The sequence below is a fragment of the Mytilus edulis genome, chromosome 10 (genome assembly GCF_963676685.1).
Source record: "Mytilus edulis chromosome 10, xbMytEdul2.2, whole genome shotgun sequence".
Taxonomy (NCBI): Eukaryota; Metazoa; Mollusca; class Bivalvia; order Mytilida; family Mytilidae; genus Mytilus; species Mytilus edulis.
The window spans coordinates 8,795,766-8,867,854 of record NC_092353.1 but is presented as its reverse complement, the minus strand read 5'-3'; the positions used below and the strand labels follow the sequence as shown (position 1 = coordinate 8,867,854).

Here is a 72,089-nt window from a genome sequence, read left to right as displayed (position 1 = left end):
TACACAAATAACAACAGACTACTTGGACACTTTACCATCATTTTGATAAATTTCCTCTTTACCAAACTTTGAAATTTTCGAAAAACATAGGATTTTCTTATTCCAGGCATAGATTACCTTAGTCGTTTTTGGAATTTTGGGTCCTCAATGCTCTTCAACTTTGTCCTTGTTTGGCTTAATAAATATTTTATGAGCGGCACTGATGAGTCTTATGTAGACGAAACGCGCGTCTGGCGTACTAAATTACAATCCTGGTATCTTTGATAACTAGTACTACTAAATACTGCCTTTACACATTGGCATTTTCTTAATTACCGTTTTCACTTTGACTTATAACAAGTATCAGTTGAGCGCTTACTGCAGGAAGTTATTATATAGTTATATGGTATATTCATCACAGATGACAAGGCTTGTCATCTGAGAACTTCATATATATTGATTTGTTTTTGGCTAGCCATCTTGAACGATGGCCATTTTGAAAACATGATTTCCCAATATATCATTATTCGCTAATCTTATTAATTCACTGTTTGCATTCATACATATTTTACTTATCTATATTTGATATTCACAAAGAAGTCTGATAAGACATGTACATGTTTACCAAATAAAGATATCAGTATCAGAAGTTTTGTTACTTACATGTTTGCCTTAGTAACTTTTTAAAGCAGAAATTTCGTATATAAGATATAATTTATGACCGAAAGTTTTTGTTGGAAAAGATCAAAATTGTAGATTTCGAAAACCCTGGGGCTAGATATCAGAAGAAAATTATTGACGATTAGACTGGAAGGAAAATGTGAAACGGCAAGATATGACATGTCAGGGTTTGCAATGCCAAGCAGATACAAATGGAACAGACATAGACATTTGAGCTGGCAATCACTCTTTTGGTGCAAACATATGAGGATGTTGGGTTTTGAAATGCTTTTCCTTTCGCTCAATTCGAAACAGTTGAATGAGGGCTATGGAACTGCAGAAGCACTCATGAATCACAAGGCATAATGGCAAAAATCATGTCAAACAAATGCTTAGATCTCAAAATATTTCACCACTAAAAGGGAAAACATACTAAGATGCCAATTAAAAGACAATAATGAGTAACCAGACACTGTAAGGTAACACTGGATCAACAAAATAAATGACTGCAGTGGTTTTTTTTTCTGTGGTGATGTATCTGAAGATCTCCATGATACATCGACATTTTCAAATCGACAAAGTAGGGCATGACTGTGCACCTGTATTACCAGACATATTCCCCTAGCCAAAGTTAGAGCTGAAGATGTCAACTCACTAATATCCTGCTTGATGATTGATAAAACTTGACAAACTAGCAAATCAGAGAGTACAAGACACAGAAAGAAAGGCAGCAATCTTTTATCCTTGGAGCTGTGCTTTAAAAAATAATAAAATACATTGATGGCACACGGTCTGGAAAAGGTATTGTACTTATCTCAAAACTTGCAGATCACGCTTAATTGTACAGTTCGTGCCGGGAACAACTTGGAGTTACCATGGAAGGAAGAACTGATACAGCGCTGTTAACAAAAGGTTGAGTGGCAGACAAGCATACCATTTCTCAGCTATAATAGTTCAATTGTGCAACTCGTAGTCAAAAGGATACAACTGCAACTTATCAGTTCTCAGATAGAGAGTAAGACGTCTCAAAGATTGTGGAAATGATTCATTTTGAAAGCCTACATTGAATGTTCCTGTAAACCTTTTTAAAGTAGTAAGCCTAACTCTTCATACTATTCTAGTTTATTTGACTAAGATGCCTTCATCATCACGACTAAAAGACATGGCCTGTTTCATAACTTCCCCATCATATTCGTTGAGAATCCGGAGAAGGACGTAACCATTTATGTGTGCTTGCATATCCTCTATGGCAGCTAGTTTTAATTTTTTAGAAGTGTTGTATTAATCATTCCTGTCATGACAACTCATATTTACTAGGAACATTCACTGTACAATTTACAGATATCATCAATTTCAAATATTGATTCATCACAACTGTGGCTGGTTATTTTACTGTTTTTTTTTCAATCCGTGACTCATCTTAGACTATCGTTTTTCCTGACAAAATATATTTGTCTTGAAAGGATTAATACCTTTTGCCTTGTGATTCTCCCATTACATGGCCTTCGTCAACTTGGAACAGTTGTATGCTTACAACAAATGACTAATTACCAGCTCAAATGTCTATGTTTTCTCTTTTTGTATTTGCCTGGCATTGTAAGTCCCCATGTGTCCTCTCTTCGCGTTACGGAATTCTTTCCAGTCTATTTTTTATTATTTTTTTCAGCTCCAGCGATTTTAATAGCTATGCAATTTTCCTTTTCAACTTATAGTGGTCATAACTCATATTGTATATACACATTTTGTTTTGGTGGTAAAAAAGTAACTAAGACCTATATGCTTTACTGACATTAAAAAAAATTACGTATTTACATACATTTAATTCTTAACCATGTTTACATACGTATGGCTGTTTTAGCACTTGGTGAATATATCCTATATTAACGGTCATAAATAAATGATTAGCAAAACTAGTTGTAAATGCAAATAAAACTTAGTATTAATTCAAAAAACAATTTAGGATAGCGAATAATGATATATTTCCAAAATGGCCAACATTCAAGATGGCAACTAAATACCTCAATAGTCCTCAGTTGATATTCTTTGTCATAAAAAATACGAATGTTTATCAAAATTGGTAAAAAAATATTTTTCATATTTTTTCTAATTATTTTTATTATTTTTTTTGGACATGATTTTAAAATGGCCGCCCAGAGCCGCTATTTTAAATTTCTGAATTGGGTCCATAGCTAAAAATGATAGTTATGACCTCAACTAACACTCTGCAAAGTTTGATGCTTTTACCACAATCTGAGCAATTGTTTCACAATTCGACTGGACTTCATGTAGTTATTGTACGGATTTGCCAATTACAAAATAATGAGATTAACACTATAAAAACTTACTTCTACCGCCCACTTTAATCTCCAGAGGAATTTCAGGATCATAAAAGATCGTGAAGCAAAAATAACTCTCTGCATCGGCAAACCTGAAAAAAAAGTGAAGATATAATAAGCTAATGTTTTTCAAAGTATGAATTCCGTTTTTGTATCAGCATTATTATTTTTTAATTTGTATTATGTAAATTTATGCAAATTTATGCAAACCTTAACTAGAACAATGTAGCACACTGTATTGCATAATGCGTTATCAATATGATACAAATAAATACATGGGCGAATACCAAAGTCCAAAATGAGGTATTGCTTAGAATACATTAGAAGGTTTATTTTTTCATAATTGTTTCACCCAGCGGCTCGAATTGGTAAAAGGTTTTTTCCAAATAAATGAGACAACAAAATATGTAAATAAAGACAAACATCCATCATGACAACTAAGATGAAAGAAATAAATAACAATCATTAGATAATTACAAATCAGACTGAATTAATCAAACCATAGATGTTGTCAACGTAAAATTTAATAAACAGTAGGCAATTGAAATAATACATAAAACAAAATAAAAACAATAGCTTACAATTTCAAACGTTGAAAAATAATTTCACTTCCAATTAGGTGATTCCTTTGTGAGATTTTTTTTGACGAGGGTTAAGTCAAAATGTATGGAAATAAAAGTTACGAATGGTTATGGCGTTTTTCAAGATTTTAATTACGAATACTATCGACAGTTGAAGATGTGCTTTATATCTTGACCATTTTCTCGATATTGACTGAGATGGACGACTTCAAACTTGTCACAATGACAAACGTGATATTATAATTTTATAACTTTCCTTTTCCCAGTAGCATACCATCTGCGACACTGTAGGCGATTATACATATATCAGTTAAAACGTTACTCTTTTGCATGTAAAAACCCTTCGGACTTTCTAATTAGGATGTACTTTAAAATTAATTAGACGACAAATCTATGACGTAAATTAGGAAGTAAGTATTACGGTTGCAATCACAAAAAGGTCGACCAAAACAATGCGTCGGTATCTCTAATCACCAGCTGGATGTTTTTGTGATCTTACCATGCATATCTAAATATAACTTAAAGAAAACAGTATTTTTCTGTTCTGTTATTAATACCGATTCTGTTCAATTTCTGATTTTGACATTTTTACTTTAACTTTGACTTGTGAAATTAAATTGCATGTGACGCATTTATACCAGAATACGTTTACGCGACAGCTAAAGTGAGAGGTTGGGCTAGCATCCAAACCAGGTTCAATCGACCGTCTTCTATAAGAAATTGCCTGTGCCAAGTCAGGAATAAGACAGTTGTTAAGGGCATACGATACAGTTTTGATCCCGTATTTACATTCTTATAAAAATTCCATACAGACTATTTTTTACCTAATAAAATACGTAATAAAAGATATACTACATGTGCTACTTTTTGAGTAAAGTGAGGTATAAAGTTTGTATATTTGCTCAACATTTTGATTTGTGGCCGTATTTTCCTTTTCGAAAGAAAGACATAACTTTTTTTTGTTTTAATAGATAAGCACAAATTGTGTTTTGTTAAATGATTTGTAATTTAAGTATTTTATAAGTATTCTAAAAGTGTATACATCTTTATCTAGAAATAACTCATATTTAGCAAATGTTGATGAATGTAGAAAAACACATCATGTTTTACTGTTTATTTATCAAAGGAGTAGGTCCGGTAAGGGCCGATTTTAGCCTCAAATTTCAGGTTCATCTTACAAAAGATTTTGACCACTTTTTAAACACTTAAGTGTCTATTTTATTTGAATCAATTAGTTTATGTGAAAGATTTTAACTGATTTAGTCATAAAATCAGTTATTTATAACCACCCGTTTGATATGTTTGCGCTTTCAATTTTGCCATTTGGACTATTTTCCCCTTTCAGTTCCTTAATTGTATTTTCTATGTATTATTATAATAATTATTAAATTTCCATTTGCCTAGTCTACAAAATATACTGATTTGAATTTTAAGGCCGGTTTAATCTTTTGAGTTTTGCATTGTTTACCTATCGTTACTTTCATCTGTCCATACTTTGGCATCATTGTTAAAATAATTGTTAAACTGAATAAACATAAAATGTTAAACAAAATAAATGTAATGCATTGGTCACTTTTTGTGATCAGAAAAAAAACTTCATGCAGTGCAATGAGTGTTATTTACATTTCTTAATTTAGAAATAATTCATTGATAAAAATAAATTGCTGAAATTAATATTGACAACAAGATACACTTAGGAAGACATTTTAACGTTAGCATACTTCAAAATGAGGAATCGTTCGGTTATTTGATAACAACTGAGATTGTAAAGAGGCGATTCGGAGTCTCCATAAAGGCTCGTTTTACCATCAGCACTAAACTTCCATACTTCACCATACGTAGTTCCAAAATTATAAAATGTTTGATTGCGCCATGGACAAGGGAAATAACATGGAAATTCAGTCAGACCTGAAATAAAAATTAAAAAATTCAGTTTAAATAAGTGAAAAATAAGATAAGAGAAAACAACAAGGCTTGACTCCCCTTTAAATGAAAAGTATATAATATGTTCTGTTTTAAATGTATTTTTAATATATTCGTTCCATGTTCAGAAAAATCATGTTTATATCCCTGCACAAATATGTACAATTTATCTTTGTGATAATATTCCCAACTTTGTTCATCATTTATACCTCTTTTACTCTTTAATTATTATCATCACATTTTGTATTATATGGTTCAAAGAATCCACATGCTACATGTAGGCTCCTTGAATTTTATATACTAATGGCTATTTGCCAAACTTCTTTTCTCAATAGTTGTTCTAATTGGAATGGGCCAGTTTGACCTTGTATTTTAGCTATATATGTAGTTGCAATACCACATTGTTTTCAAAAACCTGTCAGAATTTATCTTTGTTTCTAATAAATAAATACTTGACATCAGTGAAGTTTAATCCTGTCCAGTACTAAATTTTACATCACAGTTAATTGCATGTAAGAAAAAAAACATCACTGGAAGTTAACCAATCAAATTTCCACCCCTTATTGTTCATGTGTACAAGCTTTAGCTGCCATGTAATCTCAAGATTTAAAAAATATTTTCTAGAAACACCAAATATAAAAGAATGGGGCTTTGAAACACCCAATATATATATTTAGACTCAGAATATTTTAATGCAATGAAATGTAATATTAATTTTCTATTACTGGCAAATTCAAGGGAATATCCTTTTTCGACCTTTTGTATGCAGCCAGATGTGACATACGATGATTTGGTGGTATTAACCTAAAGTGTTTATCTATGTTGTCAATGCGTAATCGGTCACACCAGAAACGACATCATGAGCCGTAGACAGCAGTATAAGGCATCTATTATTGCAATGTTTTTCTTGAAATAAGATAATCTTAATGTTTTATCTTTGCTAATTGCATTTCAAACTTTATTTTAATTACCTGTTATTAACTTTTACTGTGGCACATTATTATATTTGGTCGTATGGTCAACTTACTTTAGTGAACAATTTTCATTTAAATTGATGAACAAATTGATTACATTTAGAGTTGTCATTTGACTGCATTTTGCTCTATGAAATATATTTGTATTTTTAATCATAACATACACTAGTTGCTACAAAACTATATATTCATATGGATTTATTTATTTATTTGTGAAGTTCTGTTTTTTTTGTTGAAAATTATCTGTATTTTTCAGATCTGCCATTCGCCTATTTGGTTTTAACTTATAAAGTATGGGAACGTTCCACATTTTATTCATATACTTTTGTCAAACATTGGACTGCTTATTAAAATACGAAGATGTGTTATAATAGCCAATAAGTCAACTCTGCACCAGAGACAAAATAAAATAGCAGTTTAAAACTTAAGATCATCGTATTTTTAACTTTCAACTTTTATTAACACTCTAGACAGTTTACACTGTAACAAGAGGCAGACAAATAATACAAGTAATAATTTACAATGGTGAACAAGATAGAAAGAAATATACATACATAGTTCATCATACCTAATTCTCTGTACACAAGTATACACATACATAACACGTGATAATCATTCAAAGCTAAAATAATGGGATATGAGATCGCCAGTCGATTACATGTAAGTGATAATATATTAGAATTATAGATATTTCATAAGTTTTTTGATAAAAATAGACAAATTATTTAAGACTTTTACAATACATAGTGACATCAAACCTTTCATTTTATATTCTGAAGGGTTAACACTATAGTAATTTGGGATATATGCACGTCTTAATTTTTTAACCTCGTCATTTTGACATACAAATAAGTAATGAAACTGATTTCCAATACAATTATTTTTGCACAAAGTACATTGTCTTTCCTCTTTTGGAATATTATGCCATTGACCAGTTTCTAGTGGAATTCTGATATTTGAGCATCTAAGTTTGGTAATATATATTCTATTTTTTTTTAATTTTACCAAATAATTGCATTCAACAATGAGCAAATGCCATCCAAAATGACAAAATTAAAACAATTCAAATCGGAAAACTTACGATGTGACTTATGTACAAAACTATGATCTAAAAATAATCTGGAAATTCAGTAAGACACGACAATCACTGATATACAGGCTCCTGGCAGGCCATCTTCCATAAACAGGTATTGCATGAGTGATCTAATGAAATTAAACTAGAAAACTCCCTGTTATAAATATATAACTTTCATCAATTCACAATGTATGACTGCAAAACCACTAGGGATTAAATTTTAGTTTTACAAACATTTTAGTTAAAAAAAAGTTTTTTTAAAAAGGCCTTTAAGAAAGAAAGACATATTTAACATGCCCAAAATGGAATGTCATTGTCTGAAAGTTATTAACTGATAAGAATTGGCAAAAGTGAGGGTTTCCTCTACAGAAAGATGGATTTTCACCTTAATGACACACATTTCTCAAGTTTGAGATCCAAATAGATAAAAGCAGGTTAACCTTCCAATATCATAGAAAAGTAAATCAAAAATGCATTTTTGAAAACAAAGGAAAACGAGATACATTATGCTGGATTTAATTCGCTATCAACTCATCTCATTACATAAAATGTCGTCATTAGTTAGTGTGTTAGGAAGAAAAAGGAGTAAGTCCACAAAGGGTTTGAATTAGCTTTGAACGTCAGAAGTTTTCTTGATCAGGCTAGAAACTCCACATTTAAAATTGACATAGAAATGATATTGATTACCTTACTATATATAACAATATTAATTTTCTTGAACCATTTAGTTTCTGAGATTCCAAAAATTACCAAGAGGAAGAAGAGTTGTACATATAATGTGAATACATAGAAACCCTGATCCAATCTATCTTTTGCTAAAAGTGTTCATCCTTTCCAGTATTGTATGTACTAAAAACGTTCCATTTTTCAGTAATTCCTAATTCAATGTGCAAAAAAATGCATTATAAATAGTCATTCGTAAAGTTAAAATTCCGCTGATTTGTTGAACTACTGAGGTGATCCATTCAATTCACAAACTTAATATAAATGTAAATACAATTACACCGATGAAATGTAGTTCCTAAAAAATCTACTATAAAGGTAATTTATTATCCTGATGTAATTTTCAATATCAAATGAAGCTGAAACTGTATATCAGAAGTAGATAAGACACAAGCAGTTTTTAAATGAAGGTCTATTACTAATACAAAATAAATTCTTTTTGATACATCTTTTTCTGAATATAAATGAACAAGTTCTTTAAAAATTGAACATTTGACAATGTATAAAATGCACATTAAACCGTTAAATAGAAAATGAAATCCACGGATTTTACTTTAAAGTTGATATATTTGCTGCTTCGAAAAAATAAACTATAGAACACTTTTTAATGATATGAAGACTTAATGTTCTCATCCAAAGAATTCCTATTATACTATTGTGCCTAAAAGGACCACATTCCTTTTTATGTTAAGTTGTTTGTTTCTTCAAAAAGAATATGACTATAACACAGCCATCACTTTTTCGTGTTTTCAAATATAAAAATCATCATTGTTTAACTAGTAAAGACAACAATTTTCTTACCTGCAGACATGTCAAAAAGTAAGAAAATAAAACAAATCACAAGGTGCTTGTACATGTCGTCTTCTATAACATACACGTCTGTCCCAATTGAATGCGTATACAATGGGAATGAAGAAGCGATGCTTTTGATCATTAGTGTATATTTATGGTATATAATGTTTGGTGTTTTTATCTTACCAGCTGTGGCAAGTTAAAACTTCCTTGATAAACAAAAAATTAAATCAATTATATTTGCGTAAACAACTGATTACAGTGTCTCCATAATTAGTTGAGTCTTCTACACATGTTGTGATTCTTCGTCGTAAGGACGGAACTATTGGCTTGGTCTGTTGTACATTTTATTACAAATATTAATATATGCATTGAAAAACGTCTTGCACAAGTATTTTAAATGATATAAACCGATAGAATAACAGAATATGTTACCCGAGGGGATAATATAATACACACACCCTCTTCATTTGACGAATTGTAGTATACAACTATTCACTATACAACTACCAAGATTACCTGTAATATGTTTATGATTAAATGATAATATTGAGAGGAAACTGAGGATTTTCATGCAATGTTGAAGACCCATTAGAGGCCTCCGGCTATTTTCTGCCTATTGGTAGGGTTGCTGTCCATTTGACACATTCTTATTTTCATACTCAATTTGTTGTTGAAAACAAGCTTTGAACATTGTAATACCATGTTTAGCGTATTGTAATTAAATGTTTATCTCACTAAATTTACATGTTGTAATTGTTATTAAGCTAAACCGTCTACAATTTTAAACTTGTTTTGCTTGACTGGCCAAAAAAATGAAGAAACAAAATCAGATTACATTTGAGACTGATTAATGGGAAAATTGTTCGCTCTGAGATTTTTACGTACAAATAACGTTTGTCAGTGTTTACTAACTCTGATGAACCTCAAATTTGCAAGTAAAAGATGCCTTTGTTTAATCTTTGTCAGTTATAAATAGTGCAGATGTTCAATAAAATGAGCCTGTTAAATACATAGGTCTAAATTTGATTTGAAAACATAATTTGAAAATTGGTCGTTTTGAATAGATGGGATTATTGTTTAAACTGTCTCCTCTACATCATATTACCAAATAACGAATAACGATTTTCAAAATATTGATGCGATGCATTTTTAAATTTATACAATATTAGATTCAAAACGCGCTAATACGTGTTGTTAACAATCGCGACATGTCTCTTGCGCAAAATCTTTCATAAAAAATAACATCACTAAATCACTGAACTCCGAGGAAATTTCGAAACGAAAAGTTCCTAATCAATTGGCAAAATAAAATACTCAAACAATCAAACGAATGGATAACAAAATTCATGTTCCTAATTTGGTACAGGCTTTTTCTTATATAGAAAATGGTGAATTAAACCTGGTTTTATAGCTAGCTAAACCTCTGACTTGTATGATAGTTGCATCAAATTTCGTTATATTTAAAACAATGAGTGAAGAAAACAAACAAACAAAAATATGGGTACGGCAGTTCACATTGTGTTTAAATTTCAATCACTGAAAACCGAATATGTAAAGCAGAAGCAGAAAATGCATTTATATCAAGCGTATAAGCAAAGACACAATGAGATATCTTGATATACAACCATTTACATATTTCAGGGCTTGACGTATCATAAACTTAGATTAAGACAATACGTCTGTGGTATGTTTCGTCCATTTTTCACTGTATAAAAACAACATTTATGAAAATGATACAAGAAAAATACAATACATTCTTCCTTGTGACAACTTTTAAGGGAATTCACCGATCACAGTCAATCTGTTACACTTTTTATCTTCCTTGTCTTAAAATAACTTTGTACTTTCTGAAAAGAAAAATGAATATATCAGAAATTTCACACTGCATCTTTCTATTTGTTTATAAACACTTAAACATCTCGAAACCGATGAAATGAATCAGATTTAGTACACATTTGCAATTTTCCAAACTTCTATTAAAATAAACAACATGACAGCTTCGTTTTAGTATTGAACAAAATTCTGGAACTTTTATTTAAATGTTTTTAAGGTTATACAAACAAATATTTAAAACAACATGTATAAAAATGAAATGCAATTCATGCAGACATGATCAAAAACTAGCTAAGGGAGGAAAGATAACCAGATATTTTGCTTTTACTATGAATTGGAATAACAAAAGATTAGATACTTTAAATTGTATATGATGACTCAAAACTGAGATTTTGAATGATTTTCACAAATTTCTGAATAAATCTGCTGTAAAAATTGTATCTAGTAATAACAATTAGTTGAATTGTTTAAATGTTCTTGTTTATCTTGTTGTTTTCTAGATAATGGACACAAAAACAACTAGAACTAAATAAAGGTAAACATCAAACGAGATTAAAACGGTACTATTCTAATAACCAGTTCCACAAAAGTTTTAAACCTACTGACATGTTTGTAGATACTGTTCATATTGTATTAATGATAAATGTTGCTGTCTCACTTTTGCTGAATAAAAATCCCCTTCCCTTTGCATGAATGTAACTTAGCGAGTTATACTATTTACCGGGTTTGTAATACCATGATCAGCACGACAGGTGCCATATGTGGAGCAGGATATGCTGACCTTTCCAGGGCACATGAGACCACCGCAAGTTTTTGGTGCGGTTCGTGTTGATTAACCATTAGTTTTCTATGTTGTGTGTTGTGTACTATTATTTGTCTGTTTGTCTTTTTCAGTTTAAGACATGTAGTTGTAAGCTTATTTTCGCTCTATGAGTTTGACTGTCCCTATGGTATCTTTCGCCCAACCATTATTAATTTCTTCGAGACACAAAGCCAAACTTTTTAGAGACATTCTCTGTAAGCATCAAAGGATAAGGAATACTGATGGCCACTCATATTTTCAGATTTGAGTAATTTTTGTTTTATATGTTGAACTAACCTTAAAAAAAATTAATAAATTAAATTTAAACAAATTCTATGTTGTTGCCATGGTTACGCATGGTCATAAATTTTGCCTTTTGTACTTGCTTGGAAATTGACAAAAAGGAAAAAAAAATGGTATTTTTGTGATGACATTATCATATTTTATTGGTCTGAAATATTAATATATAGTTTGTACATGAAAAGAAAAAGATAAGGTCTTAAGATATATGCAAAAGCAACAAGAAATATGGAAAGCTAAAAGTAGGAAATTATTCAGTGAATTTTGCAGATTTTCAAAAAATATAAAGAACCTCCAAATTCCAAAATTAACAAATTTGCTAATAATTTTTTTTATATTTTGTGATTTCTCCGGCCAAATTATTTATAACCCAGTAAAATCAAGATATTCAAAAATGATATGTTAAAAATTGGGAATGATTTTTTTTTTACAAAAAGTTTGAAATTTTCATGAAATGTGAGAAAATTAAGTCAAATTTTATCTCTCATACCCCATAGATTGTTTTGAATTACAGGAAGCATTGACATATAAATAATTTAACTTGTGAAACATATGGAGATTAAAACATTATGTAATTAGAATGAATGAAAGCAATTTATATAAAAAAAAATCAAGGTCATTGTCTTTAATTCAAGGTAATTTATCATAAAACTTCATGTATTGATTGTTTTCTTTGATTATGTAGGATATGTAGTTATAAGCTCAAATATGTCTTATTTTTGTTTGATTAAAAAATAACAGTATTTCATAGAAAAACAAGAAAAAAAAAACATCTGCTTTTCGGAGGGAAATTAGTTTTACCACCAATGTACACAATACAAACTTTTGTGTATGCTTTTCCTTAAAAACCACAATTTAAAAAACGAAACCCATCTCAAATCTAAACAATCATTAAATGAAAATTTAAATACCGTTATTATAAAACATATGAAGGCAAACTAGGGTATAATTTTAAATACAAAAACAATTATACCATTGTTTATTATTATCATCTGTGCTATTTCAATTGACCATAGTTTAATGTATCACAAGAATTTAGATTCCTTTTGAAATATCTGTTTGGCTCTATGCATTTTCAGCAAAAGCTGCTCATTAACTCATCAATGACTTTTATTTTCTAATTCTGCATTTGCAAGATTCGATTTCTTTTTGTCGACTTCCCCGACTTCTCCGACTTGCTGCTCTACAAATTAAAAATTTGCGTGTATCGACTCTTGTCCATTGTTAACTTTCGAAATTATTTGTGCCTTTTCTTCCCTCTATAAACGAGACTTCTAGCGTGGAAAAAAATTATCGTGTTTAATCTAAAGGTTTTATTATTAGGCCTGATAAAAACTATGTTTAGGCTGACATGTTAAAAATGTTAATGAGGGTTTGAAATAATTCAGATCTGACTAGAGCTAACAACTCTTTTTTTTTACGTACAAAAATGTCACAGAAGACCATTAAAATTAGGTAGGGTAGAGTTACATAAAAAATATATAACCTAATAAATAACCGTTTCACAAATGATATCGGATTGTTCCTTACGTCGTAACTACAATCCCCTTCCCTTTCATGAATGTGACCTACCGAATTAGACTATTTACCGGATTTGTAATCACATAAGCAACACGACGGGTGCAACATGTGAAGCAGGATCTGCTTACCATTTCGGAGCACCTGAGATCACCCCAATTTGGTGGGGTTCGTGTTGTTTATTCTTTAGTTTTCTATGTTGTGCCATGTGCGCTATTGTTTTCCTGTTTGTCTTTTTCATTTTTAGCCATGGCGTTGTCAGTATGTTTTAGATTTATGAGTTTGACTGTCCCTTTAATTTGATATCTTTCGTCTCTCTTCTAATATAGAACTTTTAAAATATCAGTTATGATTTATGGCTTTTGATATAAATAAGCCATGGCGTTTCGAGATTATTTTCGATCTATGAGTATGACTGTCCCTCTGGTATCTTTTGCTCCTCTTTTAAATGGGTATGATCTATTCAAAATATTTAAGATAAAAGTCTACACATTTTTAACTTAATACATGTTGATTGATAAAACAAATACCCACCCAGCAAAACAATTTCATTTTCAATTTGAAATTGTCCATGACGTTGATGCTTAAATCTCCGATTCAGCATAATTACAAATCGACAAATAACATTCTTTAAACCGTCATTCATAAACTTCCGCGTAAAATTGTTGTTCCGTTTGATGAAATCTGTGAAGGTATGTTATCATCACTGTCAAGAATTGGGACCCTTCCTATACATCTAAATCTTTACATATTTGTGTCAGGGTAACTTCATTTTCTTTATCGCGTACATATAACAAACATCTTAGTCTTTCTTCGTTATAAGCTCAAAAACTGTCGATGAGTCTGGTATAATTAATATTCTCGCGTTTTTAGAAGTCTGTGTTAAGCTCAAACCAAACAAATACTTTTATTGAATCTTATCAAATTATTTAAATGCAAATTAAACACCCTCGAAGTAAGTGCATGTGTACGTTACTGAAAAAAAATGGTTCTTTAATCACCCAGAAAACATCCCACAAAAAGTGTCAAAGTAGTAACATGTGTTATATCTTTCAACTTATATTTTATGAAACAATGATCGTTTAAATTCTAGGGTCAGTCTTAAATAACCTCCTGCTGTATCAATTTTTACTGCATAATTTACGGAAGTAATTCTTGCCTTGCAGTGTATTGCTACTTGTTTGTCGAATGTTATCATTTACTATTTTGTGTTTTGTATAAAAAAGAAGATGTGGTATGATAGCCGGTTTGTCCCGAGCCGACGATTTTCTGAAGTATTATATAATAATAAATAGTACTGTACTTTATAACTTTATAATAGTATAGTTTTAACTTCTAAGTGTAGCTTAATAATTGTAACCCCGAATGAAGTTCCGTAGCTGGTTCCTTACCATCGACAATTTGCAAGTAGGCAGAAAATGTTTTATATATGTTTTATGCATGCACACCTTTAAAAAAGGGCCCATAAACGGTTTCCATATTTGACACGCATCTTCGTATTAAAAAGAAACTGACAAAAAATAGAACTGACCAGCATCATGCATCAGTGCACAAAAACTTATATTGAGAAACACAAATTAATAACACTATGTGGAGCTGTGCTGTGTTCAATTACGTTTGACCTCATTAAAGACTGTTATAATAATATATATTTAATTGGTTGAAACATTGATCATTACAATAACATAAAGAACAGATACACATACATATGCAAATACTAAGTTTTAGCAAGGACATACATGTACTGGCGGGCCACAAAATATAACAATCGGCCGTGTAGTAATAAGTCCAATTGAGGTACGAATCTTTGCAGCACGAAAAAGTCTATCTAATCCTGTTATCACACCTTCTGTAACACCTAATTTCCGAATTGTTCTTGGCCACCTTTATGATTAGAACTACAGAACCGATGTCCACATGAGTATAGATGTTTCCTGTTACACTGTGATACACTCTCAGTCCGGTATAGTATTCAATGCTCCACAGTTTACAAATGATCTCTGAAAGTTCGTTTTCGTTGTATTAGTTCATTTGCCTCTGTTGATGCGTTCATATTGCCCTTTGTGTTGATAAAGTTCTCCTGTGATATTCTCCTCCCTTGTAATAAATGTAACGTACATTTCGAGGAATATAAAAAAAAAAAAAGCTTTCTATATCCGTAATACCTGTTCGTTACACATCTGCATTAACGGTGGGTAGTATGTATTGAAAACGGCTTGTCATAAAGTATTCTGTTCTCTTGATTTTCTCAATAAATTCACATTTTTCATGTCTGTGCGGGGTTGACATGTTCATGATTTATGAAAATGACGGAATGTAATGTTCTGATGTATTTCGATGCATAGTTCCAGATAATAAGTAGCATACTTTCGATTTCACTGCAGTAGTTCACGGTCCTCGAAAAACTTTGTCCTCTACAATATCCCAAAAGTAATCAGCGCCGATTAATATTGAGACTTTAAAGTCCTCGTCATGTGATACAGGGTGTGCTAAATTTAATCCATTGAAGTATGGAAAATTTGTAATCTTTGGAATGATAATTACATTAATTGTGTAGTCTGAGCTTGTAAATAAACAATAGAAACTTGAAGATGTTGTATCTTCGCATTTGTTCCCGAGACAGTTATTACTCTATTTCTTACTTGTTTCAAGTTTATTTTTTCAGCCGTATACTCGGTAATAAAACTGCGCTGTGCACCTTCGTCGAATATGGTGTTTGCTTGACTGGAATGGGTTTTTGTCCGACTAGAATGTAACTATCCCAGTTGTCAAAAGTACTTGAGCTCGTCCTCATGTCACTAATGAGTGCATGCTTACTAATGAGAGGTTGCTGTCTGGTTTTCCTTAATTATAATAATCCATTTCTGTTAAAGCTTTGGTTTGCGTATATTGCTCATCCGTATTGCAAATACTCGTGTGATGTCGTTTTCCGCAATTTTTACATGTATTTATTGATTTTCAGTTTGCAATTCTGTGACTTCTCAATCAATTAAAGTATAACTGTTTCTCCTTTATTGTGCGCTTTCTGACATCAATATTTTTTTTTACTTTCATGCATGCAGTTGGAGCGTGAATGTCATTGCAATATATACAGGTTAGATTTCTGTTATTTAAATCGCAGTTCCGTTTTGTACTTACTTTAAATGCCGACGTTTGTGTAAACTATGACTGTAATTCGTACAATTCATGACTGACCTACTTCTTGGATTGTAATATAGCTGAATTGCGTCTCATAGCAACTGTTAATTCCATCTGTCACTTCCATAAACGCATACCATATTTTTTTATTAAGTTGACAACGATAGGGTAAATGCAACAGAGACTGCATATTCAGTCCTCCCAAAACAAATAGCAGTTTAATAATGATAAGAAAATTTTTTTTTTATTTTTTTTTCAGTTATATAATTGAACGTGGCTGCGTACTTCTACATCCTCCCCAAAGGAATATAGCCCTGTAGTTTAAACTGGTATAATTTAAAAACAATCTTTAAACTGTAAGTCCAGTACGGAAGCTGGTGTTACTGGTAACAAGTGATGGTAGGAAAAACGGTGATGACAGGAAAATGAGTGATGATAGGGAAAATGAATGACTATTTCTATGTTTTTTCATGTATGCCCTCTGGGGAAACTGTCCTAAACTTTCCGATTCAAAAACTTTCCCGTGCAACTCTGTCGGCCTTCCACCAATCCTCGTTGGGGTCTATGATTGTAATGGTTAGAGTTTTGAGATCAGCTTGGGCGCGTCCAGGTGATCTCAAATGACCAATTACTGGGAGGTCGGGCTTGCAAGTGTAGTCATTTCGATGACAAATATACAACTACATTTGATTTTGAACTGAAAGAACATTTCGATGAGACAGATTGATATACTAACCACGTATAATGTAAATCACGGATTGTCCACGAGCTATGAACGGATATTTGCAATGAATTTTAAAGATGTTGTTCCATTATGCTTATAAAAACGATCGGTTGCCATTTGCATTGACAGGAGATCATACCAATGCTTTCTTCCTTTTTACAAAGTTCCATGTTTTTTTCAGAATATCAGCTTACTATAACAAGTTAAATGCAATTGCGAAAAGATACAGAAATAGCTTAAAAATCTGTTATGTTATACATTTATTTTAGATTTTCTTGACACATACGAAAACGCATATTACAAACAAAAGGAGTACTTCTTTATTTGTAATACATCAGCAAATATCCTAAAAGTATTCAAAATAAGTCCAAATTATCACTATCGAAAATGATTTGGAAAACTGACCAAATAGGAATTAACCAATCAACCAATCATAGAATCCGGAAATATTTGTTATACATATTCGCAAGTCAGAAGCCTGTAATGAAGTGATTGTCGTTTTTTGCTGTATCACGGGTGTCATTCAGTTTATCGAGAGAAATGATCGTGAAAGAATATCTAACGGCGGTCAAGTATTGAGAGACGATCGTGAAAGTTCTGGTAACGGATCGTGAAATACATTTAATCGAGACGACATATGAAAGTTCAGTCAATATTCTAAATTAATTTAATTAATTACACAGACACATTTACGACCAAATAAAACTGTCTGTCAAAATGGTTCAACATTATGATCAGTATGTCAGAATATCCAGTTTCAAAAGTACATAGTTATTACAAAACGACAAAAGGCAGATTGCTTCTCAACATTTCAATGATATAAAAAATGTAAACAAACACAATTTTTTTTCTCACAAATTAGACTAGATAAACTACGTTTATCAGGTTAAGGGCATTGTATTTGAACCAATTAAACGGTTTTCATAGTAATTTTGTATAAATATAATCTGAAACTTAATAAATAAAGAACTATCTACACAAAATTTATTTTTTGGATCGTGAAAGATCACGTACCGCATTTTTGAAGATCGTGAAAAGGATCGCGAAAGATCTGATGATACGAAGACGTTCACATTATTCTTCCATTATATGATCATTGATATTTGTTATTGATATTGAAAAAGACCAGATAGGTCAACATCCTCAATAGGTTTAAGCCAAACAAGTAAAGTGATGAAGAGCATGGAGGATCCAAAATTCCAAACAGTTGTACCAAATACGACTATGGTAATCCTTAGTTTTTCGAAAAATTGAAAGTTTTGTAAACAAGAAATTTGTATCAAATGACCACATTAGTGATATTCATGTCAACATCGAAGTGTTGAATACTGGGCTGATGATACCCTCGGGGACGAAACGTCCACCAGCAGTGGCATCGACCCAGTGGTGTAAATAGTTATAAAAGGTACTAGGATTATAATTAAGTACATGTACGACGCAAATACATTAAAACTATTATTTGGGCATTTGTGAACATGTTGTTTGTAAAATAGTTGGATGATTGTAGGATGATTTTTTTTTTATTGTCATGTGAAGTACTCACTTATCATGAGTTATAGGATACCCATATTTTGTATATTGGATCCTATACTAAATGTCTGTCAGACAGGATTCACCTGACCCTGAATTTGCCTCATTTCATGGACGAAGATTCATTTTAGTGGTCAGGTCCGTATCGAGAATTTGTTAAGCTTTGGAATAACTGTCTGTTGTTATGATTGTAAGGTGTATAGTTTCGACTTGTGCAAGATTTCAACTAACACTGAACTCATTATCATGCATCATTCGGCAATGTTTGTTTTATGTTGTTTGGCCTTTTGAATATATACATTTTGGACCTGTATGCTATAGCGACAAGGTGTTTCGTGTATGGTGTACATGTCTGTCTGCATATTTCTTATATGACCATGATGACTTCAATTGTGTTTGATTTATTAAATGATAGTAAGATGTCTGAGCCTGGCTGTCGGTCAGGGTTCATATACTTTTGACCTTATGTTCCGAATTAATTGACCAAGCATAACTTTTACAATTGTCATTTTTAAGGCACTGTAATGATCGGAGCACATTTATTTATACGGGAGATCTGTATGACATGGTCCATCTGACAATGACCTTTTTTATGAAACATTGACAATCTTAAGCGCATTTGACACTTCTAGTAAAACCCTTGATATTATAGACGTTCAACAACTATACTATCATAACTAAAGCAAACAAGACATTACAGCATTTGCGCTTTGGTATTCTATAGTATGTCCTATATAGTTAAATCAATCCTTATCTGCGTTGTTTATTAAGAACTTAGTAAACACAAAATGTTGGTTATCTTTCAATCAAAAATTACACATGAAATGTGCTTTTTTTGCTATGATTATTTGTTTGATGCATAACAAAACATTTGGTTTAAACGTTGCATATCTATATTATTGGCTAACTAGTGTCGTCCTGCCTGAAGTGCACTAGACCGATTCACAGAGCTGAATCTTTCACACATATTGAGACACGTTATTAGTTGGTGTTGTTTTTTTTTTAGCTCACCTGGCTTTTCTCATCACTTGGCGTCCGTCGTCGTCGATGTCGTCGTCCGTCGTCGTTAACTTTTACAAAAACCTTCTCCTCTGAAACTACTTGGCCAAATTAAACCAAACTTGGCCACAATCATCATTGGGGTATCTAGTTTCAAAAATGTGTAGCGTCACCCGGCCAACCAACCAACATCATCATTGGGGTATCTAGTTTAAAAAATGTGTAGCGTCACCCGGCCAACCAACCAACATCATCATTGGGGTATCTAGTTTCAAAAATGTGTGACGTGACCCGGCCAACCAACCATGATGGCCGCCATGGCTAAAAATAGAACATAGGGGTATACTGCAGTTTTTGGCTTTTACTAAAAAACCAAAGCATTTAGAGCAATTTCTGACATGAGGTAAAATTGTTGACCAGGTCAAGAACTATCTGCCTTGAAATTTTCAGATGAATCCGACAACCTGTTGTAGGGTTGCTGCCCCTGAATTAGTAGTTTTAGGAAAATTTTTGCTGTTTTTGGTTATTATCTTGAATATTATTAAAGATAGAGATAAACTGTAAAGAGCAATACTGTTCAGCAAAGTAAGATTTACAAATAAGGCAAGATGACTAAAATGATCAGTTGACCCCTTTAGGAGTTATTGCCCTTTATAGTCAAGTTTAACCATTTTTCATCTATCTTAGTAATTTTTTACAAAAATGTTCTCCTCTGAAACTTCTGGGCCAAATTAATCCAAACTTTCACTTTCAAACTTGGACACATTCATCTTTGGGGTATCAGAGCTCTAGGGATTATATTGGTGTCTCGGGTTGATACGGATGCGATATTAAAAAAGCCATATGATATTCTCCATTTATCAGGTGAAGTTCTATCTGCCTTGAAATTTTCAGATGGAGCGGACAAACTGTTTGTTAGGTTGCTGCCCCTGCATTGGTTATTTTAAGGAAATTTTGCCGTTTTTTTGTTATTATCTCTAATATTATTATAGATAGAGATAAACTGTAAACAGCAATAATGTACAGCAAAGTAAGACATAATAATAAGTCAACATCACCAAAATGGTCAATTGACCCTTTCAGGAGTTATTGTCCTTTATAGTCAATTTAACAATTTTCATAAAATTTGTAAATTTTTACTAATATTTTCCACTGAAACTACTGTACCAAGTTCATTATAGATAGAAATAATTGTAAGCAGCAAGAATGGTCAGTAAAGTAAGAGGAACAAACACATCACCATTATCAAAACACAATTTTTTCATGAATCCATCTGCGTCCTTTGTTTAATATTCACATAGGCCAATGTGAGCGACACAGGCTTTAGAGCCTTTAGTTTAACTTTCGAGGTTAAGTGTTGAATAGAAAAAAAGATAATAGCTTTAATGTAAAAATGGTAAAATAAATACTGATTTCTGATGTCTAGTAGTAAGTCTGGTCACGCATTTTCTTTCACGATCGAAATAATACGTTGCTTGATCTTTCACGATCAAGTTTGATGGAAATTCAACAAATTCAAGGTTTTCATAAACAAATTAACGCTTTTAATGGAAAAACATACTTTAATTTTACTGTACTATCAGATATACCAAAGATAAAATTTCAAATATGTTATGATATTCTGAAATATGACCATCATAGGTACAAAAAGCGTGTTATTTGTAACTAATTTCATAGACACGCATTTCGCCTTTTGTGTTTTTTCAAAAAGTACTTCATATTTTCTTTATCTCCTATCACAGTTATGTGGAAGAAGTTAAACCATTTTGACAGACATATTTTTTTGTTCGGATTTGTTCCGCGTTTTGAAAGATTCTGAACTAGAATGTATATTAAATGTCTTTCACGATCCGTTACCAGAACTTTCACGATCGTCTCTTTATACTTGACCGCCGTTGGATATTCTATCACGATCATTTCTCTCGATAAACCGAATGACACCCGTGTGTATGTTATATTGTCTCTCGTTCATTTTTTTTTACGTGAATCGGGTCATCATTTTTCTCGTTAGAAATGTTATTACTTTTGTCATTTTGAGGCCTTTTACAGCTGACTATGCAGTATTGATTTACTCATTGTTTAAAGTTGTAAAAGTTTTATTTAATATCAAACATGAACACTGATTTTAGTTCTGTCTTAAAATATGTCAAAAATGTGTTGGATCACAGCATTGACGATATAATTTAAAGGTGGAATTTTGCTGTTGTATGTCATGTTTATTTTTCTTATGTTTTCATAAATGTGGTGAGTTGGCAGTACTAAATTCATTGGTAATTTACCCTTTTTCCATGAATGAGCCATTTGGTAGTTATGGGACTTATCTTGCGTCCAAATATGAATAGTCCGCGCAACTCGATTCTGAAATTGTGGTTATATAAGGTAATTATGAAATTCTAATTTGATTGTTTTAAAAGGAATTTATTGAGAATGCTGTTTAATTAATGAATATGGTTGTATGAAACTGTTGAGGCAGGAAAAAAGATGCCACATCATATCAAATATTGTTTGTAGAAAATTTATCATACTAAAACAAAGTATCAAAAGAAAATGGGAAAGAACTGCTTCCCGCATATACCAGTAAGCTAAATAGTATACACAGCAAATATATACTTGTGTTACTTATGGAAAATGTTCATGCGCACGAATCCGAGAGATATATATAAATATATATACACTGTGCGTACATTTTCTCAAATATATTGTAACAGAACACGAATACTATGCCTATCAATAAAACTAAGAACAGTACGGGAACCAATCAATACGACTCGGTAAACAATGCCATGCATAATTTGTCCCAAGCAGTTTCATCATCAGTCCATTGTATTACAGTCAAATGTTGTAAAAGATTTTTTAATTCGTTTGGAATACAGGAAATGCTTTCATCTTTTGCAATCACTACAATCTTTTGAATGTAATTTGAACATTTTTCATATTCTATTCTTTCAATTTCATATTTGCTCCATGCATCATGTTGGTATATTTCCGAAATTATAAAAATGGCGTGTTTGCTTTCGGCAACCGCATTGGCTATTGCATCTGCTTTCGCCATTCCAACTGAGAAATCCCTATCTTCTATGCAGACGGTCATATTCCAGGAGCATTCGATTCGTGGAAGGAGAAATTCACGTGCCCATTGAATTTTGTCATTTGCATACGCTAAGTATATATCATATTTAAACTTTTTTTCCAACCGATGTTCTAAAACTTTTCTGAAATTTATGTAAATCCAATACGTTATTTTCCATCGAAAGTTATATATAATAGCGAACGGTATAGTAAAAATGACAAATGAAGCTAAAAGTGCAATTCCTATTCGCAACCAATTTTTGTTGTTGCATCCACCAAAATGATCATGAAATCGCATATAGACAGATAACGTGTTAGCACCGGTACCATTTGTCAATGTACAATTATATTTCTTTTTTTGCTGATCAAAAATAACTTTTGTTTGGAACAACCATTCAATAAAATTAGCCGTTTCACAGGTACACTTTAAACTATTACCTTTTATAAACATATAAAAGTTTTCACTTTCACTTTTTGCATCCAGCCATGCTCTCACTGTTTCATCAATAGTCTAAATTCTATTATATCTGATATCCGATGTATGTAAGTGTGATAAGCTCATAACTGCATTAGGAATTGTTGATAACAAATTGTTGGCCATGTTTAGGCTCTTCAGTTTTGTATTGAATACAAAAGAATCCTCGTTCAGATACCACAAGGTATTGTACGATATATCAAATTTTTCAACAGTTGGAAATAGTTTAAATATATTACCATTTTTTCTTATGGTTTCGTCAATCCGAGCATCTTTTAAAAGTGCCGTTTCAACATTTTGAAAAATATGCACTGAGGATTTGTGTATGAGAAGCATGGAGTTGAATCCAGATAAGTCAAGATATTTGATATTGAAAGGTGTCACGGAATAAATTTCTAGAAATTTGGCAATATCAAAATATGATAAATCTACGTACCTTAAGCTATCGGAATGCCTAACAAACATATTCACTCCATATTCAATATAAGATGTCATATAATGTAAACAACGAAAAAATGTCAGATTATCAGGCAACGTAATCGTAGTGTTTGATCCATCGGCCATTTTAGAATACAGAAAGTCTTCATTTGAATAAGCATTTGAATATTGGCTAGGATCTGTAGATTGGACTTCACAGCCGTTGTGATATATTTCGTTTCTGTATGAATAATTTTTGAGAGCTTCTATATTACAGTACCTCACATTGTTAAAGTTTACCGCATTGTACGATATATCAAAGAATTTTGAATTTGCTGCTTTCTTAGCAAGTATTAAAAGTTCAATTGAATGACTGTTGTATGATAAGGAAAATCGGTTGCCTGAAAATGCAAGGTACTCCAAACATTGGGGATATTTATACGTAAGTAAAGAATGTTGTTCATATCCAATTATATCACTTTGTGCTAATACTAACGTATGAAAACATATTTGTGATAGGTACTTTACCATATCACGAGTTATGAAAACAGGCTTGGCTGCAGAACCTTCGAGACGCTTAAACATAATTGATGCCATTTCTGTTTCAGTAAACGGATATAAAAGTGTCAATGCATCTTCTAATTTGATGTTCACCAGATGCATATTTAAATCCGTCAGTGCTGGGAATGGTCTTAAAAAGTTAGCTTCTACAAACGATATAAAAGAATGACACTTATGAAAAAAAATTGTTGTAATATTACTCGGTAAATGAAATAAAGTGTCATTCAACATTTGTTTTAAATAACATGTTTCAAATCTTATAGTATGAAGATTAAACAACTGCTCAAATCCACTTGAGTTGAAAATGGGTATTTCAGCCAGGGCCATATATAAATATTTTAAGTTTAGCAAATCACCAAAAAATGGATATTATACTATAGATTTGATGATAAATTTGCCCATATTATTCCGTATGTCTAAAGTATTCAGAGATGATAAAGGTTTAAATATACGTTCAAAGATCGTGGACAAAATAACAAATGTGTTGTGCTTCAAAGAAGCAGTCTTAATTTGGTAAGACCCATAAATGTTTCTGGTTCCATTCTGTCAACATTGTTGCTATCAATAATTAAAACGGTCATAGAACGAAATCGTTTAAAAGCATATGTTTTAAGGAATGAGATATTGTTATAACTTAAATCAAGGTCTGAAATGTTCACAGTCAAATACGAAGGTATGTCTTGTAATGCAAGTCTTTTGCAATCTGCGATCAAGTGATTCCTCTGTTGATTTATTCGACAAGTTTCGGAAAATCCGGAATGAAAAGACACGAAAATCACGAATAATGCAAATGGATGAATCGTGTTCATGTTGACAAACAGGTATTCAATGTTATATATATCTGGAAATCAGTTGCTCCTAGGCTGTTCAGTGGTGCTCAATATGACTAGTTCTGTTGAAAACAAGTAATATAACAATATCAAATATTGAATGTTTTTGAGTTTGGTGTATGTTAAAAATATCAATAACAGACTTACTAAACACTTTAAAAGTGTATAACCAAAGGAAAAATAAATCAACAAAAATACTCCGAAGCCGTTTAAAATATCAGCAAGACATTTATGAGTAGGATCAATAAATTGCCATTGGAGCTATTGCTATATGTATAGCATCCTGATAGTTCAGATTCTTAATAGCTTCCTCTGGGTTTTAAGATAAAGTGTGAAGTTTGTTTCATTGTGTGTATTGCACTTTCATACATACTTAGCTGGAAATATAAAAAAGAAGATGTGGTATGATTGCCAATGAGACAACTATCCACAAAAGACCAAAATGACACAAACATTAACAACTTTAGGTCACCGTACGGCCTTCAACAATGAGCAAAGCCCATACCGCATAGTCAGCTATAAAAGGCCCCCATAAGATAATGTAAAACAATTCAAACGAGAAAACTAACGGCCTTATATATGTAAAAAAAATTAAAAAAAAATAACGAAAAACAAATATGTAACACAATAACAAACGACAACCGCTGAATTACAGGCTCTTTTCTATGGTTTAATGTTATTTTCTTATTTACACTTTAGTTTGATTGATATTCTGTTAAAGTCTGTCATTTTGTCGTTACAAGAATATGGCCAACATAAGCATTTTCAAGCCGTATCATTTTTATGTTTAAATGGCTTATTTAAATTCTTGTGGTCAGTATTTAATGTTATGATGCCACTTCTTCGATGTTTATGGTCCTTGTGAACGACACGTATAAGGGTCATACATGCTCCGATTGAATTTCAAATATCAATTAATCATGGTTTCAATTGCCAGTAATATTTATGATAAAGAACATTCATTTAAAGTTTTTGTTTTATTATATCGTTCTCTTCATATCGCTTGCATGTGACTGCAATACATTTAACTTGATACATAATTAACAACAGTTAAAATGTATCATTTGATACTATATTTCTTTAGTATATAATAAACGTAATCTGTGATATTTCGTAAAAGTACATTCTAATGTTACATGAAAAAGCTGGTTATTTATATATGTTATATTGCTATTTCAGAATTACTTTCAAACTGGTGGTAAGAAAACACCAGACACTTAGACCTTAGTTAAACTTATTCCTTGACATAGAAATTGGGTCACACATTCACGATTTTTACTGTCGTCCGTTTTAGGAGCATTCCCGATAATAATTTGTTCAAAGTCTGATCAAGAGCTTGTTAATCGTGACTGAAAATTCAAACTTGTACTAAAATTTGCAAAAACCTTACTTTAATCACGACAACAATCAGATATTGTTTAGAAAGAGTCCAAATCTTGCTGTTCCGTCTGAATTTGTCCCGATTATCTCATTTTCAATCCAATTCTAATCAGATTTGCATTTTTTCCATGGTTAAAAACGACAGCGTCCCGATTCTGCCACACGAGATCCGACAGACATCAAACAGATACAAGGCAGTGAACCGACGCTGACGCAGTAAACTGTCGCCATATTTGAGATGATTAGGTACTGTCGTAAGGCAATCCTATCATTGAATGCCGGACCGCATTACAAACAACTTTGTCAGTACTCAGTGGTATCGTGTTCTGTAATTTTCGAGACTCAGACTAGGATATTATTGCCGAATGTCGTAATAATAAAGGAACTGTTCCGGAACGGTTTCGTCCAACACGGTTCGCCTTCGGGAAGCAATATGGACTCAATCGGCAAAAAAAGCAGCAATGACAAATTTCTCAAGATCATGCCCGCTCAGCAGAACACCACCTAGAAAACACAGAACATTGTTACGATTTTTATCCGATACAGCAGAATCTTTAACAACATAAACACGATTTTAATCCGATTAGCCAAAATCGGATAAGTTTTCCAGAATGTAACGGGACAAACTAACCGTCGGGGTGCTTGTCCTACTTCTCAAACGGGAAGAATAATTGACACTGTGTAAGCGCCATATTAGGAAGAAACACATACTTATGAAAGTTTAATAAAACCTCCGCTTATTCTAATGATCATATTTGAATTATCATCGAGAAATCATTACTAATTTAAAATCATAAACATGAATGAAGTATTATTAAAAATATAGTTTTAAAATACGTTCTATATAAACATACCTAAAAAAAACCAATGACAATGGTTCACTATCTGTGTTTAGTGGCGTTATCATTCGTCTCAGGTCGTAGTAAAAATGTATTCACAATCACGTCTGTTGTATTTGACCGTAACACCTTGTGTTTTAAACAAAAGATACTGATTGATTTAATCTTTTCATTTCTGTATGTCCTGTTGTAAAAGTTGAAAAATTATACCTCTTTATGGTATTCAATTTATTGTAAATGTAAATCTGTAATGTTTGTATTCTTAATTTCAACCATTATTTGACAAGTTATATTAATACAGATTATTTAATCAGCGGTGCAAAACTTTAAAAATTATATGTTTTACAAAATTCTCCAGTTTAAAACGGTGATTATACATAGTGTTTTTTTATATAAAGTATCTAAGTCCTAGGATCTTTGTCCCGTTTGCCAGTACTTATTATATATGCCTTTCCATTGACTAAAAGTTTAAACAGACATGTGACTATTCACGAGATTTACAGGCTTATGGAGGTACTTATTGCATATTTAAACAGTACAACTTATTTTGACAGAATCGTTATAATAAAGGACATACAGCTCGTGTTGTATTTGACATTTATTGAATTCGAACGCCGACTTTAAAATAAAACCAAACTTTACAACAAAATAGTTGATGTCAGCGTTCCTATTGAGAATTATCCATTTATATAAAGCAACATTGCAGCAGCGTCTGCATATTGACTATATATATCCTAATTGATACAATGTTCCCGGGCTTGTTTTTCATATCATGATTGCCTTGATAGAGGTTTGCTACTCACATGGAAGATATTAAACCAAAGAATTCAAATGGTGAAGTTGAAATCATCCCTTTGTAAATTTTATGGACGCCATCACGAGTTAGTTGACCATTGTGAAATTACAGTTTCACAAATGATATTGGATTTGTTCCTTGTGTCGTAACTTCCCTATTCACGAATGTTGCATATCTAATAAGACTATTCAACGGATTTTTAATAACATTCGCAACACGACGGGGGCTACATGTGGAGCAGGATCTGCCTGCCCTTCCGCTGCATATGAGATCACCCCCAGTTTTTGGTGGGGTACATGTTGCTTAGTCTTTAGTTTTCGTTGTTGTTTAGTCTGTAATGATTATTTGTCTTTTTATCTTTTCATTCTACGCCATGGCGTTGTCAGTTTATTTTCAACCTCTAAGGTTGACTCTCCCTCTGATATCTTTTGTCCTTCTTTTAAGTTTTTTTTCGAATTTGTTTTTTATTAGAAAAGTATTCAATTAGGTTCTTACTATTTTGTAACAGGTTTTTTTTCACATTATTTCAAAGGAAAAGTATGAAAATTACACTTTTATGCTTAGTTAAGGACACATTTTTAAACATTCACTAGCATATTTCTTTTGTTCTGGTAAAATTAATGGTTGAGCTGAATGATGACTGCTGTTTTTTTTACGTCGCTTGCTTGTGTCTCTTTAATTTCTCATCTATATTCGTTTTAAATTTGAAAAAAATCATAAAGTGCATTATCAATGTCTTTTTCCAATAACATGAAGATGCATGTGATAAGAATGATTGCCGTTATAATAATTAGCGATTTCTAATCACCCATCAATGTTATCAAAAGAATTTCCAAAGAATGATTCTACACGTCATTGATGAGTCCATCCCAAATCACACACTGTTTATTGATGAGTTTTTCTATGATAAGCGAACCGTTAAAACTCCATCCAGTCAGGTGAAATAAATCAAGCAATACTTTTTTGGGGGTTTCCAACAATGTTTGATTTGTTAATCATAATGTCAAGGTTTTAGACGTCTCGAGTCCATTTAATAAAAAACATTTAAATCTACCAGGTAATATTCAATGATAAAAAAGTATTCTAAATTAGGTATTCAAATATATCTAAACACAAGTATTGGACAAAACATTTACAAATAGTGTATTTGATTTAAATAATGACAAAGTGAGCTAACAATTTGCAGGAAAGAATAAAAGATGTACATTTTTTATATTTTATGATATTTTTATAATAATGAAGTACAATACTTTTGCGTAATATAATAGATGTATTCAATACATCTGATACCGCAGTCACACTAGGTTACGATCGCACTATGATCTCTGATTAAAATGCAAATTTGACGATCGCAGTAAGGTCGTGGTACGGTATTAGGGAGGTCTTCATAATCGTGATGAACGTGGCAAACTTTGAACATATGATGCGATCAGATCGTGGTAAATTCTTAGCGAGTGCGCAGTAATTATAATGTCGTGGTACCATCGTAGTGAGGACGTTAAAAAAGCGCGATTCTAGTTGGAGATATTGCGCTCCGATCTCCCAGCGACGTTACTTCGACCTCACTTCGACCATCACGTTCTCCCGCGACCAAACAACACTCTTACTACTACTATACTATGTTTATACTACGTTGTGAAAGACCAAAGTCCGATTATTGTACGCTCATGTCGTCCTCATCACGCTTGTCGAACGACATTACTACGTTCATACTACGACCAGTTTGAGTTCAAGCCATGTCACGTGAAATATCTAAAAGCTCTCCATGTGTTGTTTGTCTGTATGTAATTTGGACCTCATGTCCCTAATTTTCAACAGCTCAACCATACTTGACATATCTGTATCATTCCCACTACTGTTTAAGAAAATATTATCATTTGGTCTTGATGGATCAGCAATACGTTATGATTCAGGTTGGATTCATTGATCCGACATCTCATATGGGTCAGGATTTGTATCAAAGCTCCCTGACGCTACATCTTCGCGTAACACCTCGTCAATAAGTTCTAGTAGATTTTGAAAGCATGCCTGTGTTGTTCTCAAAATTCTACGTATTAATGAAAATTATTATTATTATTATTATTATATTGATGTTTTGGAGGCGACTTTCCTGATATGGAACTTGCGCTCTATGATTATTGAAATTATTGAATATTGAATATAATGAAAATTATTAGGAATGGAACAGTATTTATATTGAACATGATGTTGACGTTAACGGTGAGAGCGTAGTTAGATCGCGATAAGAACGTAGTTAATCGTAGAATGGTCGAAGTAAAAGCGTGCCATTATCGCAAGAGAAGCGTGGCAAAATCGTATTGCAAGACAATAATGGTGGATTGAACCTGGTGTTGTACAATGCCAAACCTCCCGCTTATATGGCAATGTAAAATTTAACATTAAGATGCCAACATTACACGAGAAGACTACAATACAAACAAATGGGAGAACATATAGGACAGAGAAACACACGAATAATAGCTAACAAAAAGTACTAGGTTTAAAATTTAATACTCCAGACGTGCGTTTCGTCCACACAACCAGTGACGCTCTGATGAGAATAGTTCAAAAGCCAAACCAAGTACAAAGTTGAATAGCACTAACAACAAACAGTTCCACAAAATTGTGCCCAATACGGCTAGTGGTTTCTACCTGGGATAAGTACATCCTGATTATTTAGAAAAATTTATATACTTTTTCAAACGGTAAATTAAAAAGAAATGACTACTGTAAATTCAGAAATTAATGCGAGGTTTTTATTATTGCGAAAAATGCGACTGAGTTGTAAACGCAATAATTAAAACTCGCATTTTGAAATATTTTATATGAGTTTAACAGGATTTTTCTCAAAATCGTAAAAATTAAAATCGCATTTAAGTCTAAAATGACAAAATCGCAATAATAAATGCACGCAATAATTTCTTAATTTACAGTATATAATAGATATACAGGATAAAACTGAATTGGTGATGAACAAATGTTAGATATTTCGAATACCAGATATCCTCCATCAGTATGATCACGAGGTGAAATGAATCATGTCAATATGTTCCAATTATGAAACTATCACAATCTCGAAATTTATACATAACGAACAGTTAAAGCGAAGATCAAAACGCTGGTACAATATGAAAATTTCCAAACACGACGGAAAAACTGCATAGATATGACAAAATAAAAAAAAACCCAGTAATTTGCGATATGAACTGGCACAACAATAAAAATAGTAATTTGCGATATGTAAGAGTTGTGCCAGTTCATGTTAACCAGGTTAAATCCACCATTTCATACACAAGATAATGCAGGTTCCATGTAGGGAATATGACAGTTGATTTCAAACGTTTGATGTGTTTCCAGCTTTTAATTTTGCCATCTAATTGAGGACTTTCCGTTTTAATATTTCTTGACGATGGGTAAATATTTGTCATTTTACTTTTTATAACATGATACACATACTAGGAGATAAACTCATCAAAGATACCAGGATTACATTTTGTATTTACGCCAGACACGCGTTTCGTCTTCAAAGCTTAAGGAATAGGAAAGTTGCGACAAACATCCGACCTTATCTGATATTGAATAAACACAGTTTGCAATTATTTGCTTTAAATCAATGATATTTTATAAAATTGTATAGCAATCAAAAATTAAGATATATACAGCTCTATGTATTTATGCCAAGTTATTCTGTGAATATGTTGTTTAAGTTTGAAGTCAAGGACACGCTTGAGATCCTGGAGGACCAGCAGGACCGAGCATCAATGAACCAGGTCTATTTCTGTACAGCTGTATATAGCAATCTGGATATGCACACAGAGCTGTTAAAAAGAGAACTGTTTTCTATATAAGCAATATTTACACCTTTTATATTACTGATTAACTAAATTGTGTTCCCATGCTCACACTCGATACTTAAAATTTTAAAATACTTTTTTTCAAAATTTCGTATACGCAGAAAATAAAAAAATTGTCCGGTCAAAAAATCATAAGATTCAGTACTGAAGTGCATGAGATGAAATAATCTAGAAACTAAAGCAACTAAATCTAATCATCACATGCTTTGTATAATGGTAATTGCTGTTTATAAATAAACAATGCGCTGTGTTAATTTGTTTTAACTATGTTAAATCCTCGCACTTTTCCCCCAAACGTGTATTCACCTATAAATGTCTAGCCTATCTATATTTTAAAGTAAAACAATCGATTTCGATCTCTTTGTAGCGTCTATTTAAGATTGTTATAAAGTTTGTTTACTCACATGATAAGCCTGCACATCAACTGCCATCTTTGCATCCGGGCAACATACACATACATGCATCAGTCTGTGAAACACATTGTAATCCGTCGGCACATTTAGTCTTGTCTCCGAGACAGTGGTAATCTAAAAAAATAATAATTATCATTTATTTAAGCATTCACATAGATTATATAAAAAAACTATCAAATCACAATTCATGAGTCACTCATTATAGTTACTAGTAAAAAGGATAATCAACGAATTATTTCGAATTAACTATCTTGTAGGAAATGTTATTACTTGAACATGTGTAATAATGTCAATGTTATGGTGTTTAGATAAATTGAATACAGATAATGAACATTTCGCCGCATTTTGTTCAATTGTCAACTTAACTTATTGGGTACCGAGGCCAGTAGTAAACACTTCAGCGTTGACATAAATATCAATTATATGGTTATTTTTATAAATTTCCTATTTACAAAATTTGAATTTTTGGAAAAACTAAGGATCTCCTTACCCAGGATTAGATTGCTTAAGCCGTAATTAGCACAACCTTTTGGAATTTTTGGTCATCAATGCTCTTAAACTTTGTACTTCTTTGGCTTTTTTAAATGTTTTGATCTGAGCGTCACTGATGAGTCCTATGTAGAGGAAACGCGCGTCTGGCGTATTAAATCATAATCCTGGCATCGCTGAGTATGATACACTATTTAACATGTTTAATAAAAAAGTAGTTTTGGTTGATAAAAAAGAGAAAGAATATAAACACGGCATATTAAGATATTTCAAAACAAACAGAACTCATTCTTAAACGTTAAGAGTTTATAAATGTTTCTAAAATCGAAAAAGAAAAAATGCGAAAAAACACTTAAGATTCGCATCAAGAAATATAACGAACAAAAATGTGTCCTAAGTACAGGGATACCCCCGCACCATCTTTTTCTATGTTCACTGGACCGTGATAATAGGATAAAATCTCTAATTTGGCATTCAAATTAGAAAACTCATGTCATAAGGATCATGTGAAGGGAGGGATGAACAAACGAACGAACAGTCGAACAGACGGATGAACGAACGAACGCAAAGACTTGAAAACGTAATGTCCATAAAAGGGGCATAAAAATACCTCTGCAAACAGCCTCATTCTCCTCTGACTTGTCTGTACAGTCGTAATTACCATCACAAACCAGTTCATCATATATGCACTTGTCATTGTCTTTACATTTCCATTTCCCTGACGAACAGGTGTAATCTGATAAAAGGAAAACCACTTTGCAAACCTGATTTATATATTATTATTGATAAAGATAACAAAAGAAGCAATCATAATATTAATTTATAAGAAATAACAAAACAAGCACACACACAAACGAAGAACTGATGATATTACTGTTTGTTTTAGTACATTTATATTCATGTTGATTGCATCAGTTGCTAAAACATATGAAACCATCTAGTATATAGTATCTCATTAAATTATCACATGCTTTTTAAAATGTAAAACGTTAATTGTTGTTTAAAAAGAAACATTTTGTTGTGTTGATTTGATTCAATCATCTTTTTTCTACGACGTTTTTATATCCCAAATGTTTGCTTAGTCTTAAATGATGTAGCCTATCGATATGTTAGTTTACCATTATTGATTTGGATCTTTTTGAACGAGGTTTGAATATTAACATATTTGTTGGACTTTATAGAAAACACGTGGGCTCCAACTGAAAGAGACATGGTTAGTTATGTACAAGTTTACTGGGGTTAATGATCAAACCTAGACGCTATCAGTTGGAGCCCATGCGTTTTCTATTAAGTCCAACAAATATGTTCGTTTTATTATTATAGATATATTTTACCTTTGCAAACTTGTATCGATTCGTCTGATTTGTCCTGACAGTCGCTATAACCATCACATAATCTTTCTTCATGGATACATTGCAGTCCGTTTGCACACTTTTAATCTCCTTTTGAACACAGGTAGTCTTTAATATAAACAAAATATGCCAAAAAAAAAAGATTTTATAATTCCGTCAGTAGACATTCATAAGTTAACATGTTAATACTACATAAGAGTATACTTTTGTGATGATTTTATAACTATGAGTAGTTACTGTTCGGTCGATTATTTATTTCAAGTATTTGTATATACTGAGACAAAAGGAAGAAAGGAAGAAGATATTGCGATTGTACATGTTTAGTAAGAGGGGAAACGAAACTCTTATTCATTATTAGGGCACGTTAAAAAGTTAATATTTTCAATAACTGTACGGCTTCCCACGTCCTTTGTAGGCAGGCCTGAATTTTCATGTATGGTCATTTGAAAAACTCTTAGAAGACATACGTGGATTCTGAAGTCTCTGAAATATAATATTACATTAATGCGGAAATAATGGATGGTGTCTTATAGGAAAATTACGGACGTCTAGAAGCTTTGCAATGTTGTACTGTATTGAACAATTAAGAATGCTTATTAGGTACATAATTTCACTAACCATGCTTACAAAACAAGATGGATCCTGACCTACGAAAAGATTTTAACTGCAAAAATTCGCATCTGTTTATATGCATTTCAAGAAAGATATCCAGAGACAGCACATAAAAGAACGTAAAGAGCAGTTGTACATATTTTGCTCAATGATATTGAAACATATCAATTATTGGATAATTTCTTTTTTTAGATAAAACATTTATATAGTTAGTGCCTGGCACCGTATTGTTCCACTGTATTTACATGTTGATAGCAAAACCAATAGATTGGTCGACACCATTGAACGTGACATTGAACAAATCTGCATATTCCCTCTATAGTATCATAAACCCCCCTGAGTACAAGTATAATGTTCTTCTCTAAATATGGGAACTTCCGTTTTTGCGTGGTTAAATAACATAATGTTTTGAACATTGGTTTTGGGAGAAGATAGTTAGGTGTAACTTTTTGAAAATAATTGAAAGAGGAAATCCAATGGACAAATGATATTTTTGTATTTACCTAGACATGTTTCCAAGGTTTCGTCTGAACCATCATGACAATCGTTGTGACCATCACACACACTTTTCCTAATGATGCACTGTTGTCTGTCGTCACACTTCCACTTATTGTCAGGACACTGAAATTCTAAAGCAAATAATTTAATATCAAAAGCTGTTAACTCTTCTTTGTAATGATTTATATTTTTTTTTAATTTTCTGTTTACAAAACATTGATTTTTTTAGAAAAACTAAGAATTTTCTTATCCCAGGCATATATGTCCTTAGCCGTATTTGGCACACCTTTTTGGAATTTTGGGTCCTCAATCTTCTTCAACTTTGTAATTGTTTGGCTTTATGAATATTTTGATTTGAGCGTCACTGATAAGTCTTTATGCAGACGAAACGCGCGTCTGGCATACTAAATTATAATCCTGGTACCATTGAAAACTTTACTAGTCAACAAAAAAAACCAAACGATACACGACTTTTTATTCAAATTTCAAGATGAAGTTTTACGTTGATAGAACCAATATTGAAGGTAATAATTAATTGGCGAATTTTTTTTTTTTGACAAAATTTACAAAAAAAACCAATTTAAATGATGCCAACCTCTCATTGAAAGGTAAAGACAATGTTTGCCATCAATTCTTTTAAAAAAATCATAGTTTCTTTGTTTATTTGTAAAACAAAGTTCGGCCCCACAAGAAATCGTTCAAATGAACACATTATCCATTGATTTACCATAGACACTTTGTGTAAAGTGAAATTAAAAAAAAAACGATAAAAATCTAAAACCTAATCCGAAAGGTTTAAAATTTACAGTGTGTTGTTTCCATATCTTAAGCATTGTTTTGAGACGAAAATATCTTTCTTTTTTTTGCATTTTTGAGATTTTAAAAAGGACTTTTTTTATCAAAATTTTGAAAAAAACAACATTTCAACCCATTAGTTACAATATGAACAAGACTTGATTAGCATATTGAATATTTTTAAACAAATTTAAAAATTCATTTAGTACTTTCAAAATTGTGTGTCGATCTCTTATCCAACTTTCCGCAAAAATAATTTGCACCCTAAGATCTTTTACACGGGATTTTGTTACTTTCCGACAGGATTAGATTTTTATTATCATATGCGCATACATTGCAAATGAAATGTATCGTTTCTTTTGTGGACTAGTATATTATGTACATCTTAAATTGAGAAGAATTTGTCAAAGAGACAACAACCCGACCTAAGAGGAGAAATAAAGGCAACAGTAGTATACCGCTGTTCAAAACTCATAAATCCATGGACAAAACACAAAATCGGGGTAACGCATTAATTATAAGAGGAGAACAGCGACACAACATTAAAATGTAACACACACAGAAATGGACTAAGCATTAGACAAAAACTAATGAGAATAACAAATATAATATCAAAACCAAATACATGAATTTGGGAAAGTTAAGTAACGTGACACGTCTTATAGTTAAACAGCCGAAGGTCAGCATAGGGATTCAATACATCGAGAAAATACCGCGACACGAGGTTTTTCCAGCTGGCCCCCAAACAAAAGTGTGTACTAGTTCAGTCATAATAGACGTCATACTCAACTCCAAACTATATAAAGGAAACTAAAATAAAAATCTTACAAGTCTTACAAGGGTCACAAGCATACAGCTCTTCAACCGTTTTTGTTTGGCTCTCTGAAGTTTCAGTCAGAAAATAGCTTCGGATGTATTTATACGTGATGTTTATTTCATTTAACATTGTCATTTATTTTGGATATATGAGGTAGACTTTTCTGTGTCTGTTACTTGGATGGAGAGTTGTTTCATTTGCACATTGACACTCAAACCACATCTTCTTATATCTATCTATTGTATGTTTTATTTTAAAGTCAAAGGCAAAAATGTTAGAATATTTAAAAGTGAATCAAACAAAATGGTTGCTATGTTGATCAACCAGATAGATATAATTGGAACGCTTATCAGTTAAGGCTCCTCAATTTAAAAAAAGGGGGACGGGGAGGGTTTATAGCTTCCTGTTCCTGTTCTTTTCTTTAAGATATCGTAAGGCACTGTCGTATTTCATTTCACAAATATATAAGAACCAATTGAAAATCAGTTGGCATAAGAACAAAAGAAGATGAACTATGGTACCATTAATATCTGTTCAAAAATATTGTTTTCAATACCTGTACATTTCGCCTCGTCTGAATTGTCGTAGCAATCACGGTAACCGTCACAAAGTCCATTCTCATGGAAGCAAACCAGTTTGTTGGCACATTTCAATTCTCCTGCCGAGCATTGTTGTGCTTTTAAATACAAACAACAAATTATAAAAAAAGACTTCAAAAATCTTAAACCATCATCTTTTCTTATATCGACATATGTCCTTTCAATAAAAGTGCAAAGCTAAAAGATTTTGTCTCGTAAACTTGTGTAAACAATTTAAAAATATAAAAGGGAAATCAAAAGAAATATTTCCGTCGTGTTTTAAACTTAAAGTGAGTAGAAGTTCGAGTGTTTTTAAATATAACGTCACATATTTTAAATGTTTTTCAGGTACATTCAGTTCATTGACAGAATACGAAATTGTAAGGGTTTTAACTTCTTCTTTTAGCATCCTTCACTTTATGTACTAACATTTTTAATACTCAATGTTGGAATGTTACGCCTGTTCTGCATCGTTTTACCCGACACATGTTGTATGCTACACTATAACAATACCAAATGCCTTGTCTATAACCTGTTCTGTAATTTGGAGAGATTGTGTCATTGCTGATACTAAAAAATACGTCTAGCTTAAAAATAATAAGACAAGTATCTTTGATGACTTTTATTATCATTAGGTAAATGTCAACGTTGATTGTTGATTTGTTCCTCAACAGCCCATCATATTGCGTTTTTTGAAAAATCCAAATAGTGTGGTAATTTTGCTGCATAGTGTTTTCAATTTGCGGGACATTAAGTCTTATATACTCTAATGCATATATTGCCTCAACGTATTTGATATTTCGCCCTTTTATATTACTCTTTACCGTCGTATTCGATTTGTTTTAGAGATATCAGAGATAAACGTTATCTTATAAGAATGATACTATTAAAAAAGAATCTTTAATATAAAGCTTTATTCTGGAATACAAAAGATTTGTGATGCAAAATTGTAATTGTTTTAAGACAAACTATACTGTACAAATACCAAATGAATTCAAAACGCACCCATCCATGTTTTTTCATGTTGCAGGGTTTATGAAAAAGTAAATATTTCGTCCAACGTAAACAGTCTTTCTTATGTTGTACTGTTACACCAATGGCCCAGGTAAGGAGGAGGGTTAGGATCCCGCTTATATGTTTAACATTGTCGATGTATGTGCATGTTCCAAGTCAGGATCCTGTAATTCAGTGGTTGTCTTTTTTTTTATATGTTGTATATATGTTTTTCGTTAATGTTTTGTACATAGATTTGGCCGTTAGTTTTTCTCGTTTAATTGTTTCAAATTGTCATTTCTGGGCCATTTATAGCTGACTAAGCGGTTAAGGCCTTGCTTATTGTTAAATACCGTATGGTGATATATAGTTGTTAATTTCTGTGTTATTTTGGTCTCTTGGGGAGAGTTGTTTCATTGGCAATCATACGACATCTTCTATTTTATATACACAACATAAAAAAGAAAACCCTAATTTTGCGAGTGCTATTCAAATATCTACCCATTGCATACTCAAGAGAAATGTTGGTTTTTATATTCTTTACCTTTTGTTATATTTATGTATTTGAGCAGTCTTTACAGGCACAATTAAAAAACAAAAAAAATAATATGTGTGAGTACAATTTGTATTCATTACTTCATTAATAGTTTTTATTGATGGTTCTAAACCATCAAATTTTAATTTTAATGAAATAAGATTAAGAAAGGAAATGGGGAATGTGTCAAAGCGACAACAACCCGAACATAGAGCAGACAACAGAATAAAGCTAACAATACCTCTAGCCAATGTGAACGCATTGTATTTCAGATATTATTTTATCTAAATTCATAGATTTGTCAAATGACAAAGAGATCTTACAATGGATTGTGTGAAATACTTTTTTAAATCTAAATGCGTCGATTATCTGTTTTAACGAAATTCGTTTACCTCTACATGCATTATGATCCTCATCCGACCCGTCTAAACAATCTGTTCTTCCATCACACCGTGCAAATGAATGGATACATTGCTTGTCATCGCTACATCGCCATTGAGTATTTGCACAAGGTTCCGCTATTAAAATACATTATTTTATTTTATCATTGTTGTTGTTTCTTTTATACAACATTGTTCCTTTTTTATATTTGATATAACTTTATTTAGAAAACAGTACTAAACTCCAAGGTAAATTCACAAAAGGGGAAAGTCAAAAAAACAAGTAAAATCAAGAAAATACGTAAATCCCTAATCAATTGACAAAATCAAAAGCTCAAACACATCAAACGAAAGGATAACATCTATCATGTTCCTAACTTGGTACAGGCATTTTCTTATATCGAAAGTTGTTGATTAAAAACTAGTTAGACCTCTCACTCGCATCCAATTTCATTATATTAACAACGTTGTGTGAACAAAACCATACAGACACAATACTAGTACATAAAAATGTCAAAAATATTATAATCTTAATCACTTTTGAAACATCAAAATATGTAACAAAGAGGTCAAAAAGCATATTATCAAAAATAAAAATCAATAATACACAAATTTACCATAGCATAAACACAAAGACGGGATGTTAAATTACAGAGCCACGTCATATATGTATGAAAGAAACATAAAATACGCTTATAGACAAAGTACATTGACAAACATGAAAGACAAGAATACAAATTAAAATGTTTTACAATAGCACAATAAAGGGATGTATAAGTACAGAGCCACGTCATATGTATCAAAGAAACATTAAAAGGCATACAGACTAAGCACATTTAGCAAAAAATGAATAATTATAGAATAATAACATAATGACAAGATGTAAAATTACAAAGTTTCAACCTCAAAATATGGTGTTTGTGTTCTAACATTGAGAACGTTCCTTCTTGTGTACCTACTTTGACATAAGGATCCATCCTCATCTTCACCATTGTTGCAATCTTCCTTTCCGTCACAAAATGATGTACGGCAAATGTAACCATGAAAACCCGAACCATCAGAACACGGCAAACATAGATAACAGGAAGTAAAACTGTCGTCTGCTATCCATAGGGTGCAATCTGTAGTTAAATGTATAAACCACTAGAAAGCATTCATTTCATTTATACAAGACAAGATATTTCATTTAGTATAATTCTTATATATTGAGTTGAATGCTAAAACATCGATGGTCAATAACTTCTCATTCGTACACGTTTATTAACAGATAGATTAGAGGGAAGATTAACACATTCGCATATACTAAAACTTGAAAGAACCCGTATATGAACATGATAGATTTGATATATTTTAATTTTCCAATAATATACTAGTACAGTATTGTTGAATTATAAGTTAAAAGAGCGACTAAAGAAACTAGAATTTTTCACTCCACTCTGTTTACCTCACGTCAATTTGGTAACAATTTTATTATCGATTTCTGCAGTCTGTCTTAATCACATGGATATCAATTGGACAATGAACATATCACATTTGTTACCTTGTATGGACCTTGTTCCGTGTTCATCTGTAACTACTGAGACAACTGTTAAACACAATATTGCTAAGACCACTTTTACATACATGAGGATCATTCTTTAGCTAAAACAAAATTCAAAAGGGATTGCATATGTTCAGTTTTATCTATTTCCATATCGTAAGGTGTCTATTTACGCCGTTTTGAGAGGTTTAGCTAGCTGTTAAACCAGGTTTTCTACATAAAAAACGCATATGGCAAAATCAAAGGTACTTAATTCAAATGATTTGCACCACGTGACTTTGTCCCTTTTGATAAAATTACTTCCCATAGCCTAAGATTGAAAATATAATTTATTTTATATTTGCGGATAATCCAGTCCTTATTTATCATGTATCTAAAACTAATGTATCTTTAAAAACTTCCTTTGGCGGAAATTTACAAAAATGCAGAGAAATTCTAAGTGGAAATGCTTAAAATTTGATTTTTTACGAAATGGGAAGGTTGAAAGCATCATGATTTTAAAAGAATTTGGCTGAAAACCTAAGAAAGCAGGTAAATTAAAAGTTATTTAACTTTAAAAATCAATACTACAAGGTGTTTCCCTATATGCGTACAAATCATGATGAACAACATCTTCTTGCATATGTATTTTTGTTTTGAATCTTACTAATTTTTTTTAACGATTTTCCGTCTTTTTATATGATCTTGTATGTCAATTATATTATAGTTACGCTTCCAATTTTTAAACTAAAAAGGTCGAAAGATTTTAGAGTAGACAATGTCAATTTATATTCGGACAGAAGCCTAAAAACAATGTACAATTCACCTATATGCGAACAAATTGTTCATTCGACATAGGTATTGGCATATTGGCATTCTTATCTAAGGGGCTTATATAATCCTATTGTAATGGCTGCCATCATGATAAGGCAAAATGACCGCTATGCAAATTAGGAAATTGCCCAAAATTTTGCCATATGAGGCTTTTACCAAGTCAGGAATGTGACAATTGTTATCGTTGAGCGTTTGATTTGATCATTTGAATTGGAACTTTCCGTTTAGAATTTCCCTCTGAAATCGGAATTGTTGTTCTTTTCTCTTTTTTTTTGACTAATTTAATTGGTAAACATATAGGATATAATCCCAAGGTCAATGCGATAAACTTGTTCTCATTTTATTAATTTCTAGATATTTTTTTGAAAGGAATGTTTGGAAAAAATGGGGGGAGGGGGGATGCCTTAACCTTTAGTTAGTGAATGTAGAATACAGATTTTGAATTTGTTCAACACGTACCACATAGCCAGAAATTAGTAACGCTTTTGCTAATTAATATTCATAATATGTAAATGAGAATTGTACCACGTAATAATAGTTTGAACTGGACTGGCTTGATATCAATAAAATCTTTACAACACGGATATTATAAGTTGCCCGTCACAGAGTCCTTGATTATAATCACTCTGGTATTTCCGTAAAGTTGTCAGGCGGTCGAAATCAAAACAATGAACGCGAATTTAGTCAATTGTTCGTGTTTTCGGGAGTAATTCTTCTTGAAATAGGGCCATTTTCACTTTACGTGGGAACCTAGAAGTTTAACGACTACTCATACAAGGTTTGGACTTGCTTATTCTTTGGACATTCAAGTTTTAAATTTCACCCCGGCAACCTGTTTTTCTAATGACCTTGTTAGGCAGCAACCATTTGATTTTCTGGGGGGGGGGGGGGGGGGGGGGGCTATGGTTTTTTTTGGAACAAAAAGTTTGTTTCCAGGTTTTGGTGAAAAAAATAATTTGTTTTGGACCCTGAGTAAAAAAAATTGTTTGTTTCACCCTCAGCTGCCACTATATGTAATGCTAAAATTGAAAGAAAAAAATTGTCTTCGGTTTGTCGCTAAAAAAATAGATTGTTCTTCGCCAAAGGCGAAAAAAAAAAGTTTGCACAGAAAAAAAAACCATAGCCCCCCCCCCCCCCCCCCCCAGAAAATCAAATGGTTGCTGCCTTAGCCAATTTTCGACACGAAGTTTGCAAATTTGACGTTTAAGCCATTTTAGCCTGTATTTTATACTGCAATGTTAAAAGCCTCTCGCTTCGATTTTTAAAATAGCTCAGGAACCTTGATTTTTGCAACAACAGTCATTATGTTTCGTGTCAATGGTGTATATTGTTGTGTATATTTATTTTCTGCCCCGGCAACCAGTCTATCACTTAAATAAAAATTAAAAGAGATATTTTTTAAAAATTCCCTATCATTTCAATATAATTTCCGTGACCCGTATCCGATTTCTTTAGTATAATATGCAAATAAGCAAAGTGGCGTTGATTTCTGGATATGAGTGTTCATTTTCATAACAAGGAAGCTAATAGGAAAAAAATTATTCTAGCAGAAACTAGAACATTAAAAACAATTGAAACTTTGATGATGGGTAATCAGTAAATAGAATAAAGAAAAGTTAGAGCATATCTATAAATGGACGAGTCAATTTTCACATAATAGTTCGTGTGCCATTTCTGAAAACGTTAACACTTATTTATAGAAGGACTCTTGGAAAAATACTTCTGAATTTAGGAACATTTATTTGCTGAATTGTCGAGTCTTAAAAGAGATAAAAACCTTATAGCTTACGTTATTTTGTCAATTAGATTAGATTAGATAAAAATCTTTGAAAAGTCTTGAAAAAATATGATTGTTTACTGAATGAAAGTTATCTTTTTTTTTTTAAATTATGACCATGATTGTTCATGTAAAGCAAACGTTTTAAGAACACACGAAAGAGTTGTCAATAGCCATAACGTTAGCAATGAGTTTTTGAACGAAAGATTTACAAAATTGTATCAACTTACCATCTGTGTATTAAAATATTATAAAACAAGTTATCAACTAAGTTCGTATATATAACTTTTGGACGGTAAATGTCAAATTCATTGTTGCCAAACGCAATTGTCTTTTTATTTCAGTAAATATCAATAAAATCTAAAGCTTGTTATTTCCAAATCATAGAAAATTACATCACTTTATATATTTATTAGATTAAAACGGTGTATAACGGAAATTATTAGGCTGATAAAAGTTTTAAAGGCAATATTTATTTTAGACATTTACATATAGGCAATGCATAAAGGTCATTTATATGATTCAGGGATTTATATGATTTGAGAAGACATCACAGTTTCTAAATATTCTATTGCATTTCTGCATCTATATGAAATGTAATGCATTCTCTTTTTGGAAACACTTGGGTAGCACTTGTTCGTATCATCCAACTCAGTTGTCAGTGTGCTCCAGATCCGGTAGTGAATTCATTTATAAGAAACTGTTCAAAAAGTTTCCGTTAATATATTAAAAAGTTAAGGAGAAACTTAGGTTCTAAATACCTAAGTTGACCTCAGATAAATTTGGCTATTTTGTAAGGGAACTTTTGGCCATATAGTCCTTCAGGTATTAAAGATGATTAATTATTGATGAAGAAATGCTCTCCGGACGAACGAAATTGATAGTGTTATTTTCATGTATGAGAGTTCGTGAAATGAGAGTCTTACGATGTCACTACGAAGTTATCAATCCGAAACCTAAAATCCCCGTTAATGGAAACACAGTAACCGTAATAGGCACACCAAACAGAAAAGAGGTTTGTATTTAGGACTTTAAAAAGGTACGTTGTTACATAAAAGGGGCACTAGTTGTCAAATTCATAGTCACCGAAGTGACTCAAATTATTATATTTGATTTTGACCATAATATTAAACTTTTATTCAAATTATAGAAAGTCACAAACAAACAATACACAATAGATGTGGTCGATAATATGTCTCATCGTTTCGTGTGTTTTTTAGTCTAGACACAATGTACTAGTAATAACTTTCGAGTTGATCTCCGAATACTGTCGATGGTCATATAAGTAATAAAAACATAAACATATATATAAATAGATAGAGATCTCATGGATGTTTGTAGGGCTTTTTAATTTCATACTATAGGTTGAAAATATATTTTAATAATCGTTTTTACTTGTATAGATATGAGTTTTTGTGGATCGAGTAAGTCAATCAAATGATGTACCTTTGTTTCACTTTATCAATGTTGACATTCTTTTCCTTTTTTTCTAACAGAATACGCACAATTCATGTGATCCATCATTTGCTAAGGGTTGAAGTTCACATGAATACAGATACAATGAGGTTGAATTATTCACCTGCAAGTGAATAATTCATCATCGATGTTTCGAAACATATTTTGACAAAATTAAACCGTATTGGTTGCTAAAAGCGAATTATTATTTCACTATTTGACTTTCATTTTTGATTAAACAAAACAGAATCATGTTTTATTTTTTTTATATATCTCGTAGCAAGTGCCCCTTTGAGACATAGCACATTCAAAAGAATCCTTATTAGTGTTATGCTTTTGAAAATTAACCGATATCTTTTGCCATTTAAACTCAGAAACCGTAAGTTGTATACACCTAGAAGATTTCTGATAATTATCAAATGTGACCTTAAAAAATAGGTTCGTTCTATATTAATAGAAGTTTGAGTAGGGGAAATGTTCAGATCTGTAGACAGTTTGTTAAAATACATTATAACTTTGAGCTATTATAACTTTTAAACCATTGGTGGTATTCAGTTAAGACCATCAAATCATACGACCTTGAATTTGCATTAAAAGTTTAAAAAAAGATTTAATCGGTTAAAATCAATTATATGTAACAGATAATAATGTCGTTGAAATAAACAATTCGTGATTTCCTCACAAAGTCAATTTCATATTTATAGACATGTTTATTTCGTTGCTGATTCACACATCCTAAAAAACATGTTAATTCATGAAGTTAAATCTTATTATAATAAATTATACGACATAATCTTTTGGTGGTATCAAAAATTGTATTGCATGAACTATCTTAATAAAGCAAATGAAACTAACAATGTTGATATTGTAATTCCCCTCCCCCCCCCAAAAAAAAAACCCCAAACATAACAACTGGGAACTCCCTTTTCGTTGATATGTTTGAGATAACAACTGTTCTTTTTAAAGTGATTTATATTTTAATAAAGAAATTATACTTTTTAATCTTTCTAGTAGCCAATTGTTTGAGTTTGGTGACTATGTAAAACCCGTCTGTCCCTTCAAACTTGTGTTAACGAATACAACCAATACATTTAAGTCTGACTCTCAATGTAACGTTCATCTAGAGACTGACAATATTAGTTGATTGGGAACAAAACTGTACGACGAAAAGAAATGATTTCAGCTTCATAATTGTGGTTTTTGCATTTATGAGTAGCAACATTCCAGCAGTGCCTGCCAATGGAATACATACCTCCGAGTTGATACAAAATCCAGAATGTTCAAATTGTTCACAACCCTATCCTTCACATTTTCCAGAATGCTTTTCATTGTAATTCCGTCATCTTTGTTTCTATGAAGATCCTTTGTTTACATGTCACTTTCGGAGTTTCCTGTAATATTCTTGTCATTGGTGTGATAAAGTTTTCCGGTCTTTATTCAAATTTTCTGAACTTGAACTCCATGATAACACTTCCGGTAAAAACAATGGCTGATTCCACTATTCAAAATTGTCTTGGAAAATGTGAAGGTCAGGATTATCACAGTGCAATCACTTAAAAGGTAGGTCAGTAGTGGTTTTTCTTTTGGCAATTTATGAATGGAATGTTAAAAACTTTATCACGAGTGAACGTGGTTGATAGTGTAGATTATTTATACCGATAACCGCTACGAATTTCAGCTGACGGCGACTATAGTGTAAAACATTTCAAACAGGAAAACCAACGACAAAATATGTATACAAACCAAGAAATATCTTTGAACCATACGAACAAACGACAACTACTGAACAACAGGCTCCTGCCTCAGGACAGGTGCATAGATATATAGCCGGTTTGGATAGTTGTGTTTCGCAGGCAAATGACAATTCAGTTGAAAATAACACTTCTCCTTGAGAAGTTCTGTCTACTTTATTCTAACAACGAAAATCACCAGAGAAAGTTGTTCATTATCTTCATAACGTCTAATTGTATTCTTTAACTTGTTTTGTAAATACTAACTGTTACTGTTTAGTCTTTTTTGATAATATCCATTTGACGTTGTTCATCCCGTCATCGTGTTATTGTGCTCTGGTAAATTTTTGTATTCGTGTCTTTCGTTTGAAAAGACAAACAAATCATATAAACACAACATGCATGTTACTAGTTTCAATTGTACAATAACAATTCTAATATGACGCTATGTAAACAAAAAGTTAATTCACAAAAATACTCAACTTAGAAGAAAATAAATTCGGAAAGTCAATAATCATATGGCAAAATCAAATAACAAAACGCATCAAAAACGAACTGTCATATACCTGACTTGGTACAGGCATTTAAAAATGAGGAAAAGGGTGGATTAAACCTGGTTTTATAGCGTTAACCCTCTCACTTTGATGACAGTCTCATCAAATTCCGTTATATTTACATAGTTGCGTTAACTAAACAGACATAATAAATAAAGCCGTGTTCTAATTAACACAAATTATATGTTTGACACATGTGCACGAACTTACTTTTTTAATTAACGTTATTTCTATCGTTATCCTTTTTAAACATATATATAATTAAGCAGCTAAAATCAACATTGATTATATATTTTAATCAAACAACATATATAATTACCCTGCTCGTAGTTTTTAAATTGATCAAATATGAAATGCAATGTACAGACTCCTTGGGGAGGAAACGGGAATAGCCAAACATTTTTACGGTATTTTCGTACGCTTCGACCTACAAAAATACTGTAATTGTCCTATTGGAATCGAAATAATTCCTTCATGTCATGTTCTAGGCTCATTTTAACACGGGTAGGCATTATATTTGACAAAAATTTCATACCTCGCTAACGCTCAGTGTAAAATATCGACACATATAATGCCTACCCATGTTAAAATGAGCATAGAGCATGACATGAAGGAATTATTTCTTAATTAAAAAAATCTACATTTTTTAGACTGTTTCTTACTTTTATATTATTGTCTAAACAAATGGTTTATATTTGGTCTAAAATAGTTGAAAGCTATGCCTACAATTTTGTACATTACGTGTTTATTGTTTAAACATTAAACATGTAGATAGTACTTGTGTCCTCAATTTCTTATACGTAGATAGTACTTGTGTCCTCAATTTCTTATACGTAGATAGTACTTGTGTCCTCAATTTCTTATACATCAGTTTGTTGTATGCTTTTGTATTCTATCGTAACATTTTAAACACGGATGTAGTATGCTGATAAGAAAGTTATTATCATAAAGATAATCAATGAAATGTGTGACATATGTCTTTGTAATTTAAAACCGATTGACTATTAAGATTATTTAGAAAAGCATACTTTTTTTATAAACAAAAATATATGATAACGAAGAAAATACAAACTCTAAGGTAAATCTAAACATTAGATCTACTTCAAACCTGAAACAATTTAACCACTCAACTTTATCAACAAAAAAAAAAAACCGACTTGAAAACAAAAGTAATATTCTAAAATTTGTGTAGGTATTTCTAATGAAGATGTGGTGGATTAGTGCTGGTTGTAAAGCAAGCTTAACTTAACTTCTATAAAACAGTTGGTTACAGTTCCGTTATATTTTGTTATATAATTGATAAACGTGACAATTATTGCGATTCAAAAACTAAATTCTATAAAGAAACATCATAGATATAATACATAAATGTCAAACAGGCGAATAATAGGACTAAAAGTATATTCTGTAATGGATCAACATTAAGAAAAGATAAAAGTAAGTTAATAATTTTTTTATTAACGTAAGTTAAATGTTAAAGTACGTAAATATTTCAAATCGATCAGTAAGTCTACATCTATTGTTAAGCACATATTTCATGACAAATGTTTGAATCATACAGAAACTCGTGCTCTCTTAACACAATATTGTGGCTTAATTGAGTATCTTCTATAATCATAATAAGAAAGACATGTTAAAATTTAATGAACTCCATTATATCTTGTCTAAGTTTGATACTGAAATATCCACGGATGTCAGATTAACCTTTGAACTGTATTACTACCACTGTAGTATTAAACACATATGGCTCAAATGGAAAATGGCTTTCATTACCAAATGTATTCCAAAAACGTTGATAAATTTGATATAGGATCTAATAAAAGACAGGGTCCAAATTAATACTGATGTTATTTTTATTTTCAAGAAACAAATATTTCTTTCAATTAGTTTAATTGAGGTCTGGAGCTGGTATGTCAGTAACTGTAACTGTAGTCCTTTGTCAATGTGTGTATCATTGTTGTTTTGATTTGTTTCATTTGGTACCAATTCTGACATCGGACTCTGACTTCTTTTAAACTTAGTTTTACTGTGTTTTTATTTATTTTTCATTGGGTAGATGTATATAGTTGAGGGTTGATATATAGCTCGCTGTGTTGAAGACCCACTGTGGCCTTATGCTGTTATCTGCTCTTAGGTCGGGTAGTTGTCTTCTTGACATATTCTTAACTACAATTTCCATTTCCAGTTTTTATTTCTATTGTAATTGAAAAAAAATATCGCTATGTTCACATGATATATTCGGTATCAACAGTTTACTAATTCCGTATTACGAATTCCTCTTTCGCTTGTAATGTTGACATTATTGTTTTGGTTATCAGATAAAAAATTGTGAGAAATAATTTGATTTACAACATGGCAGTGGGGATCAACGGAACAGCGACAGGGTAATGCGCAAGCACAATTGTTTTGTCTTTATTAGTGTATTGATTGTTATGCTGCTATCTCTTTTAATTGGATTGTTTACCTTTAATGAGGACTTCGTCTTCATAACTATAATTTTATGTCACGTAAGCCACGCGTTTTATTTTCATATTTTTATCAGTTGCTTTGTTTAGCGATTTGGAAGCAACCTTTACAATCATAAAACAAATCAAACCCAGTTCTTGATATTCAACTGTATTATTACTATTCTTATTTTGACAGATCTTGGATAAGCTGCTATCTTGTTCTACGTTTCAAACATTAATATTACACACAATAGAAAAACTGCTTACGTCATGAGGAATGTTGATATACTGATATTATATCTTACGTCATGAGGAATGTTGATATACTGATATTATATCTTACGTCATGAGGAATGTTGATATACTGATATTATACTTGCTCATGTTGTGTTGTTATATGGGATCGTCCAAAACATGTCGTTTAAAAGAAAAAAAAGAGAAAATTGTGGCCGATTGCACAAGGATGGGATTACATGATGTACCAAAGTATTTACCACTGAACATATCAGAGCTTGATCTCAGTTATAATAATATATCGATCCTCGGAAGCAATGCATTTGAACGATTTAGACGTTTAGAGATATTAAAGATTGATTATATTAATTTAGGGATAATTGAAAAAAAAACGTTTTCTGGTCTAACCAAACTTAGGTGGCTTTCAATGAGAAGTAATCAATTTAATATATCATCCATAATTTTTAAAAGTGTATTTAAACCTTTATCATCTCTGAATCATTTAGACATAAGATATAATCTGCACAAATTGATCGGAAAACCAACTATAGACTATCCCTTTTTTGGTGATTTGCGTGAATTAAATCATTTATATATGGATCTTGCCGAAAACCCCGTTTTCACCTCAAGCGGATTTGAACTGTTGCTAAACCTTCATACACTAAAATTTGAAAAATGTTATTTACAAAAAATGTCAAATGATACGTTGATCAATTTACCAAGTACTATTACCGCGCTACACATTTGCGGGTGTAGCACGTTCATATCCGTTGTGGAATCTGGGTTCTTAAAACCTTTCCCAGCAATAATGAAGTTAAATATGATTGAAGACAACATCAAACTAGCAGATGCATTGAAAATTTTATTTCCGTTTACTGGTAGGGAAATGACTTCTATAACTTATCAGCGTATCAAGGGTTCCGCCGGGAAGCCAACATTTATTACCCGAGATATGGTGAAATATTTGATAGAAATCTGTGTTCATACGTTAGTCTTAGCAGAAAGTGATATTGTTGGATATGAACAAAATTCTTTACTTGCGTTTAAATATCCTCACTGCTTAGAGTATCTTGTGTTTTCAGGTAACCGGTTTTCTTTAGCATATGGACATAATTTGATGGAGCTTATAGTTTTCGGAAAGAAGATAACTAACTTGAAATTCATTGACTTATCTTATAATGCCATCAATTTTAACGATGTGAAGTACTGCAACATTGAAGCTCTTCAAAATGATTCATTAAGAAACGAAATATATAGCAACGGCTGTGAAGTCCAACCAACAGATGCTAGAACATTGCAAAATTCAAATACAAACCTTCCGTATTCTAAATTTACTAAAGGAACTAACCTGACGATTTCGTTGCCCGTAAACCTGACCTTTCTCCGTTTATCGCATTATATGACATCATATATGCAGTATGGTCTAAATTTCTTATTAGACTCACCAAGTTTAAGATACATAGATATTTCATACTTGAAAGTTTCATATTTTCCAGAAATATATTCCGATACTCCGTTTGACATAAAATATTTGGACTTTACTGGTGTCAGCGCTATGTCATTTATCCACAAATCAACAGTTCCAATATTCAAAAATATTGAAACTGCAATATTGAAAGATTCTATGATTGACGAAACCATTCGACAAAATGGTGATATATTTAAACTTTTTCCAACTGTTGAAAAATTGGATATTTCATACAACAATGTGTTTTATCTTGATGAAGATTCTTTTTCAGTTAATACAAGACTTAAAAAACTGAATATGGCAAATAATTTGCTATCCACAATTCCAAAGGCAGTGATGAGTTTAGCGCACTTAAATAGATTGGATATCAGATATAATCGAATTCAGACAATTGATCAAACACTGAGGACGTGGCTAGATGCGAATAGCGAAAATGGAAAATTTCATCTGCTGATAAAAGCTAATAGTTTCAAATGCACATGCGATACAGCCGATTTTCTTGAGTGGTTGTTCAAAACAGAAGTTACTTTTGATGAGATCAACAGGCAATACAATTGTACCTTATCAAATGGAACAGAGTCTAATACTTTGGAAATCTATAGGCGGTTTCATGAACATTTTGGTAACTGTAAAAGCAGAAATTGGTTACGTTTAGGAATTGGTCTTTTAATCTCCTTTGTCATTTTTACCATTCCGTTCGCTGTTATCTTTAACTTTCGATGGAAAATAATGTATTTGGTGTATAGAAATTTCAAGAAAGTAGTAGAAAAAAGATTGGAATCAAAGTTCACATATGACATTTATTTAGCATGCGCAGACGATAAGATTCAATGGGTAAGTGATGTTCTTCTTCAACGATTGGAATGTTCCTGGAATATGAAAGTTTGTCTAGAACACAGAGATTTCCCAGTGGGAGTTGCAAAAGCAGATGTAATAGCCAATGCGGTTGCCGAAAGCAAACACGCTATTTTTATCATTTCAGAAAAATATCAAGATCATGGATGGAGCAGATATGAAATTGAGAGAGTTGAATACGAGAAATGTTCGAATGATTTACAAAAAATAGTTGTTATTGCAAGAGGTGAAAGAGTTTCTTGCATTCTGCGCGAGTTTACCAACATACTACAACATTTGACAATAATAGAGTGGATTGATGATGAATCTGGTTGGGACAAATTACGTATGACATTATTTACGGAGGGTTTTTGAATAGTTTTTGGTTGCAAATTTGTGCATATTGCCTATCGCTTATAAATGAAGTTGTATGCAAGACTTACATATATATTTAGACTCAAATCATGCAAGGACAAAAAGTAGGCAGCTTTGAAAAACTTTGTCGTTAAAGTGATCACATGAATTAGAATGAGATCACTGAATTGATATGATAAACAAGAAACGAACTTCTTTCTCATAATGTAACAATACAGTATCCTTATGTTTTTTTTCACGCGTATATGAACAACCTATTGTCTATTTTTTCATTTGGCTGTGGTCTTTTTAAAACAAATTTAAATTGCTCATTTCATTGTACAATTCCATTATTACGTTATACAAAATGACAACAATGTGCACATTTTATAATGCAACATGCGTATGTTTATGCAAGCATATATTTGTATATGAACAATTTATTTTTCAAATTCAATATTTGCATGTGGCGAATGATTTTCTCAAATTATTTCAACATTTATTTACATTTTATTGTTCTGTTAAAATCGTCTCAGTTGCACGTGGGTTCGTTAACAATATGAAAATGAAAGTTATTCACCTCGTTTAAGGGGAGGTTTGGCATGCCACAAAACCAGGTTCAACCCACCATTTTTTTCTTTAAAAATGTCCTGTAGGTTGTATTTCTGTAAATATTGACAATGCAATGTCCCATAGGTACTCCTTTAATGGCTAAAACTGTACCACTTTTACTATGAAGTTTTGAAAAAAATCTTATCCTAGAATTGAAAGTTCATATGCATCACAATTTTTTTTAAAGGTCAAAATATAGGGCTGTGCGGCATATTTTCAACGTTTATATGCCCTGAACTTCTTAGAGTTTAAACTTGCACTAATTTTCTTAACTACCCCTACCTCGAATGAAAGGTTACCACAGATTTCAATGTAAACAATATGCACGTGTTTATTTACTGGTAACATTCCCAAGTTCTGTCTCTGCGATATGGAACACAGAGAGCATAACTGGGAACCAGTATGTAAACAAAATTAATTTTCTATGAATATTCAATTACTCCCCAAAAGAGGCGTGTTTTGAGAAACAGCTGTATTTACAAAGTGCAACCTATACAGACATTTATTCAAATAGAAAACTCTCTAAAATCAGTTTTTCTCACATTAATACTCATTTATCAGAATTAAAGTCTTAAAGAAATCACTGTGTATGCTCTAATTTTTTCTTTACTATACATTTTATACCCCCTCCCCTGTTTCAATTTTTTAAAGAATTTGAAAACAAGACTTTAGTTATTGCCAGCTTACCCTTTTTGCATATTTTCTGATAAAAAATGCCTAGAACCTGTTAAAAATTGTTTTGATAACATATTGAAAGCATATCAGAATATCATAAATGTAATGTTTAGCAGTCAAGCATTACAACATTCAAGATTATATAAAGTATCCAATCCAGCCTCTATCTCCAGTCCACATCTTACTGTATGCCTATTTGTCAATTAAAGAACACATTTTCTGCCTCAAATGGTCAATTTAGAATTCTTGTCACAACAGTATCATCTGTAACCATACATCTGACACAATTTAGCTACTATATAAACTAGAAGTGTTCAAACAAAGCCATATTTGCAGTAGTTGTATGTATGCAGATACCAGTCTATGATATAAATTCACTTAAAATGTTGTAGAGATGACTGCTAACATCTGATTTTTGCATAACTTCTAAGCATAGTTATTGTTTTCTATATCAAGAACTTTAAAATCATAAAATCATAGCATTTACAAGTTAAATTATTTGTTTTATGATCCAGGGGGTAGGCAATTTTCTATGTTTTTTGCCCCTGGGGCCTCAAATTTCCTAAATCATTCTGCTGTTTCTAGCAATTTTGAATATTTAGTACATATTCAGGATAGAACACACTATTGTAAGTTTTCTTGAGATATTTTTGTTTTTCTAGCTTGTATTTATTATGCCGTGGTGACAAAAAAAGCAGATTTAGGTGTTACGGCTTACTTTTGGGTTATCGAAAGGACACAAATACCCCATAAATAATATTCCGGAAGGATCTATGAGTTTCAATGACCGCGAAGAGTAAATATAGGCACTTCTTATCAATTTACATTTGTAACTTACAAATATGCAAATATTATGATTTAATTTTGTATCCAGGACTTTAAGTAAACTATGCGTACTGTAAACTGTTAATTTATGCTGAGTCATCATATTTAAGGCCCAGGATTCTATCAATCTTCATTAAATATTTATAAAACTTCTTATTTGAGTTAATTTCTTTAAAATCTGTGAAATAAAGCAAATTTGGTTAAATTCTGAATGTTCCCCTTTTTCACCCTATATAGGTTGTATTTCTGTAAATATTGACAATGCAATGTCCCATAGGAACTCCTTTAATGGCTAAAACTGTACCACTTTTACTATGAAGTTTTGAAAAAAATCTTATCCTAGAATTGAAAGTTCATATGCATCACAATTTTTTTTAAAGGTCAAAATATAGGGCTGTGCGGCATATTTTCAACGTTTATATGCCCTGAACTTCTTAGAGTTTAAACTTGCACTAATCTTCTTAACTACCCCTACCTCGAATGAAAGGTTACCACAGATTTCAATGTAAACAATATGCACGTGTTTATTTACTGGTAACATTCCCAAGTTCTGTCTCTGCGATATGGAACACAGAGAGCATAACTGGGAACCAGTATGTAAACAAAATTAATTTTCTATGAATATTCAATTACTCCCCAAAAGAGGCGTGTTTTGAGAAACAGCTGTATTTACAAAGTGCAACCTGTACCAAGTCAGGAATATGGCCATTGTTATATTATAGTTCGTTTCTGTATGTGTTACAATTTAACGTTGCGTCTTTTGTTTTCCCTTATTTTTGAGTGTAAATTGACATTGCGATAAGACGTGTCACTGTACTTGTCTATCCCAAATTCATGTATTTGGTTTTGATGTTATATTTGTTATTCTCGTGGGATTTTGTCTGATGCTTGGTCCGTTTCTGTGTGTGTTACATTGTAGTGTTGTGTCGTTGTTCTCCTCTTATATTTAATGCGTTTCCCTCAGTTTTAGTTTGTTATCCCGATTTTGTTATTGTCCATGGAGTTATGAGTTTGAACAGCGGTATACTACTGTTGCCTTTATTTGTAAACATTTAAGCTGTTACATTGACCGACTGCAGACCCTCATGTATAAACTTGTCAATGTATATTTTATAAGAAATTTAGATATACCGTAGTAACACAGTACCTGTATATTTTATATAATATAACCAAACCAACCATTTGAATTCAGGGATATACATATCTGTATACAAGTAAGAAGTCATGGTAGGGATATGTGAACAAACCAGACTCGGAAATTCGAAACTTAAAGCTTTACATTTATACGGCTTTCAGCTTTTCGCATTATCTATACCGTGTTCAGTGTATAGTAAATTATGAGATGCAAAATAAAAATCCCAATTCAAACGAAAAAAACGACGGACTGATTAATCAAGTATGAACAGCGAAAAAGTGCATGGTGTCGCAGCATAACATTAGAACATTCTATGAATATCAGATTGAATAGGCTAGATTCATCAGATCGACATCGAGTCAAACACACAAAAGATACTAAGAAAACATCAAAGAGTAATAATAGATTACAAATAGCTTGTTAGAAGCCAACGGACTATTCTAGTTAAATTCTAGTTAAAAGTGGGGATGGATGGGAAGATTTTTTTCATAGGTATCAGAAAAAACATCATGAAAACTACCTTTCAGATCTAAAAATTAAGACCTATCAGATATAAAGACTTTAAGTGTCTGTTCATATTGGGCGGATGGGCTGTCATGGGAAAAATGACCTACTGCTGCAAGACCCTCATAAGTTTTTTTTGCGTATAATTGTATATGTCAAATGAAAAAAACCCAAATAACACCCCTAAGATGTATAAATTTTACACCTGATCAGAAAGGACCATTCATCCCTCTTCAGCAGACATTAACTGGATTGGCCCAATACAACTAATAAAACTAAAGTTTCCCCGTTTAAAACCAATCCGTTCACATTTAATTGATTTAGTTTGTTTATTCATGTCGCTACCTTTTTCTATTATTTAATACTATTTACTTGTATCGTGTAACCCTGTGTTATACAGCTTGTTATAATGTTGATTATATTAGTACAAGACAAATGGGGGATGGTGTGTATCGTACAATCGTCCATTTGTTATTGTTATTAAAATACGTGTGGTAAATTATACAAGGCTAGCATTTTGATAATCTAGTGTAGGCCGATTACGGGACGTGATCAGGCCAATTTTAAAGAGCTATATATATGTTTAATGTATATACCCGTTTTTACAAGTCCCACTTCAAACATGGCCTGGTAATTGCTCCTCCACTTCTCCTGACTAGTATATCATTTGCCTACCCAAGATTTCTTAAACTAGTTGTTTTGATCCAATCAAAATAGTTTGAGGACATCATAAAAAAGAAATGGAAAAGCATTAACAACCCAAAACTTCAAAAATGTTGTGCACAATCTATAACTAGTATCATCTCATCCTAAACATAACATACCTAAATTATATGAATGGTTATAAAAAATGATCACTAAATTGACCACATTAGTAATATCTAATATCGGCACATGACGCCGTACTACTCGGCTTTTTGAAGAAATTGATATCATACCACTAGTTCTAATGATACTTGGCTTATAATTGTAGTAAACTGTAACCTGCCGAATTCGGCATATGAGTACTCCAACATCCTGCTTTAACCAACAAATTTTCATGGTCCCAAAATATGCCTTCCCTTGCAGACAAAACCTGAGTATTCCGACATCCTGCTTAATCAGAAATTTAATGCTTGTCTCCCAGTGTGTCGGATAAACCAGGTTACATTGTATATACAACGGAATACGACAATTAGAACGAAAGGCAGTACTACAAATAAAAACAAGTAAATCATGTACCATGAGAAAATACAACTACACGTACAAAAATTCAGAGTAGATAATCATTATCGATAATTGCCTTCAGTTATATCGTAGTATATTGCATGAAAATTAATTTTGGTAAATCGTTAGATTTTTTGGCGAGTAAAAGATGACAAATGATATTTCTCAAAAACGTAAATAAAAATACTAAACTGTATTTCAGTTATGCAATTTACTGTTCTTATGTTGTATGGCTTTTTCTTCAAGTTGGTAATTCAAAATTATACGAATGGTTCACTAAAATAACTATTAAGAAGTATATCGCAAAAAAAATAAAAGAAACAAGAAATGTCAAACTTTTACAGCAGAGACAGAAGAAAATACATTTGTAAACGATATTTATAGTACTGTATCATGCAGAATGTATTATTAGGGCTGTTTTTTTTTTATCAATTACTCACAACCAACACTCAATCAATCACTTACGTACGGACAAAAACTACTTTTACTCGAATTGAAAAGAATCAGCAAACAATGCCATTCGTAATTTGTCCCAGCCTGTCTCGTTATCAGCCCAGTCTATTATAGTGACATTTTGTAGAATGTCATCGAACTCATGTGGAACGCAATTGACCGTTGCTCCTTTTACTAAGATGATTATTTTCTGCAAGTAATTTCTGCATTTTTCGAATTTGACTCTTTCAATTTCAAATTTGTTCCACTCGTTGTCTTTGTATGACTCGGATAGGATAAATACTGCATGTTTACTACCAGCAATAGCATCTGCTATTTCATCTGCTTTAGCAACGCCAATCAGAAAATCGCGGTCCTCTATGCATACTTTCATGTGCCATACACACTCTAATTTTGGGAGGAAGTCATCATGCACCCACTGACAAATGTCGTTTGCATATGACAAGTAGATATCATAATTAAATTTTCTTTCTAATCTATGTTCTACGACTCTTCGAAAGTTACGATATATCCAATAAGTTTTTTTCCATCGGAAATTTAAAAGTATTGCAAGAGGAACAGTGAAAATGACAAATGCAGCAAGAAGTCCTATTCCAAGGCGCAACCAACTTTTGCTCTTGCAATCCCCAAAATGTTGATGAAATTTTCTGTGTACATCCACTGTATTACTTTCCGATCCATTTGTCAACGTGCAGCTGAAATTTTTATTGACACGATCAAAAATAACATCTGTACTGAAAAGCCATCTTATAAAACCGGAAGTTTCGCATGTGCATGTTAGACTGTTCCCTTCGACCGACAAATTAAACGTTCCTCCATAGATTTTTCTTTTTCTCATCCATCCAGTCTCTAAATGTTTTATTTATTGTTTGAAGGCGATTATAACTTATATCCAGTTTACTTAAGAAAGGCAAATTCATCACGGCTATAGGTATAGCTGGCAGTAAATTGTGTGCTATATTGACAATTGACAAATTTAAGTTTGTTTCAAAGGCATCTTCATCTAGAAACCATAAATTGTTGTATGAAATATCTAGTTTTTCCACAGTCGGAAATAGTTTGAATATTTTACCTGTTTTTCCCGTTGTTAGACCAAGCATTGCATTTTTTTAAAATAGCTGTCTGGACATTTTTCAAAACTGGTATTGACGTCTCATGCATAAGTATTGTTGAGTTAAGTCCAGAAATGTCCAAATACTTAACATTAAAAGGAGTCTCGGAATATATTTCAGGAAACTGTGTTATCTGCCATTATGAGAAATCTACATATCTTAGATTATTGGCGTTGGCTACAAATATTTTTAGTAGGTACACGACATATGATGTGATGTAATGGGAAACACGAAGGAAAGTAAGATTACCTGGAAAATAAATCGTGAATTTATATTCATCAACCATTGAAGCTTTTTCTAACTTTGAGTTATATTCATTTGAAGCTGCAGACTTTATTTGGCATCCTTCTCTATAAACTTCTTTTGCATATGCAGCATTCTCCAGCACGTATATGTTGCAGTAATCGATAATGTTGTAGTTGATTGCATTATATGACCAGTCAAAATATTTTAAATTGATAACTCTTCTCATAATGAGTAGCAATTCAGTTCCATGGTTTTAACACAAATAATGAATCATGACACGAGTAATGAAAACGGGTTTAGGAAACTGAGGTCTGATTTGTTTGAATATAATCGAGTTCATTCTTGTATTCTTGAAAGGATATAAGAGTTGTAAAGCATCTCCTAATTGTATAGCTACTCTATTCATATTTAATATCATAAGTGATGGGAACGGCTTCAAAAAGTCTGCCTCTACAATCGATATTTTACCGACACACTGGTTAAAGTAGATTGCAGTAATGGTTGATGGTAAATCTATGAAGGTGTCATTCGACATCTGGTTCAAATAGCATCGTGCAAACTTGATTGTTTTTAGTTGCGACAGTTTTGCAAATCCACTTACCTTAAATACAGGTGCTTGCGCAAGATCCATAGATACATCGGTTAAATAAAACATGTCTCCAAAGTAAGGATATATCATTTCCTTTGATATACCTAACGTTTTATTTATATTGTATCTAATGTCTAAATGTTGCATATGTAATAAAGGATTAATTACAATGTCAAATATTTTTATAAATATGTTAAGTTGATTATGCTTCATTGAAAGCCATCGTAAATTTTCCAATCCTTTAAAGACATCATCGTATAAAGTATGAATATTGTTTGAATCTATTGTTAATGTCGTCAAGTTAGAAAAAGATGAGAAGGTATTGTTTTTTATCATTGAAATTTGATTGTAGCTCAGATCAAGACCTGATATATGCAGCGGTAAATCTGTCGGAACATCTCTTAATTTTAGCCTGGTGCAATCAGCAATTATTTGATCACCTTGTTGTACTATCCGACATTTATGCGCATATACGGTAAAATTAATCAGCAATATGATAAGGTAAACTAATCGTGGCATGTTTAATATTATCTAATTCACCAGTGACCTTGGTAATATTATAGATGGGTTATTTTGACGAATGCAGAGTTATACGATATCAAGATAGTTTCTGTAAAAAAGAAAAAAATAAGACATGAAAGATTTACATATGGTTATAGTGAGAGAAATACTACTGATTATTACAATTTAAACAACAATATTACCTTTTGCATAACATCTCACAATCTGTTTGTTAATTATCGTATGTGGCGAGATCTTTATCTCTAAAGAACATTTCAAATCTATATTTAATTTTGATTGAGGTACCGGTTAGAAAATAATATTCTAAACATGTCTGACAAAATATTATATAACATACCGAAAATAATAAATTCCTGCGGTATCCAAAGAAAAGCTCAAAATACATATTGACCAGACCGGCTATTATAATACCAGACACTTAACTAATTACGACGAGAAGAAGACGAAAAGTTGTCTTACAAATAAATTGTCACCTTAATCAGTCTGTTCGTGTTGTTTCTTATTTGTTATTTATAACTGTTGATGTAAATGTCCTTTGGTTTTGTGAGTCATTGTTTATTTCTTGGTTTTGATTGTTATTGTCTTCAAATCTAGAATTCTTATACTTTTTAAAATCTTGGTATTCTCTTCTTTAATAAAGCTAAATTCCATAGAAAAGAATTTTTGTCTTTGTGATTTTAGGAATAAAAATATAATTTGCGAATCAATGAGTTTAAACGAATCCTGGCATGGTTTATTATATACATTTCGTATATTGATTTCTGTGCGCTGGATGTCTGGTTATCAATTTCATGAGTGGAAAGTTTCCTTCCAATTCGAAATTGCGACAATGATATAAAATATTTCTAGGAGGACCGATAAGTACGGAAATTGTGATATAATAGCAAAATCCACATTTCCAATTACAAGTATCTCTTATGGCAAGCTGTTACCGTCAAAATAAAGTTGAAGGCATGTTTTGAAAAATGACAATATGTGATGTAGAAATCTTAGTAAGTTATTTACGCTTGTTTCATTGTTTGTTTTTCATTTTATTAATAATCTCGGTGTGTAATATCAAAATATCATAGCGTTATTTTTATTTCTCCCTATGCATAACTATTGTGCTTTTTAAAATAGAGGCGACAGTAGCCAAGTGATATTCATACTCATGAGTCGAATAAAGCTGACAATATCATTACAATAAACAAAAATAGACCAAAGCAAAGAGTGTTAACAATATTTAATAATCATAGTGTGTAAACATTTCGAAAAGCATTCATGAACATACTTTTTACGAGAACGTCTCGACATAATTCACCTTTTTAGTATTGAGTTTTCATTTTTCTTTGAAGTTTACTTTTGTCATATAAGCACTCAAGATGAAGTACTTTGTGCAATTGGTGACTTCCATAAATCATAAAGAATAAAGCAAACATTATTTAATACAAGTTGATATGGCTAAATATAAACTGAACTAACTTTTTGTGCAGAGTGTATTTTTTTCTCTCTGAAATTGATATATGTTACCAAAGATAAACACATTTGTACTTGGATACCTCTATAAATCTCTCAGAATGATATGAGGGTATTATTATTATCTAGTTACAGCTAGCAAATACATTTTGTTCTCCGTTTATTCATTTAAAGAATAACAGTACTGTAGTTGGGCCAATATCTTCAATTTTTTTTCACATAGGAGGTAATGGTAACGTTTTTCCTGTAGCTCAGTTCATACACAAAACTTTGATATTATGTATGATAGCTCGTTTCGAAGCTGTGACATTTTCACATATGTGGTTAAATTTTCGGGGTACGAAGTGAAATGACTTTTTCTGTAAATTATCAAACCCCCATGAATCCTTTCGTGATGCTACTCCTCGTGGTAAAAAAAATCCCTTTTTTAAATCAATAAGTTCTTTGAAAATTTAATATTTTGAACACATTTAATAACTCCATAGTTATACACATTTATTTTATGTTCCCCTACTTTTAAATCAACACAAATGGTTAAGCCCAGTCACTTGTTTATCATAATAACGTGTCAAATACCACTACATAGAGATTTTTTGTTTACCAATAACTTTTAAGGTCCTCATTTCGAGCCGCATTGGGATATTGACCTAGTTTAAGGGTTGCCTCCGTCAATTTTCGATTTGACCGTTGCAAATGTAGTTTTACTGGCGACGCGTATACGTAGCGGAAACAGTAAAACCGAAATTTGTGACCGTCAAATGAAAATTGACGGTGGCAACTCTCTAACTACAGTACTGTTATTCCGATTCTAATGCATTACAAAAAGAAATACTACGTTTGAGCTTGAAAAATGTTTATTTTTTAAATACAAAACGATTCCGCGAAATTCATGAATGATTTTAGCGCAAAGACGTCATGGCTGGAGGTTATTACGTTACCTCTACGATTTAAATTTTGATAAAATCACATTAAAACAGTAAATTCGAGGATGGTGTTGTTTTATTTTCGATAATGTTGTAGTAATCGAACATTTTTAGATCCAATCAATTCAAAATGGCGGGTCCCTCTTTAGTTACCCTTGGTCAACTGTGAATTTGACGGTAACTTTTAGCCAATGAGAAAGGTTGCTACATAAAAATTGCATTAAAATTAAGCTTCCACAAACCTTTTAAATTAGCATGCATTTCATTATACAGGTCAAAGCCAAAATATGTGTTAAATACATCTCCACCAATTTAACGTCAAATTTGTTATTTTAAATGAAGGGCGACATTGAACAGTAGAAACATGTTGGTATTGAGCTGTGATATCAATTTGTGATCAGTGTAATAAATTGTCTACATACTATTCATTCCATTTGGAAAATATATTTGTTAGCTTGTCTATCTTAATAATCACATAAAAACATTTTCATGATATGACCACCAACTATATCCCTTTTATTCTGATTTGATATATTCATGTGAATTATAGCTTATGTCTAGTATAGGGATCGTTACCAGAAAACAATCCCAGGATTTCTTCTTCTAATAAAATGGAATCCTTTATTGAAATACTGAACTAGGGAGGACTATTTTTATAAAAGTGCAATCAATATATCTTTGAATGACAAATTATTATATTGAATCAAAAGAAAACATTAAAAAATTAAATCTAAGATACAATGAATGGATAATTGGAATATAAATGTTTTCCATATTTGTTTCCTGTTTTACCTTAAAAGTCTTTAACCCCATGTGATATATTTTATTACTTAACCTTAATCGTCGTGTATGATAATTACAATCGTAATTGCTAGCAGCATAATCAAATTATAAAGTATATAACGTTTTAAAGTACCCACTTAGATTGGGATTTCTTTACAATTAATATGAAGGATAGACTTCCTGCTACTTCTTTCTGGTCGGCTTGACATAAATTTATCTTTTTACATATTCCTCATACCTAATATACCCTAATATCATGACAGAAAGAAAAGTCTAGTTGTAAAGCTATTAATAGGCGAAGATACACGCCCAACGATTCTTTTAGCTACATAATTTACATGAAGTATTGTCAATTGTAGTTATTTGTCAACTTCGCATTGGTTATAATGTATACCTTGCTCATACATGTTGAATTAAAAGGAATCAGTAAATAATGACATTCGCAGTTTGTCCCAGCCCGTCTCGTTATCATCCCAGTCTATTATAGTGACATTCTTTATAATGTCGTCCAACTCCGGTGGAACGCATGATGCTGTAGCGTCTTTTACCAGGATGATTATCTTCTGCAAATAATTTCTGCATTTTTCAAATTTGACTCTTTCGATTACAAATTTGTTCCATACGTTATCCTTGTACGACTCCGACATAATGAAAATTGCATGTTTGCTACAAGCAATAGCATTTGCTATTTCATCTGCTTTTGATACTCCAATTTGGAAATCGCGGTCCTCTACGCATACTGTCATGTGCCACGAAGTCTCTACTCTCTGAAGAAAATCACATTGAACCCACTGAAACCTGTCGTCAGCATATGACAGATAAATATCGTAATTAAATTTTCTTTCTAGTTTATGTTCCACGACTCTCTTACATTTACGATATATCCAAAACGTTATTTTCCATCGGAAATTAAAAATTACTGCAAGTGGTACAGTGATAATGACAAATGCAACAAGAAGTCCTATTCCGAGGCGCAACCAAGTTTTGTTATTGCAGTTGCTAAAATGTTCATGAAATCGTCTGTATACATCCACTGTGTTACTTTCCGATCCATTTGCCAATGTGCAGCTGAAGTTTTTATTGACCCGATCAAAAAAGACGTTTGTACTGAAAAGCCACCTTATCACAGCTGACGTGTCGCATGTACATTTAAGACTGTTCCCTTCTATCGACAAATAAAATATTCCTTCATAACTTTTCTCATCCATCCAGTCTCTAAATGTTTTATTAATTGTTTGAATGCGGTTGTAACTTATATCAAGTTTACTTAAGAAGGGCAAATTTATCACAGCTATAGGTATAGCTTGCAGTAAATTGTGTGCTATATTAACATTTGACAAATTTGAGTTTTTTTTCAAAGGCATCTTCATCTAGATACCATAAGTTGTTGTATGATATATCCAGTTTTTCTACGGCTGGAAATAGTTGAAAAACTTTGCCGTTCTTTCCAGTTGTTAGACTCAGCATGGCATTTTTTAAAATAGCTGTTTGGACATTTTGAAAAACAGGTATTGACGTCTCATGAATAAGAATACTTGCGTTAAGTCCAGAAATGTCCATGTATTTAACATTAAAAGGAGCATCTGAATATATTTCAGGAAACTGCTTAATCTGCCAGTATGAGAAATCTACATATCTGAGTTTACTAGAATTAGCTACAAATAACTTTTGTCCTGTCTGTCGATATGATGTCATATAATGGGAAACACGAAGAAATGTAAGATTAACAGGTAAATTAATCTGAAATTTAGATTCATCAACCATTTGACCTTTTTCTAGTATTGGACCGTAATCTTTATATTCAGTTGTAGCTGTAGGCTTAATTTGGCATCCTTTACTATATACTTCTTTTGCATATGAAGGATTATTCAGCACGTCTAGGTTGCAGTATTCAATATTGTTGAAGTTAATTGCATAATACGACAAGTCAAAAAACTTCACATTGATGGCTTTACTCATAAGTAATATCAGTTCCCTTAAATGAGGTCCTAATGCTAATGAAAATCGGTTGCCTGAAAATACAACATTTTCTAGACATTCTGGAAATTTAAATGCAAGGAGGGATTTTTTCTCATACCCTACAATTTCACATTCTGCTAAAACTAAAGTTTTTACACAAATATGCATCAAATATTGAATCATAACACGAGTTATGAAAACAGGTTTAGGAACATGAGGACTGATTTGTTTGAATATAATCGAGGTCATCTTGGTATGCGTAAAAGGATATAGAAGTTTTAAAGCATCCCCTAATTGTATAGCTACTCTATCCATATTTAATATCTGAAGAATCGGAAACGGCTTTAAAAAGTCTGCCTCTACAATCGATAGTTTACCGACACACTGGTGAAAGTAGATTGCAGTAATGGTTGATGGTAAATCTACCAAGGTGTCATTAGACATCTGTTTCAAATAGCATTGTGCAAACTTTATTGTGTTCAGTTTCGATAACGTTTTGAACCCGCTGAGATAAAATACAGGGTATTCCACAATATCCATGTATAAATCGGTTAAAAACGAATGGTTTCCAAAGTAAGGATAAACCATTGGTTTTGACATATCCATCGTTTTATTTATATTGTATCTGATATCTAAATGTTGAAGGCCTAATAACGGCTTAAGTGCAATGTCAAATATTTTAGAAAATATGTTAATATGGTTGTGCCTCATTGAAAGCCATCGTAATCTTTTGAAACTTTGAAATGCATAGCCATCTATGGTATCAATATTGTTAAAATCCATTTTCAATGTTGTCAAATTAGAAAAAGATTCAAAGGTATTGTTTTTTATCTTTGAAATTTGATTGAAGCTCAAATCTAGACCTGATATATCCAATGGTAAACCTGTCGGAACATCATGTAACTTCAGTCTGGTGCAATCTGCAATAGTTTGATTACCTTGTCGTACCATCCGACATTTGTGTGCATACACGGTAAAAGTTATTAACAATAGGACAAGGTAAGCTAATGTCGGCATCTTTGATATTGTTTAATTCACTAATGATATTATAAGTATTACAGTTGGAATGACACGTCAACTAAACAAAATGAAGATGATTCCTGAAAAAAATTGAAAAACAAACATAAAAAAGAAGGTCTTAATAATGGCAACAGTAGTATACCGCTGTTCAAAAGTCATTAATCGATTGAGAGAAAACACATCCGGGTTACAAACTTAAACCGATGGAAATACAATAATTATAAGAGGAAATAAAAAACAAAAAAAACAAGAAACCAACCGTCTTGTTGAGCTTTTTAACTATTTTGATCTGAGCGTCAATTGTGAGTCTTATGTAGACGAAACGCGCGTCTGGCGTATTGAATTATAATCTTGGTACCTTTGATAACTTTTTACACCACTGGGTCGATGCCACTGCTGGTGGACGTTTCGTCCCGAGGGCATCATTAGCCAAGTAGTCAGCTCTTCGGTGTTAATATAATTTTCCTGTTACAAAACTTTGAATTTGTCGACAAACTACGGATTTTCTATCCCAGGAAAAGATTTCTTTAGCCGTATTCGGCACAACTTTTTGGAATTTACTCTTCAACTTTGTTCTTGAACGGCGTTAATTTGTTTTATCTGAGCGTCACTGATAAGTCCTATGTAGACGAAATGCTCGTCTGGCGTATCAAATTATAATCCTGATACTTTTGATAACTCAAACACACATAAACGAACTAAAAGATAACAAATAACATACGGTTATGATATGAAAATCAAACGAAAAACAGCGATTATTACATTTGGATGTTAAATATTTCGATTTATATTCCTTTAAAACTGTTTCTCGTGTTATTCAATGTTCGTTGACTAAATTATTTTCTGTTGCACAGCTCCTTAACATGGTTTTGTTTATCCACGACAACAGAGCATTTTTTGTTTATCTTCGGAGGGCGCTTTATATATCAAAACATTGTTTAATTCTAGATCACAATTGTAATTGGTCGATGTATTCGGGGCATGCCGATCCCAACTTTTGTAAAACATACGTGTTTCACATCCAGAATGCTTCGGGAAACAGGTAGAAAATTATCCTTGGTGTATCTAGTTATTTAATAAGATTTAATACAAAAACCGGTTTGTTTGACCATTTTTGTCTGCCTCCGTATAAAGATTTGTCATTAAACTCTACAAATCCTATTTTCATTTGAAGTTGATTATTCCTCAATGCTTTAAAATATCGTGGATTGATGAGGATAACAAATACTGTGGAAAATAGGAAATTACTCATGTTCTGATTAAATGTTTCCCTATTTCAGATATTTGTTATCAACTTCCTTTGAGAATTTGAAAAGAACAAATCTTGATTTTAATTTAAGATTGGATGACAATGAAATAAAAAAAGTTTGAAATAAAAAAAGTTTGAAGGTTTCCGACAAAAACCTGACAGCTAAGTGATAACGGAAGTCGACACTTAAGGACAACCATATATTTAGACATCATGAATAATAGTTTGATTTAAAAACACTTTTAGTAAAAAAAAATAAAAAAAAATTACGCTGACACTTTACTACTTACTAACTAAATTAAATTATAAATTTTGAAAAGAAATGTTCTTGCCTTTTTGTAAATTATGCAATAAATCACGAAAGGTAAACTTTTTAAAACAACAGGATGCACAAGTGTAAGATACCGTAATGTTATTGTAAACCGGTCAATATATAATCAACAGGTAAAATCAGTTCAGGACTTACAAAAACAAGTTTGTCAGAACAAATATGTTACAAAACATTATGTTTCTTTATTATTTTGAATCTCTTTCTGATACTCTGGATTAAATTAGTTTTGAGAGTAAATAAACCCTTTTTCGTATCATTCAGTCAAGAACAAAAAGACATAACACCAGAGAATATACTTTACTTCTTGAATGTATCTAAAAATAGTTATCCAAAATTTTTGATCTCTCAAAATATAAGAAATAATTGTAAAAAGACGGTTAACGCCGCAAATTTTCTGATGCATGTTATTGTTTCCATTTCAGTTAATATTTAAGGACAAACATTCTTACAAACAAACAAAGAAAAAATCCAAAGAAAATTAAAAAAAGCGGAGAAAACGAAAACATTTCGGACGAATTGTCATTCAAAACGTCAAGGACACCAACAGAAAACAAAAAAAAACTAGAATTGCAGACAAGATAATGAATTGCATGTCATATAACATTTGTTAAATGTTTTATTTAAGTGTGAATTCTAGTGGCTGGGGTTGCATTAATAGTAAAAGGTAAATACCCTTGCTGTTTCTCCCTTTGGATTCATTCGCGTCCATCAACCTTGATTTGCCTCTTTCTAATTGATTGATGAGATTAGGACATCGATAAACTACTATCTTCTTAATTAAATAACAAATTTAAATGCATGATAATATGCCTTTTGCAAGCTTGAGATGTATACAACACACTTTTTTCTTTACGTCATATCATAGGCACATAATTATGTATATATAATTTGTTTTTCCCTTTTTAATGATTATTATGTTGAATTACAACATATCGAATTCAGTGTGTACAGCGTACTATGATAGCAAAGATACATTTGTTTCTTACTTTGTTAATGTGATTCATTGTTGATACCGAAAGCAGAAATAGAAAATAGTTATCTTCTCTTTGTAGTTTAATCTTTACAACTGTTATGTAAGCACTCATGATAAAATTCCCTGTGTACTGGGAGACTTCTATAAATCTTACGTTATTTGAAAAGAGGTACTACTTAATGCCTTAACCTATAATGGTTTACTATTACAAATTTTGACTTAGATAGAGAGTAATCATACCACATCTTTCTATATATTAATGCCAGTTGAAATGTCTTAATATTGATTAAAAGACTGGACTTGATTATCTATACTCGAACTACTTGTAATAACATAACGAATATTAAATGTACATGGGCCATGTAAGAAAAAGCTTTATTGGTTAAGTTTGTAACCTGAAATGTTAAAAATTTCGAACGTGAAAAAAAACCCCTAAAAAAACTATAAAACAGTTTTTAGTGGAGCTAGCATGTCAGTAACTGCTAGTAGTCCTATCATTGCCATTTTGTTTAGTTTCTTTTGTTACCTATTCTGACATCGGACTCGGACCTTCTTTGAACTTAGTTTTTCCCTGCGTATTGTTGTGTGTTTGTTTTTTTCTACATGGGCTCGTGGTTTATGGGAGGGTTGAGATATAATAAAACATGTTTAACCCCGACACATTTTTGCGCCTGTTCCAAGTCAGGAGCCTCTGGCCTTTGTTAGTCTTGTATGCTTTTTAATTTTAGTTTCTTTTGTATATTTCGTATTGTAGTATGACGTCCATTATCACTGCACTAATATACATTTTTGTTAGAGGCCAGCCCAAGCACACCTCCGGGTCGGGAGTTTCTCTCTGCATTGAAACCCGTTTGATGGCCTTCGGCTATTGTATAATAAAATTAGCAAACAAAACAACACCAGGCGGAACTTCAACAGGAGTGAGATCGGGTTCTTACAAGGACAATCATCTCTTGTTGTGCATTCATCACCGGACATGTGTATACACGCAATCAAAATTTCAAAATCGGGGGTAGGACACAATCGATTTATTACAGATCAGACGAATTTCCGGGTATCTCAAAATCGTAGACTTCGAAACTTGTGCAAGTGAGTAAGGACGCATTGATCAACCTTTTTTTCCAAAAAAACTGTTGGATTATTGTTGTGTAAGTTTAAAACCCCTGCAAATTTGTATGTGACTGCCATACATGTAAAAGGATTAGCTAGCTTTAATACATGGTTTAATCCGCTATTTTCTACATATAAAATTGCTTGCACCAAGTCATGAAAATGACAATTGTTGTCGACTCGTTTGATGTGTTTAAGCTTTTGATTTTGCCATACGGTTAGGGACTTTTTTTGTTTTTGTTTAATATGCATGATTTATTTTTTGGACCTTTCTATTAGAGCACTTTCTATTAAAACACTAATTTTGATCATTGAGACGCTTTATATATTTTCTTAATAATAACACTTGATTACAACTTACACCTTATTTTTACACATTTATCTCCCTGTAGTATATAATCGATCTAATATAGATTCGTTCAACAAATTCCTCTTATAATCTTATAAGACACTTTATGCCTTTGCCTCTGATGGTGTTTTAAGTTTGGACAGATGCAGTTAAGGTGTAATACCACCATTGATTTTCCACTATTAGTCTTTGTTAAATTTGCACTTTTCAAAAAAATGTGCAGAATTTATCTTTGTTTTAAATAAAGAAATACTTGGCATGAGTGAAGTTTTATCCTGTCCAGTACTATAGAAAAACATTCACATAACATTTCATTTCATATAAGAAAATAACCATCATTGGAAGTTAACCAATCAAATATCTCCCCTTAGTTTATCTGTGTACAAGGTTTAATCACCATGTAACCTCAAGATTACAAAATTTTCTATAGAAATCCCAAATAAAAAATAATGGTGTTTTGAAATACCCAAGACATATGTTGATATTTGGATGATATATTGGCTCTAAATAATGACGACTTCAGTATGTATACTAAAGAAATTTATCCTGTAGAACTTACTTTAAATAAAGCTAATGATAACAATGACCACTGCCCTTTCCTCGATCTTGATATCTATATCATAAACGGGAAGCTTAATACAAAAATTTATGATAAAAGAGATGATTTTTCATTTCCTATTGTTAATTATCCATTTTTAGATGGTGACGTTCCCTTGTCACCATCTTATGGTGTTTATATATCTCAACTTGTACGATTCGCTCGTGTATGTAACAATGTATTAGATTTTAGCGAGAGAAATTTATGTATTACTGAAAAATTATTACACCAGGGTTTTCGATATCACAAACTGGTCAAAACATTTACTAAATTTTATCACCGGTATAAGGAAATATTTCGTAAATATAACTCAACATGCAGACATCTTATACGTTCAGGTATTTCACATCCAAAATTTTATGGAAATATTCTTTATAAAGCACAAAAATGTCAGTATTCTCCTCAGAAACTAACAAAACCTTTAAATAGACTTATTAAAAGGGGATATAGTTACGATACTGTTGTCAGGTCATTAAAGATTGCATATTTTGGCTTTAACATTGATTCACTGATAGGGTCTTTGCATCGGAACTAAACACATTTATTTCTAAAAAAACAGTTGTTGGCATGACACGGGTTATGTTCTTCTCATATATTTTATGATAGTATGATACTAAACCCCTAACGGGAGGGATTGTACCTGATATTCATATGATGAAGACATAATCTTTCAATCAGTTT

At 31.9% G+C, this 72,089-nt stretch overlaps 2 protein-coding genes and 2 pseudogenes across 4 annotated transcripts in view; all 4 read right to left on the bottom strand.

Annotated features, from left to right (window-relative positions):
- The window catches only part of LOC139493315 (uncharacterized), a 13,333-nt gene extending 4,128 nt beyond the window's left edge, over positions 1-9,205 (bottom strand). For both annotated transcript variants that reach the window (XM_071281594.1, XM_071281595.1), the window contains exons 1-3: positions 9,053-9,205; positions 5,278-5,464; positions 2,985-3,067 (exon numbers count right to left, since the gene is read on the bottom strand). In XM_071281594.1, the coding sequence (XP_071137695.1) occupies positions 2,985-3,067; positions 5,278-5,464; positions 9,053-9,185 (403 nt within the window). In that variant the 5' untranslated portion in view covers positions 9,186-9,205. The remainder of the gene's footprint in view (positions 1-2,984; positions 3,068-5,277; positions 5,465-9,052) is intronic.
- Positions 9,206-22,292: 13,087 nt separating this feature from the next.
- On the bottom strand, positions 22,293-41,215 carry LOC139493314 (low-density lipoprotein receptor-related protein 8-like). 2 transcript variants are annotated; one of them, XM_071281593.1, is made up of 10 exons: positions 41,114-41,215; positions 40,533-40,694; positions 39,586-39,711; positions 37,644-37,763; positions 35,481-35,606; positions 34,348-34,473; positions 33,624-33,749; positions 32,516-32,638; positions 27,477-27,590; positions 22,293-25,304 (listed from the first exon to the last, which is right to left on the bottom strand). In XM_071281593.1, the coding sequence occupies exons 1-6, from the start codon at positions 41,205-41,207 to the stop codon at positions 34,448-34,450; spliced, it is 654 nt and encodes a 217-aa protein (XP_071137694.1). In that variant the 5' UTR covers positions 41,208-41,215; the 3' UTR covers positions 22,293-25,304; positions 27,477-27,590; positions 32,516-32,638; positions 33,624-33,749; positions 34,348-34,447. The 2 variants fall into 2 exon arrangements, with proteins under 2 accessions (XP_071137694.1, XP_071137693.1); XM_071281592.1 differs by lacking the exons at positions 22,293-25,304; positions 27,477-27,590 and adding an exon at positions 31,497-32,075.
- Positions 41,216-58,008: 16,793 nt separating this feature from the next.
- On the bottom strand, positions 58,009-60,747 carry LOC139493313 (toll-like receptor 4; annotated as a pseudogene).
- A 3,354-nt stretch (positions 60,748-64,101) lies between these two features.
- Positions 64,102-69,475, bottom strand: LOC139493312 (toll-like receptor 2 type-2; annotated as a pseudogene).
- Positions 69,476-72,089: the final 2,614 nt, after the last annotated feature.

Bases quoted from the DNA above. Each gene is read 5' to 3' on its own strand.
- LOC139493314 (XM_071281593.1), bottom strand. From the start codon at position 41,207: ATGATCCTCATGTATGTAAAAGTGGTCTTAGCAATATTGTGTTTAACA. The intron at 39,712-40,532 runs GTAGGTACACAA...GTATTTTAATAG, and splicing joins GGATGGATCCTTATGTCAAA to CGGAACCTTGTGCAAATACT. The intron at 35,607-37,643 runs GTATTGAAAACA...TATTTGCTTTAG, and splicing joins AGACGAGGCGAAATGTACAG to AATTTCAGTGTCCTGACAAT.